Raw genomic sequence first — 60,948 nt, 5'->3', positions numbered from 1 at the left:
AATCCAAAGCTGAAACATTTGGGATAAAAATGCACAGTGGATATTACTACAAACTGGGAAATACAGAAAACATATAAGGAGAAGAGAGAAGTCTGTTTCTTGGGGTTCCTGAAGGTCTGGAAGGGATGAGCAGGGAAGAAAAAGAAGGGAATCGAGGCTAGTGGACACCTGTATCACACAACAGGGGACAGAGATTTGTCTTCTATCCTCACCTGAGGCTCTCTCTCTTCCAATCCCCCAAGAACCTCCAGCCCAGGGGCAAAGGAAGAAGAGGAGGCAGACCCTGCCAGGCGCTAGCCAGGGCAAGCAATGAAGGAGTTAAGACAGGATTGGGGGGAAGGCCGACCGGCAGAAGAGAGCATGTGCAGTCGGCAACCGCATCCAGACTATGGGTGAGTGCCACTGGTACATTGAAATCTTCAGCCACGGCCGCAGGAGTCCTCTCGCTCTCCGGGCATCGTCCTAAGCAGGAAAAGACAATGCGGGTCTGAGTGGCGGAACCAGGAGGCGCAGCGCCGAGACGACCCAGAGCGAGCCGTGCGCGCCGGGAGGCTGCCGTGGGGGTGGGGAGGAGGCGGAGGAGGCGAGCGCTCCAGCCCCGGCAGCAGGACACACGGAGGGGCTGAGAGCTCCTCCTGGGCAGCACCTGCAGCGGACGGCTGGCCCGGCGGGCCTGGAGCCCCGCGCCAGGGATCTCAGCCTCGGGTCCCCGCACTGGTAGGTGCTCTTGGTGCCTTTGGAGAGGCCTCCCGCAGTGGGGAGGTGGCCAGTGCCGGGCAGGGAGGGGGAGAGAAGGGGAGGGCGAGGCGGCTGGTGGGCATCGGAAGGGGTGACGTGTGTGTGTGTGCATCTATTGGGGTCTGTGAGTGTGTGAATGTATGCTGTGCGTGCGCGCGCACGCTGTAGGGTGTTTCATCCCTGGTCCTCCTTTGCTTTCGTTTTCGAGTCTGACTCCCGAGTAGATTGCGAGTTTAGAGCTGGTTTTCCTGCGGGGGTTGGGGAGGGAGGGAGAGGTGCAAACTGGCAACTTTCCCCCGCCTGGAACAAAGGGGCGTCGGGGAAAGGGGAGGAAAGGAACCCGAGCTCGACGTTCATCACCGTCTGTTGTAGTAGGTCAACTACTACATACATGTAGAAGGCAAACATCCCCTGGGATAGCGGGACAGTCGCGAGGGATGGCCTGCGGTCCTCTCTAACCCTCATGGGCTCGGGGGGGAGGGGGGGGGAGGGGGCGGGGAGCGGCCCAGGTAGAACTGGGCGGGTGGAGGGAGCTGGGATCGTAGTGGGGGGAAAGAGAGGAGACAGACTTGGGGGCGTGCCAGGGTTTGAAAGGTTCGAGTCCAGACAGCTAAGGACAAGGAGATTGAGGAGGGGGGAGGAGACCATGGAAAAACTGTGCCAACCTCCCCCCTTCCCCGGATGGGTCTTTACTGCCCCAGCACTGGTGAAAAAGAAGGCTTTTGGGGGGGAAAGATATAGGGAGCCTTCCAGAATCATCATTCCTGTACAAGGAAAGGCAGGTGTTGGGGGCTGGGGGGAAGAGGAGGAGACTGGGGAAGGAGGTCTGCACATTGACACCTCCATCTGCCAAGGGAGTGCCCTGCACTGCAGCCCGATCCCAGACCCCTTTTACATCTAGACACGATCCTTTTCATTCTAATTTGAGGGTATCGTTACACCCTCAATTTGGGAGATTTGGGGGTGGGGATAAGAGAGGCCTGGGACTACACAGACCTTTCTCTGGCAAGGACACTCAGACACTAGCATCTCTTTTAAGTCTTTCCCTTTTCCTCTTTCTCTTGTCCTTCCCTCGTCTCCCGACCCCAGTTTTCTGCAGGGACTGTCTGGTTTCACCCCATTCTCCTTTTCCAGACCACCCCCCTCCAAAATCAGGTGCTTGATGTTTTTCCTCTCTGTTTTTTCCCCTGCTGTTGCTTCAGTCTATCTCTTAGGGAGAGGAGTCAGAAAGCCTATTCCCACAGCGTAACCTTGGACTCTGTGGTACACCTAGTTCTCCTGAGTTCTTTGTGCTTTAGTTACAAATTGCCTGCCTTTACTATTCAGAGCAGAGTCACTGGGAGGTCTCATTCTTTCCTTTTCTCTTCCCACAAGAGGGAGGAGGCCAGTCCTGACGGTGGAGTGTGGGATGTCTCTTAGGGGAGAGGTACATTCATTTTGCCTGCAATACTAGAACCAAACCCCTTGTCTTTAATGGAAAGGTTTCTTCTCCAGGAAAATTGTAGATTTCATGGCTGCTGATTCTGATCTTGTGACAGGGCTGTCCTGATTTCCCATTCACCTTCTAGGAAGAAGAGCCTTTTTAGAACTCAAGTTATCTTCTGAATGAAAAGCAGGGTTAGCTCTCTGCTTATAGAAGGGAATTGGGGACAGGTGAGGTTTCAGGGTTAACTGAGCTGAGTGAACCTCAGCCTTTACATGAATGCATCAAAGTAAATTAAATTCCTAAAGTTTATGGGACAGAAGACTGGCTTGCTAAATTGACACGCCAAGTCAGTCAACAACTCCATCTCTGTAGTGACCTTCAGGGAAGAGAGGAAAATGGACCCATTTGGGCTAGTAGTAGGTTCCATGAACCAGGGAGGATGTTTTAAGTAGTAATGTTTATGATTGATCAGTTGTTTTTTCTGGTCCCTAGTGGTTGAATGATGGATTGATGGTCTTTGTTAGTTCAGGTAGAAGTAGTGAGGGTGGGGCTCCTGGACAAGGAGAATTTGAGGAAAAAGCAACAAAATGCTAATAAAAATTTATGGTTGCTTGGTGGGCTTGTAGTCAGAGAAACTAATGAAGGATTATTGCATTCAGAGGAACCTATGAAGAATTTTTTCTTGTAACTGGAGAGAGGTGCTAGTCTGGAGAACATCTACATTAACACTGTTAGTGGCCCATTCTTTGGAAGAGAGCCAGAATTAGCCAGTACTCAATCCCTGATTAAGGTTGGGTGTTGGTTTTGATATTTGAAAGCCCAGACTGTTTTCTCAGAGTCTTGGGTAAGGATTCAGAGGCTTCATCCTCTTTAGTGGGAGAGACTGACCAGCATTGCTGAAATCAAATGCTTTTTCCACCAAGTCTTCCTGTGCTCCAGTTTCAACACCTGTAAAATTGGGAGAAATGATACTCTTTCATCTTCTCTTGTATAGTTGAAATGTGGATTTTTAAGTATCTAGTGATTTGAAGGCCTTCAATGAAGAATGTTAAGTAAGATTGAGATTTGTAATTTTAAAAAATAGTATTATTTCTTATATATTTCTTCTACTGCAGGGATTCTTAACTTGAGGTCCTTGGATCCTTAAGGGGTCTAGAGAGTTCAAGGAATCTGAACTTGGGTGAGGAAAATAGCTTTTACAATTAACCTCTAAATTAATTTTGGTATTTTCTAGTGCTATGTTTTTAAAATATACTGTTAAAATAAAAAACACATTATTTTGAGAAGGGGTCCTTAGACTTTGCCATGCTGCCAAATAAGTCCATGACATCAAAAAGGTTAAGAAATCTTGTTCTAAATGCTAAGTAAGGTTTTATTTTGCCAGAAAGGACTAAATTAAAGCCTTTGCATTAGAGAAACTTCAGTGCTGGCTTTAAAAGTGCTGTTACTGTCAGAAAAATCCTAACTGCAGCATAAAAATGCCCCCTTTGCCTCTGCTTCTCAGCTCCTTTTTGGACCCAGTCCTCCTGATTTTTATTGGCAGCCCTGGTTTGCAGTTCTGCCAGAACCCTGAGAACTATGGGTTCTGCTGTGCCTCATGCATCAGTGACAAAATTGTCCTCTAAGCTCTGTACCTGTAACAGAGTCGGATGTTATCAGCAGAAAGATCCCATCTTGGGCTCCTGTTTTCTCAGCCAGGTGGGTAAGGACAGCAAGCAAAGCAGCTTGAGTCTTATCTGCACAACCTGTCAGATCTTGATGTCCTTGATAGAGATGGAGGTGGAAATCTAACCCTCCCCCCCAGCTGTTTTCATATTTGTAATTTTTTCATTATGCCTTCTTCTCTTCCTCTGATCCCACTGTATTTTCCTTTCTGTCTGTTGTACATAGACATTTGGTTTTTAGTTTATTTTATGCTGTAGGTGCATTAAAAAAAAAATTATGACCAAAGTACACCAGCAATCACTTGCTACAATACCCTTTATGACATCATCTGGGTTCAAGGAATACCTTGCAGAGAAAGATCCTGCCATCTCTTGAGCAAAAAGAAATTAGGTCTCTAGCAAATCACTCCACTCATTTAGGAGTAAAAGGAATATTGAATAAAATAAGATTAAAAATTATTAAGGCTAGCTAGTGATTCAGTGCCTTAGAGTTGAATTGAGGATTTCAACTCAGACCTGCTTCAGGTATGTATTGGCTGTGTGACAGTGAGAATCACTTCTCTCTGCTTCAGTTTCCTCATCTGTGAAATGGAATAATAATCACACCTACTTTCCAAGACTATTATGAGAATCAAATAAGATAATGTATGGAAAGAGCTTTGCAAACCTTGAAACACTATGAAAAGCCAAACAAAAACATTATCTAAGTGCCGGCTATCATTATTGTTGTTTGTTCTTGTGATTATTTTGACCATCTTGGTTTTGCTATGTTTGGGCTTTTAGTTATTATTTTCCTTTGGCAGGAAATGGAATCAGATCAAGGATTAGAGATTTAGCCATAGCTAAAAGGAGGGGAGAAATCAAAGAGGATTATAGGATTTAGAGAGAGGAGAGATCATTTAGTCCTGAGGCAGCTAGGTGATGCTATAGAGCACTGGGCCAGGTATTAAGGAGCCAGGAGTTCAAATGTAGCTCATATTCACACTAATTGTGTGAATTTAGGAAAATCATTTCTGTCTGACTCATTTTCATCTGTAAAATGGAAATAATAATCGCATCTACCTTGACAGAAGTGTTGTATAGATCAACTGAGATAATATTTATAAAGCACTTAATATGCTGCCTGGCACTTTGTAAGCACTATATAAAAACTTCCTTCCTACTTTCCTTATAGAAGTTCTTAACCTGGGATCATTGAGTTTGTTTTTTTAAAATATTTTGATAACTGTGTTTCAATATACTTAGTTTACCTTTGTAATTCTGTGTTTTATTTTGCACATTAAAAAAAAAAGTATCATCAGATTGACTAGAATCCATGACACAAAAAATCTAGTACAATCTCCTTTCTTTACAAATAGGTAATGAAAGTCAAGAGAAAGGAAGTGACTGGTGTAAGATCACACAAGCAAGGAGCTAAACTAGGAGCTAAACTAGGTCAAAGTTGGATTATTTGATACCTACCTTTGTGTTCTCTCCACTATGATGCATTGTATTTTTGTCCTCACCACGGTCCTCTTTTCAGTTGTCAATCCCAATTTTCTGCTACTATCCTTACTATAATCTTTTACCTATGCATATATATTTGGAGGAGATGACTTTTTTCTAGAACTCAATAGAAATAAAAGAGAGTCAGGGATTATAGGAAACCAATTGTTCTGATCTCTAAATTGAAACATTCTAGTAATAATAACAATAATAATAGCAGTAAAATTTATATAGCACAATAAAAATAATGATAATAATAATAGCTAATATTTACATTGTGCTTTCTATGTTCCAGGCGCTATGCTAAATACTTTATGATTATTATTTCATTGTTGTTATTATTTCATTGTTTAGCACAATGCAAAAGAGGCTGTTTTGTATAGAATATGTCATAGAGTCTGGGGGGCAGCTGGGTTGCCTGGAGGGCACTGGGCCTGGAGTCAGGTAGACTCATCTTTCTGAGTTCAAATATGGCCTCAGATGCTTACTAGCTGGGTGACCCCTGGCATGTCACTTCACCCTGTTTGCCTCAATTTCCTCATCTGTAAAATGAGCTGGAGAAGGAAATGGCAAATCTCTCCAGCATCCAGTAACTGGAACTCCTAAGGAATCATCCAGTAACTCAGTAACTGTGTTGGAGTCAGGATGACCTGTTACAAGTTCTGCCTCTAACAAATACTGGCTCTTCAAGTCTGGTCAAGTAACAAGCTCTCAGGGCCCCAGAGAACTTTCTAAGACTATGTTGCAGAGCAGAGAGTGAACTAAATTGATTGAGGGAGTTTCCCCATGGGAAGCTTCTTATACCAATGAAAGCACAGGGCTGGTGTAAAAAAAAAAAAAAAAAATCCCCAGGGATTAACACAGTGCCTGGAACGTAGTAGTCACTTAAATGCTTGTGGAATGAATGAATATTTTACATACATTAGTAACTGATAAGCCACTTAGCACCAGGCAGGGTCTGAAGGAAGGAGGGAGGTAGCCTGTGGGAATGGCCAATTTTTCTGGGTCCTGAACTTTAGAAAGCCTCTTCCAGATGTGGTTCAAGACATCATCCTCTACATCAGGGGTTCTTAACATTGTACAATAGCTTCCTTTGGCAGCCTGATGAAGCCCCTTCTCAGAATAATGCATAAAATAAAACACATAGGATTACAAAAGAAACAAGTCCTATCCGATCAGCTAGGTCGCACAGTCTGATAGCATTGGGCTTGGAATTCAGGAGACTTGAATTAAAATCCTTCCTCAGACACATATGAGGCAAGTCATTTAATCTGGTTTTAAGTTTCCCCATCTGTAAAGTAGGGATAATAATAACAGCGCCTATCTCAAAGCATTGTGAGAAGCAAATAGATAATATATGTAAAGAGCTTTGCAAACTTTAAAGTTATATATGAACATTAATTATTATTATTGTAATAAAGATTATATTTTCCCCTATTCTAGTTCCCCAGATCCTCTCAAGGTTAAGAATTCCTGTTCTATGTAAAAATGAGTTTTTCTGACTCCAAGCCTAGCATTCTATCTGTTGCTTGTTGATTAATGATTCAGGGAGATGGTATTAGATGCAGAAAGAGGTAGCACTGCCATTTGGTGCTGAGAAATACCTGAGATTTATCTATACATATGTCACCTCTCCAAAATAGATGGAACCTTCCCACTTTCCATATAGATTTGCATATTGAATTTTTGTACCATGCTTTGCTCTCAAGGGGAGCACATTCAACTTCATCTGTCTAAAAATGTCTAAAAATAGGTGGCACAGTGGAAGGAGCTCTAGGACTGGAGTCAAGAACACTTGAGTTCAAATCTGACTTCAGATACTTCCTAGCTGTGAGACCCTCTTTGCCTCAGTTTCCTCATCTGTAAAATGAGCTAGAGAAGGAAATGGTAAGCCACTCCAGGGTCTTTGCCAAGAAAACCCTAAATGAGGTCACAAAGAGTTGGACATGACTGAAAAATGACTCAACCACCACAACAAAAATGTTATAGAAGCTCACTCAGTGTAGTTTGCTCCAGGACCTGAATTCCCTTTAGAGAAAACTGTTGAGTGGATCCTGTGGTTCCAGAGATAGCTCTCTACCCCAAAAAACTGAAGCTCAAACTAACCCTCCTCAACAGTTCTCATTTTTCAGCATTCTCTTCACTCCTCCACTAAGACCACAGGCGAATATAACTTCCCTTTTGTTTTCTCAATGGTGATTTTGTTACCATTTTAGGACTGCTATCTCTCAGCTTTTCTAGTATTGCAGAAGGGGCAATGTCTCTGAGATTAACCATCTGGAAGAGGAGGATTTGCCTCACTAAGTATCTATTTCTTCCCAACCAGCTGAAAGAAAAAGGAAAAGAAAGGAAGGGAAGAAAAGGAAAGAAGGAAGGAAGGAAGGAAGGAAGGAAGGAAGGAAGGAAGGAAGGAAGGAAGGAAGGAAAAGAAAGAAGAAAGGGAAAGAAGGGAGGGATGGAAGGAGGGAAGGAAAAAAGGAAGGAAGAAAGGAAGGAAGGGAAAGAAGGAAGGAAGGGAAAGAAGGGAGGAAGGGAAAGAAGGGAGGGAGGGAAGGAAAGGAGAGAGGGAAGGAAGGAGAAAAAGAAAGGAGAAGGAAGGGAGGAAAGGAGGGAAGGAAGGAAGAGAGGGAGGGAAGGAAGGAAAAAGGGAAGGGAGGGATGAAGGAAGGAAGGGAGAGAGGAAGGAACCGAGGAAGGAAGAAAGGGAGGAAAGGAAGGAAGGGAGGGAGGGAGGGAAGGAAGGAAGAAAGGAAGGGAAGGATGATGGAAGGAAGAGAGGAAAAGAAGGAAGGAAGGAGGGAAGGAAAAGAAACAAAGAAAGGGAGGAAGAAAAGGAAGGGAAGGACATAAGAAGGAAAATAGGAAGGAAGGAAAAGAAACAAAGTGAAAGAAAGAAAAGTAAAGGAGGGAAAAGAGAAGGAAGGAAGGAAAAGACACTAAGAAAAAGAAAGGAAAGAAAAGGAAGAGGAAAAGGGAGAGAGAGGTGAAGGAAGAAAGCGAGGGAGGAAGAAATGAAAGGAGAAAAGAAGGAAAAAAGGAAGGAAGGAAGGAAGGAACGGAGTGAGGGAAGGAGGGAAAAAAGAAGGAACAAGGAAGGGAGGGAGGAAGGAAGGAAGAAAAAGAAACGGAGAAAGAGAAAGGGAGGAAAAAAGAAAGGAAAAGATTGGTGCATATACACACATGCAGGTGCTTGCGCGCGCACACACACACATCCCACTGAGCTTTCAATCATGAATTTAATGTAGATAATCTGAGGGAGATACCAGGGGATTAATCAGAGAAAGCACATCCTGCTCTCCTTTTTTCTCAAACTCACTAGTTTATATGGAGATAAACTGTTTAACTATTCACATTTAGCCTTGAATACTTTCTAGCAGGTTCATTCATTCATTTATTTTCATTTTATGTATGAATGACCCAAGAATCACATGAGTTTCTAAAATGGAAAGTTTCTAGTCAGAAAGGTCACTTGACCTGAGTTTCAGTAAGGCCTTGGAAGCCCAAGTGTAAGGATCTAAGGCTGGCAGCCAAAAAAGTTTACAGGCCAGCAGAGAGGGGATTCTTCACTCAGCTTTCTAAGCAGTGATTCTTCAAGAGAAACTACGCTTCCCAAGATTCAATCATTTTGGATATGTAACTTGTGTACTTGATGGAGACTAGACTTTGTAGCAGCCAGGAACCCACCTCAGAAATAACAGACATCAGCCCTAGGAAAATCTACAACTGTTTTTGGTTTGTTTTTAGATTGCTAACAACTCTAGTCTTCATTCTCACAGCTGTCCCTGGTCAACTTTCATGCCTTATCCCTGTCTTCTCTTTTTGCCAGAAAGAAATTCCAGTATTAGGAAGTGATGAGGCAGGGTCCTAATAATGGATGAGTTAGAATTTCTCCTGTCTCATTCTTTTAAAACATACATGGATGAACAGATTTGGATTTGATCACTCTTGGCTAATTTTTCTCCCTCTCTTTTTAATTTTTTATTTTAAGGAAAGCACTTGTTAATTAACTTTCTGAAGAGGAAGGATTGGTCTCTCTAATATGTGTTTTCCCAACTAGCTCAAAGTATAAGATTAAAAGAAAGAGAAGAAAAGAGGAAGGAAGAAAGGGAGTGAGGGAAGAAGGAAGGATGGATGGAAGAATGGGAGGGGGAAGGAGGGTTTCAAGAAGGAAAGAAGGAAGAAAGGAGGGAGAAAGGATTCGAGAAAAAGGGTGAGTAAAGGAAGATTGATCCATTAGGAAATATTGATGTTGTGAAAATAAAAGATAACAATAAACATTTTAAAATTATAAATGTGCATAAGAAATACTTACTCTCTGAGTATAACACCTGCAGTGTTAAGATGATCTTCCTTTAGCAATTTAAAACTATTAGAATCATGATCCCCTATTCTGTTAATAATTGTTAAACAATCAGCTTTGACAATGATAAGACATATGTGTTTCTAGGTCACTGAGCAGTAGTGTGTGTGTGTGTGTGTGTGTGTGTGTTCATAAAAGGTGTGAGAGCTGTTGATTGGCAAAGGGATTAAGATTGAGAAATCCAGGTTTATTTCCTGATCTCTCTCCCTCTATTACCCAACCTTGGGTAACTCAGACCTCTGAGGTATTAACCTTGTTTACTAAATGAGGCTTAAATGATCTTAGATTCACAGGGTTGAGGATATTAAGATTAGGGAGAAGAAGGGAATTGTGGATAACATGACATATGATATGCCTTTGAAAGGGGCTATGCATGCAGATTCATATTTGAAAATTGCCATGCTTTAAGAAATGCTCAAAAAGGCAGCACACTAAAGTCAGAAAGTAGACTGATGGCCTGGGAGTTACTGCTGGGGGAGCCAACCTTCTTTCTTATAAGGAACTCCTTTGCCAGTGGGGATGTGCTTTACAGATCCTATTTAATTTTTATATCCATTCACCTTCAAATCTGACATCAGACATTTATCTATGTGATCCTAAGCAAGTCACTTAACCATATTTGCCTCAGTTTCTCATCTGTAAAATAAGCTGAAGAAGGAAATGTCAAACTACTCCAATGTCTTTGCCAAGAAAACCCCAAATGAGATCACAAAAAGTCAGACACAATTGAACAAAAGCTGGTATTATTTCGCTTTTTAATCTCCTACTTCCCTCCTTTTTATTGGAGGGGAGTCCAGTTTTGGATATAAACCGCTTCCACCAATTGAAGGACACTTATGGTCAATCAACAAGCATCTTATTAAATGACTACTATGTGCCTGACACTGTGCTAAATGCTTGGAGATATTAAAAAAAAAAAAAAAAAAAAAGTTAGTCCCTTCTCTTCAAGAGCTCATAGCCTTCTAGAGTTGAGGAATGGAGGAAGGAATGACAGAGATTAGGGTGGTGAGTTTTTGGGGAGGAAAAGTGATTTGAAGATACTGAAATTTTACTTGAAGGGTATTGTGGTGTACTTGAAGTGCATTGGACTGAAGCATTAAGAATATTCAAGTCTTAGCCGGATCAACTAGCTTTGGATTTTGAGAAATTGGTTTAATCTACTTGGGCCTCAATTTCTTCATTTGAAATGAGTTGATTTATCAGGTAAATGATAACTAAGAGACAAAGAACTCTAAAATTCTGATAGTCTTGTGAGTTTTGGTTTTTTTAGGGGAATAATCTAGCCTATCCAGAGTTATACATGGTGGAACTGGTAATATGGTGTCAGGATAGGGAAGGACGTCAAACTGGAAGAAGATGAGTGAGATAAGCTAGGTAGCACAGTGGATAGAGCACTCCTCTTGGAGTCAGAAAAACAAAGTTCAGATTCTGCCTCAAATACTCTGGATCTCTGTTACCCCATCTACAAAACAGGGATAATAATATAATATTTTTTTACATGTTATATAATATATTTATATATACTATAATATACTTAATATATAAATAATATAATGTAGCTACTTCATATACCTCATGGAGTTGATGTAAAGATCAGATGAAATTTTATATATATGTGTATATATATATATAGTGCTTTGCAAACCTTAAATATTATATAAGTCCTAGCCAGCTATTATTATTATAAGTCAAAGAAGTTACTCTTCTGAGCTAGGGTACGATCCAGGAAGGCATTTTGGGAAGGGGTAAAGAAAGCCCACCTTTTAAGATTTTTTTTTTAATTAAAACTTTTTATTCTCAAAACACATGCATGGACAATTTTTCAATATTAACACTTGCAAAATCTTGTGTTCCAATTTCCTCTCCTTCCCCCACCTCCTCCCCTAGATGGCAAGTAATCCAATATATGTTAAACGTGGTTAAAAAAAAAAAAATATATATATATATATATATATATATATATATATGTTAAATCCAATATATGTACACATATTTATACAATTATAAGATTTTTTAAAAATGTGTATAACCACATTCTTTTAAATTCATCTTTGTCCTTCTCTAGAATTGTAGAGTGTCTAATGTATTTCCACCTGTTTAGTAGGAGATTTGCCATTTTCCACAGCTTTAGTAATTTTCTCTATCTTACCCATTGGATGTCTGTGGCTTATGTTCTGTGCTCATAAAGAAGCTATTTGGGGGTTGGTTTATTTTAGGGACTTTTAAGTTTGAGTCCTAGAATTGGCATGAGATGGAATGTAATATCACTGCACTGATAAGGATGGCATAGTGATGACTAAAGTCCTTGTGACTCTGTTGTCTTAGGGTTCTCCTACTGAGCCTGACTGATCCCAGGAATTCTAAACCACCTCAGTTGGCTTGGGTCATTCTTTGTCATGGCTTCAGGGCCTACTTTGGTCTGTGATTTTGCAGGATCTACAAAACTTGCTGAAAAGTAACTAAATCCCTCGATAGGAGGTTGAGACTGACCTAGTGTCTCATAGTTTAGAGATATTGAATTCAGGACCACAAAATTACTATGTGGCTGCAACCAGTTTAAACTGTAATTGGGAAATGTTTAACAAAATAAATAAAACATAATGTTAATTTGTGGTTTCTAAGTTAGTATTCAGAGATCTGTTTCTATTTGAGTTTGACATTATGAAGTCCCAAAATTGTAGGATGAAACAAGGTTTCTCATGTCCATTTTCTCCTTAAAAAAATACTTTATTGGGAACTTTGGTACTTTGCATCATATCCCATTGTTATTGTTCAGTAATGTTGTGACTCCATTTGGGGTTTTCTTGGAAAAGATAATGGAATGGTTTGGCACTTCAGTCTCCAACTCATTTGGAACTAAGGCAGAGTTAAATGACTTATCCACACAGCTAGTAAGTACCTGAAGTCAGATTTAAATTCAGAAAGATGAGCCTTCCTGACTTCAATCCCAACATTCCATCTATGATATCATTTAATTGTCCCCGATATCATAGTCACTTCTCAAAAAACTCCTTTCCACAGAACCTTCCCATATACAAGAGAAAATCAATTTAACCAGTTAAATTAACCCAAACATTACTGTAGCTGACAGAGGATGCTTCATTTGGTATGTGCAGTCCACATTTCTTTACAAAGGGAAAGGATATGTGTTTCATTATCAGTCCTCTGGAACTAATATGGCCATTGCTTGGGATGGCCAAAGATGGAATTGGTCTTTCCTTCTTTTATTATTTTTGCTACTTTGATTACAGTCTGAGGTAATAACTCAGAGTCTTTGTAACTTGTATTTCTCTTAATTTTAGTGTATTTTAGTATGTTTTTTCTCATTTATGTTATTGTAGTCATTGTATATATTGTTTTCCAACTTTGGTTTTCTTTACTCTGCATCAATTCATACAAATCTTCACATTTCTCTGAATTTTACCCAACTTCTGTTTCTTATTGTTCAGCAATATTCCATTACTTTCAAATACCACAGTTTGTTCAGTCATTCTCTAGTTAATGAACATCTAATTTCTTTCTGGCATTTTACTTCTACAAAAAGTGCTACTGTGAATATTTTAGTATATTTGGAACTTATCTTTCTGTCATCTCCCTCTTCAGAATGTATATCTCTTAGAGGGATTACTGGATTGAAGGGTATAAACTTTTCTCACATAATCCCAAATTATTTCCCAGGATAGTTGGATCAGTTCATAGTTCTACCGAATGCATATTGATGTGCACATATTCTTACAGTCTTTTCTACATTGATTAGTTCCATCTTTATTACTTTGGTAGGTATGAGGTAATAACTCAGGGTTATTTTAATTTTCATTTTTTCTTAATAGTGATTTGGAACATGTTTTTCGTGTGGTTGTTGATCATCTGCATTGGAAAATTGCTCATATCCTTTGGTCATTTATCTGTTTGGGAAATGGGTCTATTCTCTCCTCCTTTTCATTCTCACTGACATCCCCTTAGTTCAAACCTCTTCACCTTCTACCTAGATTTTTACATCATGCCCAAAGAAGCCACATTAATCTGATGAAAGCTCACTTCTAATTTTGTTATCCCTTGGCTAAAAACAAACAATAAAGTCCACATATGGAATGTCATCCAACTCCTAAGTTTGGTATTTAAAGCTGCCCACACAGTTTTTCCCAGCTAGCTCCTCCTTCTTTCTACCTGTCCTCAGGATATTCCTTTTACTTGGAATAATTCTCCTGTCCCACTCTGCCTACATGAGTCCTGCCCATATTCCAATGCTCAGGTTACTACCTCCCATCTCCTCTGTGCAGCTTTCCTTGACCACTCCAAGCTAGAAATAATATCTATCCTTCAGCCCATATTTTCCCCCACTCCTCTTATAGGACTTCCTATCCATATCATTCAATTGGGATTCAAAATGACTACCACATAGCAGTGTTCTGGACAGAACACTGCAGGGACTCAGGAGACCTGGATATTAATTCTAGTTCTGCTTAAACTTTCTGTGCTGTCTAGTCCTCAGTTTCCCCAGCTGAAAGAAAAGAAAGATAATAACAGTATACAAACTATTGCTTACCTAATAGTATTGCTATGAGACTCAAATGAGAAAATTCCTTTATAAATTGTAAAATTTTACTTGGATGAACCCTATTGTCATTATTCTGTCTTTGAAGACCTTTCTTTTTTGGCAATTTTTTTTTTTTTTTTGCTGAGGCAATTGGGGTTAGGTGACTTGCCCAGGGTCACACAGCTAGGAAGTGTTAAGTGTCCGAGGACAAATTTGAACTCAGATCCTCCTGATTTCAAGGCTAGTGCTCAATCCACTGGGCCACCCAGCTGCCCCACCTTTTGCTAATTTTAACTCTGGGATCCTAAGGAGGAATTCAATGTTAGACTGGTACTTGTGGGGTCACTAATACCACTGGCATTTTTATGGGGCAAGAAGAAATGACCGTGTTTTGAAATCTTTGCAAACTGTTAAGTGGTCAAGCATCATAGAAGTCTGTCCCACTTGTTTTCCTATCCTGCTTGAATTGAATGCCAATGAGGCTTTTATTCCTCCTACTGTCATTCTCCTTGGCTGAATTGCTATTGTTTACAGCATAGACATACGTGCTGCATGTCTGTACATAGCTTATTAAGATCAACATTTCCAAGCTGGCACTGTTGGAAGCCAGTCAAGACAGAAAGAAGTTTACAGACTTGCTTCTGGCAGCTGTTCCTGTGTCCAGAGTTGCTCAGTGTCAGAGGGATCCCTCTAGTTCATCTCTCCATGTCTACTACAAGAATAAGCTCAATTTTTTTTTATATTGATGGCCAATTTGTTAATGGAGAGTGGGGCTTAAAGTGTAGTAGGAAAGAGTCAGGAATTTACAAGAGGGGGATGATATACTATAATGGGAAAAACTAAACAAGAAGTCAAGAGACTGAAATTCTAATTCTCCCCTTCCACAAACTCTTTGTGGCTTTGGGCAAGCAAGATGTCATACAGAGTCACTACAAAGAAGGAAGAAGAATGATAGTTGAGAGACCTAGAACATCTAAGAAAGAATCTGGGTAGTAAAGCCTTAACTATCTGTACACAAATGTGCAAAGTTTAGACAACAAACGAGAAGTCATAAGACAAATTTGACCTCACAGATATTTTTGAGATTTGATGGAATGAAACTTAGAAAACAATAACAGCATAGAATAAAGAGGTGGGGAGGAGGATAACAGAGTATTTTTAGAAGTAATACTTCTGTGAGGAAATCTAGGAGCTATAGGGAGGAAGCATAATAAGGAAGTATTTGAGTAGAGATCGGTAGACGGAGAAATAGAAGAGACTTTGTCATTGGAGTAGATTACAGACCATCTGATCAGAAAGAGGAAATAGATAAAGTATTTGGGAAATAACTTGGCACAGAAGCATGGTATTTTAACTATGGATGACTTTAGTTATCGAAAAATCTGTTAGAACTTATTCTCTACTAAAAACAGAGTAGATTTGACTTTCATTAGTGATTATTGGATCATTCAAAAAGTAGAGGAACCCACAAGAGAAAAGTTTATTCTGGATATGATTCTCACCAATGAGGAACTACTTGTTGATGTGTAGTGATGGAAACCCTGAGGGGAAGTGACCATCTTCCTAGGGTTTGAATTGGGACACAATCTATACATGCAGCTTGCAATACTCACCAATATAGCCTAAAATGTTAATAGAAAATATTTCATAAAATAAATAAGAATCCAATAGAACATAGATAATGATAATATGTGGTTTTCTAAGTCAAGATATAACCCGTAGGTGCAGTGGATAGAGCACCAGCCCTGGAGTCAGAAGGACCTGAGTTCAAATATGATCTCAGGCACTTGAAACTTACTAGCTGTGTGATCCTGTGCAAGTCATTTTACTCCAATTGCCTTGTAATCTCCCCTCTCCCCCCAAAAAAAACCCAAAAAACCACGCAGCCCACAAGGATCCTTAGGTACAATTTAGTGGCCCTTCTTTTTATTTGAGTTTGACCTCACTGGTCTGCATTTCCCCTATGTTTTGGGAAAGCAGACTTTAAAGAGTTTAGAGAAAAAAATGGTAAGATCCCATGGAGTAAGATGCTTCCAGGGAAGCATCCCAGAAGGAAGGGATGGGAGATATTCAAGAGCGAAATTCTGAAGATACGAAGAGAAACAAATTTACTATGGAGGGTAAATGAGATTTGTCTGAATAGACCAATGTGTCTTGACAGGAAACTCTCCAGCTTACATATACTTTAAAAAGAAATGTACAGAAGATAGAAGCAAGGTCCTTAACAGAAAAAAATATGAATGTTACATGGTTCTATAAAAATAAATGATAGGAATGCTAAATCTCAGAATGAACTGAGACTGATAAGGAAAATGAAAGGCAGCAAAAAAGATTTTGGATTTATTTTTAAGGTATATTGGAAGAAAAGGGATAAAATGATTGCTTGATGTGGATGGAATGATAAGAATGAAGAACAGACAAAAGGCAGATCTGCTTCCTATCTTCCTTCTATTTTCTCTGCCAAGGAAAATGATCTTTGCACTGGAAATGACTAAACAAAAACAACAACAGGTTGTTTATGCCCAAGATATTTTTTTTACATGACCAAAATGTTATTTTGCTGTACAAAAAGAATCAGACTCTGAAATATTGTACAATTAGCTTGTGAAGGAAATCAAAAATGCAGGTGGGCATAAATATAGGGATTGGGAATTCAATGTAATGGTTTTTAGTCATCTCCCAGAGTTCTTTTTCTGGGCCATAGCTGGTTCAGTTCATTACTGCTCCATTGGAAATGATTTGGTTGATCTCGTTGCTGAGGATGGCCTGGTCCATCAGAACTGGTCATCATATAGTATTGTTGTTGAAGTATATATTGATCTCCTGGTCCTGCTCATTTCACTCAGCATCAGTTAGTGTAAGTCTCTCCAGGCCTTTCTGAAATTATCCTGTTGGTCATTTCTTACAGAACAGTAATATTCCATAATATTCATATACCACAATTTATTCAGCCATTCTCCAACTGATGGACATCCATTCAGTTTCCAGTTTTTAGCCACTACAAAAAGGGCTGCCACAAACATTCGTGTACATACAGGTCCCTTTCCCTTCTTTATAATCTCTTTGGGATATAATCCCAGTAGTAACACTGCTGGATCAAAGGGTATGCACAGTTTGATAACTTTTTGATTATGCCCAAGATATTAAGAAGATAGTTAAGAGATAACCTCTAGATGTTCTTGATGAATTCTTGTCATCTGGTCCAGATGAGCAGCATTCTTGGGTCCTGATGGGAAATGGTAGATGTGAACAGGTCAAACTATATAGCAGTGTTTAAACACAGAAAACAGGAAGAGGAATACTAGTATAGAGAGAAATAAATGCCCTAACTTTCAAAAAAAATGCGGGGGGCATGGGGCGGGGTGTGGGGAAGGAGGAAGAGAATAGTCTGCAAGTTATGAGCTGGTAAGCTTCCCTTGGACTTTTTTGATTCCTGGGGAAATTCTAGAATAAATCATCTAAGAGATGGTTACAGAGGGTCAGCATCATGACTTTATCAAGGATAGGTCATGCTAGATTAACTCCATTTTCTTTTTTGACAGGATTATTAAAGTAGTAGGTGAAGGTCATATTTGGATATAGTTTTGATAAAGTCTTTCATGCTATTTTTTGGAGAAGATGGAGAGATATGGATCAGACAATAATTCAATCAGATACAATCAGTGTGCTCGCATTTATTAAGTACCTGCTAGGGGCCAGGCAGTGTACTAAGTACTGGGGATGCAAAGAAAAGCCAAAAAAAACTGGACCTACTCTCACATAACTCAGTCTAATGGAGGAGACCACATACAAGCAGTGATATACAAAAAAAGTATATATAGGATAAATTGGGGATTATTTCAGATGAAAGGCATTAGGATTAAGGAATAAGGAAGAAATTATTTCAGAAGGTGGAACTTTAGCTGAGATTTGAAAGCATCCAGGATATCTAGGAATAAGAAATAAGGAGGGAGAGAGTTCCAGGGATTGTAGACAGCCAGTGAAAACTCATTCTTGGAGCCAAGAGACAATCAGAGGTAGAAAAGAGAATCAGAAAAGTCACAAAAACTGGAAAGAATATAATATCAAGGAGAAGAGGGTGGTCAGCAATATCAAAGGCTGCAGAAAGGTGAAGAAGAACAAGCACTGAGAAACAGCCACTAGATTTGGCAATTAGTTACTTCAGATTTAGAACTGTTTGATGGCAAGATTCAAAAAGTTACTATTTCGAATAAAGGATCTGTGCTTGGCTCTAGACTGTTGAACATTTTTAACAATGATGTAGATAAAGGCATAGATGGTATACTTACCAAATTTGCAGATGGCACAGGTGAGAGGAAGAATTAGCATACTAGGTAGCCACCAGGATCCCCAAAGCTTTTGACAGTGTGAGTCATTGGGTTAAATCTAATAAGATGAAATCCAGCGGGGTAAATGTTGCACACTTGGGGACAAAGAAAATCAACTTCAGCAGTATAAGATGGGGGAGGCTTGGTTAGGCAGTAGTCTTGGGAAAGAGCTAGTAGAGTTCAGTTGATTACAAACTTAATATGAAGTAGCCATGTGACATTGCAGCCAGAAAGCTAATGTGTTTCTGGGTTGCAGTGAAAGAAGTACAGTTTCCAGAAATAGAGAGATGATCTTCTGTATTCTGTCCTTATCTTGACTTCATCTGGACTATTGTGTTTAGTTTTGGCTGCCATGGTTTAGGAAGGACATCAATACCTGCAAAGTGATCAGAGGAGAGTAATCAGGATGGTGAAGGACTTTGAATCCATATCATATAAGGGTTGGCTGCAGACATTAGGGACAGGTTAGCTGTATTGAGTTTTTTGAAAATATCTTATGTCAGGCAGATTAAACTTGTTCTTTTTTACTCCAGAGCACAGAATCAGAAGCAATGAGACAATTTCGGTTTGATATCTGGGTAAAAAGAACACAAACATCTTGACAATTTGAACTATCCAAAAGTGAAATTAGCTGTCTCAAAAAGCAGTGAGTTTCCTCCTTTGGGGGATCTTTAAAGTAGAAGTCGGACGAACTCTTGTCAGGCTTGATCTAATGGGCATCCCATGATTCAGTGAGTACCAAAGATCCTTTCAATTCTCAAATTCTGTGAAACTACTTAACTTCTTCAAATCTCTCCTTCTTCATCTGTAAAATCTCTGATGTTTTCTCTGGCTCTGACATTTTCTGAATCTGTAATCCCCACAGCTGTCTTCTTCTAGAATGAAGAAACTGAGAAGAGAAAATAACTTATTCAAGGTCACAGCACCAGATAATGGAAAGTTCAGGATTTGAACACCATTCTGGTGTTTTTGCTGCCTTCTTTTGGAATTCACTTACCTTCTTGCCCCTCTACAATAGCTCTGTAATACTGTAATACCCATGGATCTCTTAGCTAAGTTGGATCCAATCATCTGTCTATTCTCACCTTCCCCCTTTTTTGGTTGGGGTTGTTTTTTTCAAATTTCTCTCATTATTATTATTGCTCCTTCCCCCCTAATATAATTACAACTTTTCAGAACATGTACTTTACTTAATAATTCCTGGCTTGTCTTTCTAACTTTTAGAGGTTCCTTGGGAAAATTTATTGATTCCTTTCGTTGTTTACAATTCTTCTAGATGCTGTAGCACCTATGAAGCACATGGGACACACAAATGTCCTATAGTATTCTCTCCAGGCATTCAAGGAAAATACTTGCCCCACCCAAACCAAACCTAGCCCTAATATATTTGATTTCCCATTAAACATGCCTTTGTTTCCAAGGCATTTAGCCATCTATTACTTGCTGGTCCCATGTCTGACTTGTGGTCTCTTACCTTTTTGTAGTTCCCAATGTGATGCTAAAATGACCATTGAATTAATTGTAAGAGGCAATATGTCTCAAGACAACTACGTGTGCATAGCCTTTTAAACTACTCTAGTTAAACTGTGCTTCCTCTAACTTAATGTCTTCAAAGTAACATCAAAAAAAGGCCCCTTAGTTTACTGTGGGGTTGGGGGCTTGAATTATTGAAAATGTCTTAGTTCTGAATATTGTTTTTACTTCCAGATTTTTCCCTCCTTTACTAGAGACAACCTAATTGAACCATTAGAGGAATTCTTAACCTGGGGTTAAGGGCATCCCTAAGTGATTCATGAATAGATTTCATGGAGTCTGTGGATATTTAAAATTATTTTGATAACTTTTTAATATAATCAGTTTCCTATTTATTCCACACATTAAAAAAAAAAAACAACTATTCTCAGAAGGGTATCTACAAGTTTCCCCAGATTGCTAAAGTGGTCCATGTTGTAAAAGAATTCTAGAACTAGAGGAAAAGACACAAGGAAAGAAGTTGAGTCTGGCTCCAACAATTAGTTCTATGAGTTTATTCAAGCCATCTGCGTTATAGTTTCTTCTTCTCTAAAATGGGGATACCTGTTCTACCTTCCAGGATTTTTAGTATGAAAGGAGATAATGTGCCTGGGTATGGTTTGAAAATACAAATATAATGTATTTCACTCTCCACTGGAAAAAGGTCTTACTACATTTTCACAGTTTTGAAAATTACTTTTTCCTTTGTTTTCTTTCAGCTCCACTATTCTGTTCTGCTAACAGCCTTCATTGATGATATAGCAACCTAGCATAGTACTTTGCAAAATATGATAGGTACTTGATGTTTGCCTGAATGAATTTATATAGTACTATTTATTTTAATTTCCTTTTTCTCCTTGGCAGGACTACCCTTTCAAGCATTTTGTTTTGTTTTATATTTGTTTGCACGTTAAAGTGACTAGATTTTGAATACACTAACATAAGATAATGAAGGCTATTGACTTCTTCCAAAAATATAGAGTGAAGGAAGAGACTATTATCTCAATAGCTCCATTCCTCTTAAATGTCCTTATATTTAAGAACGTTATACTTCTTAGTATTTATTCTCTTTATATACTCAATGAATGTACTTATACTTTCTTGTATTTAACTACTTTCTATTTATTTGTATTTATTATCTTCCTATTCTGTATAGTCACTATAAACATATCTATTAAGCTGTGTTTATTCTCTTTATATTTATTCTGTATACACTTTAAACCTTAATCACACAGACTTTTGGGACACTCTGTAAATGTTCTTGTCTCTCTGTAAACAAGAATTGTTTCATTACTTGCATTTGTATCCTGGCACCTAACAAAGTAGAGTAGTGTTGTTCAGTCATTTTTTCAGTCATGTCCAACTCTTCATGACCCCATTTAAGATTTTCTTGGCAAAGATCTTTGTCAAAAATGTCAAACTATTTTCTTCTTCAGCTCATTTTGCAGATGAGGAAACTAAGGCATTTTTTTTTGGTTGCAAGGCAATCAGAATTAAGTGACTTGCCCAGGATCACACATATAGTAAGTGGATGAAGCCAGATTTTAACCCAGAAAGATGTCTTCCTGCCTTCAGGTTCAACACTATATCCACTGTACCACCCAGCTGCCCTATGTTATATTATGCCCTGTTTTATATTAGTCATGTAACTTTTATTATTGTGGCACATAATAGGTATGTAATAAATACTAGAATCATCATTTGGGGTATTGGGATTAAAGTTGGTGGGTGGAAGCAAATTAAAGCAGGATTAAAGGTGGTGGATGGAAGCAGATCATAACCTGAAGACAATGAAGAGAAGCAGAGGATTAGCTTCCAGGAGAATATAGACTCCATGAAGAAGTCAAAGAGAATTAGTTTACAGTTGAGGAAATTGAAGAATAAATTAAATGACTTGTCCAAGCTCACAGGTAGGGTTTGAACCCAGGTTCTGACTCCATCAGAGCAGTTATCCTTTTCCCTGTCCCCCACCACCATCTTCAAGGCATTGATTGATTTTCTTCCCTTTGTATTTGTACTCCCAGAGTCTAGAATTATGTCTGGCACTTAGTAAGTACTTAATAAATTCTGGTTGACTGAGTTGAAACTGCTTTGCAAGGTGAAATAGAGAGTATGAAAACTGTAGCTTTAAAATTATTTTTCCATGTATCAAATCACATTATCCAATACAAAACAGCTATAGACAGAGACACAGAGATAGTAATTGGATTAGTGTAGCTTTTTGAGGTATGACTAGATCCCAGCACAAGAGGTGGGGGACAGAGCACACTCTGATCTTCTCAGTCCACCTTGAGCTAGCTTATGATTGATAATCCCTCTGAGAGAAAGACTTTCAACAGTATACCTCAGTCTAAGGACCTTACTTGCTAGATTGTAAATTCTGTGAGGGCAAGGTTGACGCCTTACACTTAAGGTAAGGTCAAGTAAGACTACTTACTAAATTGAATTTATAAGTGCATTAACTGAACTTTGTATATTTCCCTAGTGCTTAGCACAGTGCTCTACACAGAGTAGGTGTTTAGCAAATGTTTGTTTTAATTAAACTGATCATATTTCTTTCTTACTTCTCAACAGAAATCCATTTCTTTAAAAAAAAAATTATCTTTTAGCAAAGCATATCCAGCACAGTATACTTAAAATTTCTCTAAAGATGCAACAACAGAGATAACTTTGTTGGAAAACTGTCAGCTATCAAGTGAGGCATAAAACAGGGACTCATGTGCTCACCAAAAATATTTGCCACTGCCATGGAAGATGGATGTCTGGCTCAGTCCAGATGAAGGTCCTCCAGATGCTAGTGTTTGGATCTTATTATTTACATCGTACCTCAGAATACCACAAAGCCTCTTTTATGAGATCTATAATCAGTTTTTAAAAGTTGGTCTAACTACTTATACAGGAAAAATCAAATGGATGAAGTAGTTCTGTTGTCCTGATGGTCATACTATGTCGGGTGAATTGCCCATAGAGCTGAACATCTGCTCTATAAAAAATGAACTGGATCTGGAATTGAATTAAAAGAGGTGAATTGCATTTGAGATTATATAGTACTTTTAACAAACTCATGTTTTCCTCTAAAATAAAAGACCATCTTAATACCAATAAGAGCTGAGTTCAAATCTCAGACACTTATTAGCTTTTGTGACACTGTACAAGTCACTTTACCTGTCTACCTCAAGTTCCTCATTGTAAAAGGAGGATGTAGTATCATCCTAGCACCTACCTCCCAAGGTTGATGTGAAGATTAAATGAGACAATATTTGTAAAGCACTAAATGTCTGGCACATTGCTTAATAAATGCCTATTCCTTCCCTTTGGCCTCCCAATATTCTGCAGATACTACATGGCTGATTTGCATTTCCAGTTTAGTTGGTGAAACAGTGTAAGTAATATAAAACAATTCTTCAAGGAGTATCATGAGACAACATGTAGTTGAATCCCAATGGCTAGTTTGGATGGGGAGGGCCATAGGAACTCAGAAGACAAAAAGTTATTGGATTTGCAATAGACTCAACAATGAGTTAATAAAAGATGAATAAGACTTGGAAATAGATGGGAAGAAGGCATTCTAGATAGGAGGAACCATGGCAAACTAAGATATACAGGAAGAAATGAGCCTGCCATACTTAAGATATCATGAGTTACTTGGGGTACAGTTAAGTGGGTTGGGATGGATTCATGCAAAAGGAAGAAAATACAATTGAATAGTTTTTTTTACCAATTTTTTTGGTAAAATAGTTGACATGAATCTGATCCTTTCAGGTTTGCAAAGTATTATATAATTAGTTTTCTTAATCCTCATCCAACTCTGTGAGGCTAAATACAATAGTCTGTCTTATACAAAGTCTTATACAAGATTTGATCTGAACCTGGTTTTTTTCTTTCTCCAGGTTCAGTGCTTTTTTCTACTACAGGCAATCAGTCAATAAACATTTATAAAGTATGTACCAGGTACTGTGGTAGTATACAAATTGAGGCAGACGATAGTCCCTGCCCTCAAGGAGCTCACAATCTAAAAGAAAAAACATTATGTCTCTCTCAGTAATAGGATTGGCCCCTTAGATCTCATATAAAACTTTGATTTCTGTGTCTTTAATGCATCATGTAATATTGTCTATTTTAACAATCAGTGTTGATATTAGCCTTCTAGATTACAGGCTTTTGAGGGCAAACCTATCTTATTTAAATATTATATATCTCCCAGTGATTCTGCAATGTTGGTATACAATAAATGTCAAGTTTTATTACAGTTGTGGTATCTCTATAGTCCTTCATTTTGTTCATTCCACCTGACAGTCACATTCACCTGGAGGTTCAGGCCCATTGAGTTGTCCTGAGGCCTGGCTCAAAGCCCAGGTTGGTTTGAATCACCAAGATACCTTCCAGGGCATGTGTAGAGCCTGAAGGGTGAATTCACCCTCCTTCAGTCCTTCCTTCTATGGTTAGGTGCTGTCCTAATGCATGTAATGGGCCCTTTGTTTTCTTTGTCAAAAGGAATGTTAATTATTTTCAGCTGTCTAATTACTCAGTAATAAGAGGCTGGACTGAGATAACATCCCCTTTAATTACTCTTGCCTAAGTGCTGTCTCAAGCCATATTTTGAGCATGTTATTGAGACTAGGTGCCTGCCCTGTGGATGGGGCTCCCCAAGGGGAGAGACTAGGCTGGGAGCCAGAACTGCATGGTTACTGAGAGCTGTCCTGGGTCAAGCTTGCACCTACCTTTTTCTGTGACATACTCACAGTCATACCATCCTTGAAAGTCAAAGATAATCAACAGAATTAAATCCAAGCAGACAGCCAGAAAGCCTAGTCCTAAAGCCGCTCAGCCCTTACTTTTTCTTAATTCATTTTCTATTCCTTTTCCCTTATCCAAAGGTACTTTGGCCATTGATCCTCATTCTAATATTTGTATCTTGATATTACATGTTCCTTTTTTTTCTGTAAAAAATTAAATGTGACCTTTGAGGAACTCCTCCATGACTTAGTAGATAAGCCCCAGGGAATTGAATAGGGCATATGGAGATTAAGTGATTTATGGAGGGTACCAACCTGCTATCAGGTCTTCCTGAACCCAAGTGCTGTACTCTATCTGTTAACACCATACTGCTTCCTCATTAATTGTTCAAATAAATAAAAAAAAATAAACAATATTATAAATAAATTGTTTCTGTTTTGTTAAAGTAGGTCAACTTGAACAAAATAATCAATAATATGTCATTCACTTTTGCATACCCTTCCCATCTTTTTCTTTTGTGTATCAAATTTTATTGTGTGTGTTTTTTAAAAATATAGTCACAGTCAATGTGTGTGGTGGTGTGGTGTGTATGCTATGTGTGTGTATGGTGTTACAGTTTTACTTCTTTTGCTTGGCATTACTTTGTAAGAGCTTTTATTTTATTTATATTCTTTGTATTTGTTATTTCTTATGACTTAATAACATTCCATTACACTAATATACCATTATTCATTCAGTCATCGCTCAACTGTCAATCGTATAGGTAGTTCCCAGTTTTTCCATTACTGCAAGTACTACAGTTACAAGTATTTTTGGACAGAGAGAACCTGGTTCTTTTTTTTTTTTTTTTTTTTTTCTTTGAATAACATCCTAAGGCTATAGCCCTAGCCCTAGTAATGGGATCACTGGGTCAAAAGGAATGATCAGTTTGGTAAGTTAGCTTGCTTTTAAAAATGAAGACATCAGTTCACAGTACTGCCACACTAAATATAGTGTGCCTCTTTCCCTAAAACCCCATTGGCATTGGGTTACCTTTTATTTTCTATTTTTTCTCAATTTGATAAATGAAAGTAGCATCCTATCAATTATTTTAATTTTAATTTTTTAAAAGTTTGAACACTTTTTTCCCCAAGTCATATTTACATTTCCTTCTTTGCAAAAATGGCCTTTTACCTTTAATCTTTGAGGAATGGACACTTAAGTCAAGATCCTCCTCCCAGAAACTCCTTCATGAGCTAATAATGGTAGTGATTGAAACTTTCCTCTGCTTCAGCTATGGGTACCTTTGGAAACTTAGATGCTAAGTTAGGAAGGCTGGGGTGGACATAAGCTATCTATTGGTACATATGGGATTATTGAAAGGATTTTAAAAGACATCTATTGTTGGCCCCTCTCTTTGAGACCCACACAGGGTAAGTGATTTGTTCAAGGATACACAGGTAGCAAAGCCAGAACATACCCAAGTCCTTCTGATTCTAGATGCTGACTTCCCAAATGAGGATAAAGAACTGATTCATTTTTGTCTTTGTATTTCTGAGACCTAGCAGAGTACTTGAAACATCATACACATTTATTAAATATTTGTTGGCTGATAGATTCATTTCTTCTTCTGTTTTACACTTATTCACATATATTTGTTACTGTCTGAATCTGTGGTCAAGTATACGGTTGAGTTCTAAAAAAAGTTTTGGGGTCAGTTTCCAAGGACAATGTTTGGGTGATATGTTTGTTACCTTGCAGGTAACTTTTCTGTGATGTACAGAAGGTGTGTGACCTTGAACAAATTGCTTTACAGCCTCAATTTCCATCATCTATAATATAAGCTGATAATAGCACCTACCTTAGACAGTTATTGTGAGGATCAAATAAAATAATGAGCATTAATAAAGCACTTAAAAAATCTCAAAGCAGTATATAAATGTCAGCCAATTTTTTATCATTTGCATATCATGTTACTTTTGATTCTTTTAGTGGCCTCCAGTTACTTGGTACATTTTTGAGAAGGTTTGTAGTGTTTGGATGTCAGCAATAATCAGAGAATTGTCAAGATGGGAGGGAGCATCACAGCATGACACAAATTAGTTTGCTAGAAGACTTTCCAGTGAGCAAGAACCCCTTGTCTCTTGACAAGGAGGACAGCTGTAATTGTCAGGAAGGGTGCTAGGTGGCTCAGTGGATAGAATGTCTAGAGTCAAGGATACTTGCATTCAAATCCTCAAACACTACCTACCTGTGTAATTAACTTAACCCTGTTGTCTCAGTTTCCTCATCTGTAAAATAAGCTGGAGAAGGAAATGGCCAACCACACCAGTATCTTGTCAAGATAAGTCCAAATGGGGTCATGAAGAATCATACTGGACTGAACAACAACAACAAAATTACCATGAAGTGTTTCCTTTACTCAAATGGGTATCTTTGCATCTTCCATTCTGAGTCCTGCCCTTTGGGGCCAAGAGAAACATCACAAATTTTCTTCCCTTCACTTTTGAAGATGTCTGTCTTATTTCCCATCTCACCTTCAGGATAAATACTTCTAGTTCTTCCATTTGACTCTCATATGTTAAGGAGTCTAGAACCCTGACCATCTTCCTCGTCACCCTTTCTAGATCTTGACTTCATCATGTAATTTGTTAGTGATCCCTTCCAACTGTGTCATCTGCAAAATTTAGTAAGCATATCATTTGTTTATTGTTCTGAGTCAAGATTTCTTAACCTAGGATCTGTGACCTTGTTTATTTTATTTTTAAATTATGATAATTGTATTTTAAGAAAATTGGTTTCTGGGGCAACTAGGTGGTGTAGTGGATAGAGCACCAGCCCTGAAGACAGGAGGACCTGAGTTCAAATTTGATCTCAGACATTTAATACTTACTAGCTGTATGACCCAGGGCAAGTCACTTAAGCCCAATTGCCTCAGCAAAAAAAAAGAAAGAAAGAAAGAAAATTGGTTTTCTTTGCAATCTTTTGTGGATTTTATTAGATGCATTTAAAAATATTATTTTGAGAATAAATCCATAGGTTTCACCAAATTGCTGCAGAGGCCCCTAACATAGACCTCAATAGAAATATGAAATAGTTCAGGACCAAGCAGAGATGTATGACTGAGGTATTCCAAATGGACATATACCATTAACATTAACCACCCTATAAATTAACTTCAGTTTGTTAATGACTGCTCTTAGATTCTGACCAATCAACTATCTCTGAATGCATTTAATCAATATATAGCCTATATGCTATCCCAAAGGGTAGTATGAGTGCCTTCTTGAAATGATTTGTTGAAACTTAGGTATGCTAGACTTAGAGCAGCCCCCTCCCTTGGCTGATCCCAGGGATCTTGTCAAAAATGATGCAAGATGAGTTTAGCACACCCTGTTCTCTAATAAAGTCCTGCCAACTCTTAGTGATTGTTGCTTTTCTTTTCTGAAATGTTCACGAACCATCTCATTTAATATTTAGCAATGTGTTCTAGAATTTTTACTAAGGATTGAGGTCAAGCTCAACAGCCTGTAATTTGCAAATTCTACCTTCTTGCTCATTTTTGGAATCCAAACAAAATTTGCTGGTGCCCCATTCTACAGCAGCCTTTTAGAAATGACTGATGGAAGCTCAACTCTCATATGCCAGCTGTTTGCATATCCCAGGACATCTTTATTCTGGGTCTTATTACTTCAATTCAGCACACAGTTAAGCGTGCTGTATACAGGGCACTATGTTAGGTTTTGCTGATTCAGAGACAGAAATGAGATAGACCCTTTCTCTCCTAGTGAGGAGGCCTAATTCTGTTTGGCAACAGAGGACAGAACTAGGAATAATGAGTGGGATTTTCAGGAAAAATTTCAGCTTAAAGTAAAGAAAACCTATCTAACAAGTTCTTGTGGTTTAGTTTTTTTCTGTCATGTTCAGCTCTTTGTCATCCCTCTTGAGATTTTCTTGGCAGAGATACTGGAATGATTTGCCATTTCCTTCTCCAGCTCAGAGAAAATTGAGGCAAACAGGGTTAAGTGACTTACCCAGGGTCACACAACTAGGATGTGTCTGAGGGCAGACTGGAACTCAGGAAGATGAATCTGAGTCTTCCTGACTCCAAATCCCACACTCTATCTACAGCCCAAAACCTATGATAGCATTATAGAATGTGTCTGGTGAGATAAGGGAAGTATCAAAGATGAACTGGGATGATAAATCCCAGTGACTGAAGAGATTGTGGAACTCTCAAATTATAGGATGTCTGTACTGTAATGGAGGCAATTAAGGGTTCTGTTACTGTCTCCTCACTTATCTGGGTTGCAACGCTATATTAAATATTTTTGTTCTATTCATCCCAGTCCAAAGGTCATTCTTCTTGGCAGAGAAATCAAGCAAAATGATTCGAGTAGCTCTAGATTCCCTCTGTTGTCAATTCTTTTCCCATTTCCCTGAGTTTCTTCCTGTCTACCTCTCCTTTGTCTTTCTCTTTTCCCCAGTATAATTCAAAATCATTATTTTTCTTGTCCCCCATTACTAGCCTTATCTCATTCTGAGCTTTAGGACTCCTTATGCTACTCTTTCATATTCAACGTTAATTACCAATTCTTATTTCCATGCTCTCTTAGTATCTTTTAAAAATAAAAATTAGTTAAAAATAAAAAAAATATATAAAAAATTATTTCCTCACTCAACCATATATAACAACACAGATCTGGACAGCTTGTCCTGTCCCTTGTTCATTTCTTTTTTATCTTTAGAATTTTGTTCTTAAGAGTTTTTCCACCTCTCTGATTTCTCCTAAAAGAGTGTTACACCATGGGATCCCATTATAAGTCATGTCAATCTTCAGCTGCCAGTTAAATGAAGTATGTTAAAATTTCAGAAGATACTTTCTGCTGAAATCCAGAACTACAGATGAAAAAAAATATTTATAGCTCCTGGTGGGGGAGGGAGATAGATTTACCAATCAAGGAGACATGGACATCAACAGTAACTGGCCACAGCTATTATTTTGGGATCCTATCCATCTTCCCCCCAATCTAACATTTCTTATCCCCAATTCCTCCATTCTATAGACTTCACAATAAACCATTTCTTTTTATATGGTCAAGCCAGAATGGATTATAGAGATGATCATTAGATCATTTTTTAGACCCTTTTTTTTTTTAACAGATAAGAAAAGTGATACTCAGAAGGGTTAAGATAGTGGCCCAAGGTTATACAAAATTATTGGCAAAGCTGAGACCTGAATTTGTCTCCTTGACTCCAAATTAAATGCTTTTTTTCACCATATCATATTTCTCCCCACTCCCATCCCCATTCCCCTGGCCCAAAGCAGCTGAGGTGGAATCTTTAGACATTGCACACACAGCCAGATGTGAAGCAGCTTCTGCCAAGTCAGGAAATGAAGTTTTGGAAATAAGGTTCTATGCAAGCAAAGTTAATTAGGAAGCATTCGTATAGAAATGCCAAAAGCTATGGGAGCTCTTGCTATAGGAGGCCCAAGGTGATATCCCTCTTCCTGGTTAACTTGGCCATATGACATATGGTCCTCAGTGGCAGGGCAGTGCCCAGGAGAAGTAGGCCCATGGTTCTGGGCCCATCCTGTCAGGCTCTCTCTGCCCTTTCATCTGACAGCAGGACTATGACGGGGCCTGAGGCTCTGAGTGGGAAGAGCCCAGAGATATTTCTTTTCACTGTACTGTTGTGTGCTACAGGAGAATTAGGGCAAAACAATCCGCCCGCCACCTTTTCTTTTCCAGCAGAGTTAGGACCAGCAGCCAAGTCCTGCCTCACATGAGAAGGATGATCAGGACGGCTCAGCTGCTGCCTAATGGCTATCTGCATAGGAGATTGTTGATGAAGAACAGTTGAAATGTCTCTTTACAGTAACATGCCTTGCTTCCCCTGTGGACAGCCAGAGATCTAATTAGGGAGCACGGCAGCTGTCCACCCTTTCAGTGAAGGATCAGCAGTGTGCCCTATCTGGAGCGCCAAAGATTGGGATGGAAGTAGGAGAAAAAAGGGGAGTGAAGTTAAGGGCCATAATTCAAGGGGTTGATTTATTTCTAAAAAGGGACATTCAGGTTTGTCATGTTTTACAGAATGGAGAAGAAGGAAGGGGAAGGAGGTGTGGATTAGTGAGTGCAGGATGACAAAGCTAGGAAGTTGAGAGACTAAAGGCAGGAAAAAGGGGGAGAGAAATTGAGAAGTTAGTGTCATCTTGGTTCTCAGACTAAAAAGCATATGGTAGAATGGAAGAGCCAGGTGTCTGAAGAATGGGGTGTGAGCAGTCAGCCAAAAATGATGAGGCAGAGTCCTTGCAGACCTTCCTTCCTCCAGCTAAGATGCAACAGGGCCAAACATCATTCATTTGTATTCCCTTTTACCCCCAACTAGAAGGGACCAAGAGGAATAGGGGCAGCATGCCCCTAGTGAAAAACATATTTTTAGCTGGACCCATCCAATCTTAGCTTTTTTACTTATGAAATATGTGCACCATTTTTTTTTGTTAACAGAAAGCCGAAAACAATATCGATTTTCATCTATTAGGGAATAGCTGAATAAATGTAATGAAATAATATTATGCAGTTAGAAATGTAGATAAATATGAGGAATTAGGGAAGATTTCTATGAACTGATATAGAGTGAAATGAGCAGATCCAGTTACATTATTCACAATAATGTGAATGAAGAGGTCAAAAAAAAGCCAAACTGAATAATTGTAATGACTGGCTTTGGTCCCGAGATGAAATGTAGCTCTCTTTTCAGCAAGGGGAGGGGAAGGAATATTACTAATTAGGTAATACAGTGGATAAGGTATTGGGCCTGGAGTTAAAAAGTCCTGAGTTCAAATGTAGCCTCAGATACAGGCTATGTAATTCTGGGCAAGTCATTCAACTTCTATGTGCCTTAGATTCCTTTTCTGTAAGACAGTTAGTAATATCACCTGCCTCCTAGAGTTGTTGTGAGGATCAAACCAAATAACTTTGGTTAAATAATAAATGCCAGCTGTTTTCTTTAAAAAATGTGTTTTTAACAGAACTTCATCCATTGCTAGCTTTTGTTAGTTATGAAATTTGTTTGTGCAACATTATTTTTTTGTTTATTTTGGATGGTACGGCTTAATCTTAAGTCAGAAAACCTGGCTTCAAATTTTGGTTCTGTTTATTTACTACCTGTGTGACCTTAGGCAAAATCATTTCATTTCTCTGGGACTCATTCTCTTCATCTCTAAAAAGAGGGTATTGGTCTAAATAAGCCAAGATCTTTTCCATTATATACTTACCATCTGTGATCTCCTTTTACTTTGTGGCTGCCTAATCTTTGTTTTGGGAAAGAGGAAAAGGAGTTGGGAGAGTATAAGAGAGGAGGGACAATTTAAGCTTATTTCCAAAAGTCTTCCTAACAATGACTGAGCTTTCTTAGTTCTCAAACTCTAGGAGCTTAGAATTTTTTTGCTTTGTTTCTTTTTAGTAATAATTAAGATAAGAAAGAATCAATTACATACCTTAGCTTACATAGCTACTCCTAAGCAGAAGAGAACGATCATAGGATCTTATATCTAAAGCTGGAAGTGATTTCAGAGATGATCTAATCCATTTTACAGATGGGGAAATTAAATTCCAGCTAAATAAAATGATTTGCCTGACATCACATAGGGATTTGAATTCAGGTGCTCTGACTCCTGAATCAGATGCTCTTTACTACATGAATAGAGGCAGAAACAATTTTCCACCAGCAGTTGCTGATTAAGTCTCTTAGGAAAATGATTTTGTCATGTGTGATAATTAGATATTTACTCAACATGTAAACATGTGGTAATAATTAGGAGAGCGATCATTTATTATTTCCTTACCCTAAACCTGAGGTCAGCACTTCACCCAGGCAAGAGCCTGAGCTCTTGGGATGTGTTGGGATGCCAGGAAATCTTTATAACCAAAGAAACTATGAGAAAACAAATCTTTCCTTATTTGCTTTGACCTTGTCTCTTAACCTTACTCCCTTTATCCCTTCTTTCACTTTTTCTTACAGTTAAAAGTTCAAGAAATACTTTCCTCCTTCCCTCCCTCCCCATCTCTCGGGTTTTTCTCTGTGTGTCTCTATCTCTGAGAAATGCATTTTGTGGGAGATTCTGATAATTTTTCTTCTATCACATTCTCAATCCATATATTCTATGTTCTTTCTCCTGAGTTTGTTTTTAACTGCCTTATAAACGTTTATCTCCCCCTAATATCATGTGAAATTCAACATGTCCAAAAGTGAACTCATCTTTCCCCCCAAAAAAAATCTGTCTTTCCTTTCAACATTCCCACTTCTGTCGATGGCAGTGCTAACTTCTCAGTAACCTAGCCCTCAAACATCAGGTCATCTTTCCCCAGTCTTTCACCCTCCACATCCAGTTAGTTGTCAGGTCCTGTCAAATCTGCTACAGCCATAACTCTTGGAAAAGCTTTCTTCTTTCTATTCACATGGCCATTTTTCTCTTTCAACTCCACATTATCTCTTCCCTAGATAGTTTTAAAATTAATATTTTATTGATGCCGTTTTACAATAATTTCTGAATATCCCACCCCTACTTTGTAAGAAAAATAGAATTAAACCAGACAACATTGTTATCATAGCTGGTGCTATATGTACTTTTCTGTACCCACAATTCCCCAAATTTCCTCATCTCTTCTTTGGTCATAACTTCCTAATTTGTATTCCTAAAGCCAATCCCCTTCCTTATCCAGGCTTCTTTTTTACATCTTATGGATGAATATTCCTTCAGGGAGGAGTCCTGAATATTTTAATTTTTTCCCAATACTCAGATGATGGAGCTATCATCCAGAAATTTAAAATCAGCTCTAGCATGTTTGTTTGCCCTGGAAGGTAATGAATTCTACAAAACAGAATAATAACTGGCATTTTTAGAGCCCTTCAGGTTTTTCAAAGTACTTTATATACATGATCCAAAAAAGCCCTGTGAGATAGCTGTCATTGTCATATCATCAATATTAATAATATTTATTATATATGTATATGTGATATATTTGTTATATATGTCATGTGTCATATATATCATATGTAATAATACTAAGTATTATTATTCTCATTTTACAAATGGAGAAACTGAGGCTTAGAAGTAAAGTGATTTGCCTATGATTATGCAGTGTAAGAGGTGGAATTCAGACCCAATTCTTAATTCCAAGTCAGTGATGTGATGCAATGAGTAAAGCACTGGGTCTGGAGTCAGGAAAACCGAGTTTGAATCCAATTTCAGATATTTTCTGGCTCTGTCTCAGTTTCCTCAGCTGTAAAATGGAAATAATACTAGCACCTATCTTGAAAGGTTTGTTGTGAGAATCAAATGAAATAGTATGTGTAAAGTGCTTTTGGTAGGTGCTAAATACATACTTTCTGACAATATTATCTCAGGCTGCTTCCTATCTATCTACTACTTATAATTTTAAGAAATATTTGTGTTTCCTTTTATTTATCTGTTTCCATCAAGTCCCCCAAAAGGTATTTCAATGATTTTATAATCTATTGGAGAGATAAGGTAAAAGAACTAATACAAATATTTGTTATAGATAGTTTAAATAGATGATATACATGGCAAGGATTGAATGTGAAGTACAAGTTAATGGCAAGCAGAAGGGCAAGGAGCCGTGCCCCAGAAGTCGGCTTTGTAGCTCCACCCACCCCCAGGAGGGCTGGGGCAGGTATTTAAATCTGCCTTGTGCTGATGTTACCCTAGTCAGAGCCAACCAACCCTGGGCAGCGATTGTCAAGTGTGCCATATCAGAATAAGGAAGTAGACCGCAGGTAAGGAACTTGCAGCAGCTCAGCTGTGGTCTCTCCCTTGCTTCCTTTCCAAGTTCTTTGGTGTGGTGTGTGACTTTGGGCTTTTCTGTTTCTGTTTCTGTTTCTGAAGAAGGCAGTCAGCAACCTGGGTCAGCATCTGGGTTTTTCCTGGGTGGCTTGTGTGCTCCATCAGGTTCCGTAATGTTTGAGAGCTGAGAAATAATAGATATATATGAGAGGTGGGACTTTATAGCTGTTAATCTGACCTTCATTTCTGAGTTCTGCCCCCTGCCCCTGAAAAAGGCTAGCTAGCTCTGCACCTGTAAGGAGAAATGAAATTTAAACTGGACACAGCGATGGCCAAGTGGGATGGAGAGCTAGGAGTGTAAGTAAATGTAACAAACTCATACGTTACTGTGGTTGGCTTCCCTTGCACAAGGAGTATATTTTTTGCCTTTACAGTGGGTGGGGAAGGGGATGGAGGAAGGAAGAGAATTTGAAACTTAACATTTTTTAAAAGAATAAAATTAAATTTATAACGAATTTTATTTTTAGTTAATGTTATAGAAATAAAATAAAAAAAACAAGCAGATAATAGAAAAGACAGAGACAGAGACATTCACAGAGAGATTTTTTTTTAATAAAATCATTCCCCCCTCCCCCTAGGAGTCTTAAAGATTAATTGAATCAGGTTAATGACAAAGTCCTCATTGAGAAGCATCACACTTTGTTACTGGAGCCAGGTACACTAGTTGGTAAGTCAAAGCCTCTTGACATTTTCCCTCTTTTGTCCATTCCCTCGTAGATTTTCCATGTCTGCAGGATCATTAGAGATCTCTGGAATTCTTAATCCAGTGGTCTTCTTTCAGCTGACATCCACATTGCATTGGTTACTATTGACTACCCTCATCTTTTGCTATTTTCTGAACCTTTGGCTTTGGTGGCTACTTTCCTTCTTCCTATTTATCTGACCACTGTTTCTTCATGTTCTTCTCTGATTCATCTTTTTTATCCTTCTTCCCAAGTGCGGATGCCTCTGGAGGTTCTGTCCTTACCCTCACTTCTCTCAATATTCTTGCTCCCTTAGTGATCTCTTATGCTTATGACTTTAGTTATGACATTTATGGATGCAGTTAGATGGTTCAGTGGATGGAGTGCTAGATCCAGAATCAAGAAGAACTGAGTTCAAATGTGGTCTCAGATACTTGCTAGTAGCTGTGTGACCCTAGGCAACTCTCTTTGTCTTAATCCACAGGAGAAGAAAATGGCAAAGCCACTGCAGTATCTTATGCTTTTTAATATATATATGTAATATTTAATATTTAATTTTTCCTAGTTACATGTAAATGTTTTTTTCATTTATTTATTTTTAAGGCTTTAAATTCCAAATTCTCGCCTTCCTTTCCAATCCCTTCATTGAAAAGGCAAGCAGTTAGATATAGGTTATATATATGTAGTCATGCAAAACATTCTGATATTTATGTCAAGAAAATCCCATGGTGTTAGGTGTGGTGTTAGGAAGAATCAGACCCAAATGAACAACAACCATATTTATGCAAATAAAACCCAAAACTGCACATCCTGTCTTACTTTTCCCTAGAGGTCCGGTCCTCTTAATCTTATTCTATATACTCTTTAAAAGCCCCTCTCCCACCCAGTTCTCCTCTCTAGAAAGACTTCTAAATCTCTTCAGATGTACATTTTGTTTCGTCTCCCAGCCAGGGTTCCAAGGTTCCAAGGTTCCAAGCCCTCTACTCCTGCCTCTTTCTTCTATTAGTTCTTCCTTTCCCATTGTTTTATGTTTATAATTGCTCCTTTTTACCTTTCCCCGTCCAATTTTGCTTTTTAGAATCACTCCATCATACACAACTCAGTCACAACCTTTCCTTCAAACTATTTTAATAATGATAACAGTTTTAAGAATACTGATAACATTTTCATATAGTATAAGTAAGGTTTAATCTTTATCAGTAACTTACTAGTTTTTAATGATTTCCTTATATTTCTTCTGGATCTTTTATATTAAATTTTCAATTGAGTACTGATATTTTTGCTACAAATGCATGAAAATCTTTCAGTTTATCAAATGTATATATTTTTTTCATTCAGGATAACTCAGTTTTGCTGATTATCTTGGATACAACCCCAGCTCCCTTGTTCTTTAAAATAGAATGTTCTAAGATAGAAGCTGCTAAATTTGGTAAAATCCTGATTATTTTTCCACAATATTTAAATTGTTTTGTTGTTGTTGCTTGAAATATTTTTTCTTTAACCAGGGAGTTTTGAAACCTGACTATGACATTTCTGTAATTTTTTCCCCCTACAATCTCTTTTAACTGATGATGTATTCTATTTCTACTTTACCTCATTATTCTAGAACTTTAGGGCAATTTTCTTTAATAATTTCTTATAATTTTGTATCCAGGACTTTTAAAAATCATAACTTTTTGGTTATCTAATATCTAGTTTCCAGGTCACTTGTTTTTCTAATAAAGTATTTTAATCTCTTTTTCTAGTTTTATTATATCTTGGTATCTTATAATGTCATTTGATTCCACTTTCCTGATTCTAGTTTTCAAGAAATTATTTTCTATCTTAATATTTTGTATTTCCTTTTCCAATTAGTTAATTATCTTTTCATAGTTTTCTTGAATTGCTTCCCCTCCCTAATTTTTCTTTGATTTCTCTGACTTTTTTTCCTAATTCTCTATTATTTGATTTTTGAATTCCTTTAAAATTCTTCCAGAATTTCCTTTTGGTTTGTGACCATTTCATATTACTCTTTAGGGTAAAAGTGGCTTTTTTTTTAACCTCACTATTTTCCCCTGAATGTGAACCCCAGATCTTCTTTTACTCCAAAATGGTCAAGTTATTTTCACTTTTCATTTTTATTTTTGATTTGGCTTTTTATTTTTAGCAGCTTAATAATATTATCAAGTTTTAATCCCAAATTGTGGGTAATGTTGCCACACGCCTCAAATCCTGCTTACTGTTGTTTTCTGAATTCTGTCTGGGGCTTCAGCCTCAGAGCTGTAAGCTCTAGCCATGCTGTTCTGAAAATATTCTTGTTCTGTAGTCCCACACTTGCCCACAGTCACAGCCAGGATGATAAACCTGATTTGCAGAAACAGCAGGGGGTTCAGTCTTTCCTCACTCAGCATCTGCTATTCTTCAGATAAAGATTTGTGAGGTGAAAGTTCCTGAAGTCAATTTCTTGTTTATTTCTCTAGGGACTGTTTGTTGATTCAGTACCTGGCACACAGTTTAATAAACGCTTTTTTCCTTTCTTCCTTCCTTCCATTTCACCTTTTCTTTCTTCTTTCCTCCCTGTTCTTTTTTCTTTTCTTCCCCTTCCTCTCTCTTTTCTCCCTTCCTTTCTTCCTTTCTTCCCTCACTCCCTTCCTTCCTCCCTTCTTTTTCTTCCTTCCTCCATCTCACCTCCCCTTTCTCCATTTCTCCCTCCTTCCTTTTTCCTTCTTTCCTTCCTTTCTTCATTCATTCATTCCTCCCTTCTTCTTCCCTTCTTACCTCTCTAGATTAAGATTTCCTTAAGCAGAGCTATGGCTTTTTTCAGCTATTGGTCCCTAGTGCCTACACAGTGCCTTGTGCTGACTTCACTAGTCAAAAAACTATGATTTTATCAGTGAGGGAACTCCCTCCACCAGATTATTTGACATAAAGTTTGTCTCTAATTTAACAGATGAGCTTTTTTTTTTTAATCTGAAACTCAGAGAGATTAAGTGAAATTCTAGGGCCACGTAGCTTGTAAATGACAGAGGCAGGATTTTGAACCCGGATCTAGTACTCTGTCCACCAAGCCACACCGAGCATCCTACCTACCACATTTTAACATAATCTTTAGCATAAAAACTGCCCAATAAATGTTTGTTGCATTGACTCTCAGTCAGAGCTTCCTAGTAGGCCGACTGCTGCTATGGGCCTGACTATAGATCCCAGAGGGCTTCACTGGCAGGATGTGGCCCCCAAGTTTCTGCTTCACGTTGGTGGTTTCTGGCTCTTGCAACAGATGTGATATGCTAAGGCCTCAAGAAATGGAGTCAGTGCCAGTGGGCAAAACTAGATTCTAAAGATACAGCAGTGAGGGGATGTGTGGGAAATATCCAGGAAATACCCCTTCCTCCTTCCAGGGACAGAAGTGTGCCCAGCAAGACCTCCCACTTCTTCCTTCCTTGTTCATAAAGCAAAATCTGCCCTCAGAACCAAGCTGGAGCTATGTCTGCAGATGGGTCGAGGGTGGCCGAGAGTTGCTGTCCAGAGTGCGTGGGGACGGGCTCCTGGTTATGGAGGAGGTGAAGGAGGAAAAATGATTTTATGATGAAGGCAAAAGAGTGCAGAGCAGTTCCTTTCCTACATCCTCCCCAGTGCCCAGATAGCTCATGATGGGTGACTTTTTAGTGATTGTTTTATCCCATTGGACAGTCCTAAGGCCATCCACTTCAATCCAACACCACACAAAAAGAGGTAGGAAAGCAGGCTTTAGGCTAGCAAACCAAGTGGCAGATGAAGAATAAAGGAAAGCATTGGGAGGTGTTTGGTATTCTACTCTCCAGCCTATTAGACATAGCCCCTGGACAGCTCCAAGGCTATATAGCCCTAGGGCTTTATTCATTAATGGAGTGAAAGGGAGCTTGGGAACTACACTCCCCCTGGAGACCTGGATCCCTTCATCTCTGTCTTTACTTCTTCATTTCTTTCCCTCTTCTCTTCTGTGATCTCTCCCCACTCCTTTCTTCCTTCTTCTGGGTTCTCTGAAAGAGGTCACTCAGGAGGCAGTTGGAAGTCATAAAATGGTAAAAATTATCTATTCTAATGTCCCTCATTTTAATAGATGAAGAAGGACCTTGAGAAGTGTCTGGAAATTGCTTCTGCTGGAAATAGCAAAGAAACTCCTCATGGGAACTCAGCTAGTCCTCCATTTTGCTAAGGCTAGAGATCAGATATGGTGGTGAATTTTTTTTTACCGTCATTCTTCCAAGTTGAAGCCAGGGAAATAAAGACAGTAGGTGCAGAGAAGCTCTTCTACAGACCACCTGCTTCCCATATCTACAAAACATGTCTATGCATAAGGAATGGGGCCAACACTGCAAAGGCCAGACTTTAGGGAAGCACCTGGTATGTAAAGCTTTTTATTGGTCTAGATGGAGATGGAACCTGCAACTTTAGTCTTAGTACAATTCTGAAGCTCAGAGATTTTTAGATCTTTCTGAGTCAACTCAACAAGCACTTACTGTGTGCTAGGTACTGTGCTAAATGCAGGGGATTTTTTTTTAAAGGCAAAAATTGTCCTTGCCCTCAAGGAGTTTATAGAATATAAACAACTATGAACAAAAGACATATACTGGATAATTTGGAGATAATCTCAAAGGAGAAAGAGGAAAAGGGAGAAATCACAGAAATTTTATGTGACTTAAAATTATAGTAACTTAATCAAGTTGCAAGTGTTGGGGTATGAAGGAGTGAGGGTCCAGCTTATAATTTCACTAATGTGGGAAATTCATAGGAGATAATAGTTATAAAGTACCTAGACAGAATGCCTGTCACATAGTAGGCACTTAATAATACTTGTCCCCTTTTCCTGAAATTCCCTCTATGGATGTAGATTGGCAACTCTATATCTAGGGGCACAGAGATATTAAGTGTCTTTCCTCCTGCTCATATGTGTGAGAATTAGTACCTGAATCCAGGTCTTCCCAAAGCTAAGGTCTTATAAGTATTATGCCAGGCTGCTGCTTGTAAGACAAATAATAATAAAGCATACACACACACACACACACACTCACTCTCTCTCTCTCTCTCTCTCTCTCTTTCTCTCTCTCTCTCTTTCTCTCTCTCTCTCTCTCTCTCTCTCTCATACATACATACATATATATATATATATATATGTGCCTATTTGTAGCTAATAATAGCTCATATTAAGGAGGGTGGGTCTGAAAAAATAGTCTAGCAAGATTAAAAATGTAGGTTATAGAGATTATAATACAACTTCTTGACTTTGTTTTTATGGTGTTCTTTTCTTAGTTCCCTGTAAAAACAAATATAATACATTCTCCATTATAGCTGGCAACACCTAATGTTAGCTTTCTGACAAGACCTTGATAGTTTTTGGGCACAAATGTAATTGGAAGGTTTATTCATTCCTCAGTCATTATCACATTTTTATTGATAATCTCTAGTGAGCCTCTCCAGCAAGATAGTGCTAGATGATGAGGGATATAAAGATAAGTCATATTACATCATATTATATTTTATATATTATGTTGTTATACTATATCATACTATATACTATATCATGTTATATTACATTATTTTATATCTTATGGCCCTATAACAGTAGTTAGCATTTATATAGCATTTTAAGGTTTGCAAAATACAAATTTTATTTCATTTAATTCTCTCAGCCATCCTAAGAGATGGATGCTGTTTTCATCTCCATTTAGCAGTTAAAACAGAGGCAGACAGAAATTAAGTGACTTAAATTAAACATTAAACAGTAAGTTTGGATTTGAATTCAGGACTTCCTGATTTCAGTACTGGACCCATTTATAACATAGCTGCCTAATATAATATGCCTGTTCTTTACATAATGAGGATTGGGAGGGAGGGGTTCTTAACCTAGGAGTATATGAACGTGTAAAAAAAATGTCATAATTGTGTTTTAACATAATTGGTTTCCTTTGTGATCTTATGTATTTTAGTATAAGCATCTAAAACATTATTTTAAGGCGTCTCTAGGTTTCACCAGGCTGCCAGTGGGGTCCAGGACACACAAACCTTGCTCTAGGAGCTTATGGTCTTAAGAGGCAAGATGAAATAGGGACACGAACAGAGACCCGAAGAGAAAGGAGCTATATTTAGAAATAATCTCCTCATTCGAACTTAAAATAATTGTGCAAAAGCGGGTAAGGACTAGCTCTGCTTGGGAAATACCAACGGCATGTTTCTGTGGAATATTAACGCTCTGTCTGTGGAATACTTAGAAAAATCCTGTCCTAACCCTCTGACCTCGCTGGCAACCGGACAACTGAACAGGGTGGGAGAAACAGGGGTGTGGAGTTCTGGGGAAGAGGCCTTCCTGGGCCAGAGGAAGCTGGGCAGTCTGGAATATAGTGCAAGTGTGTATCCCGGTTCTTCCACTTGGCCTGGCAGCCTGGGATTGGGAATCATCTCACTCTGGAGAGCAAAGGGGCAAAGACAATCTAATAGGTAATCAGGGATCTCTGCTTTTGTCCCCAGAGACACATGGAGCCCACTCCCCTGCAGTGACCAAGGAGCTTCCCAATCCTGGGGCTGATGCTTGCCCGTTCTGAGGATGGCACCACGTCCCCGTTTCCCACTAGGAAGAAGCCTGACTCAAGATACTCCTGGACAGTGATCCTGATGTCTCTGCTGTGCAGAGCGTTCAAGTTTGTGATAAGTGAGTATGTTACAGTCCCTGCTGCTTGTCCCTAATTCTGTGAGACATTGGGCTCCCTAGTCTGAACCAGCCACTGGAGTTGGATGTTCTGAGTTCTAGTTCTGTCTGATTCTGCCATCCACAGACCAGTGTATGATGAGTGAGGGGCTCTTGTACCCCTCCCACCTCAGAGACTGGGAAACAGCTCGGATCCGGGGCAAATATAGGAATGTTTTTAGTTTAGAAATTAGTGGCTTTGGGGATCTCAAGTCAGATGCCTCAAGCAGCCTCAAGCAGATCCAGAGGGTCTTTTTTAAAGCAATATAGTCCTATCTGGTGGGAGAAATTCCTCCTGGGTTATCTGATAGTGATGCCCTTTCCTTTTAGGGAGAGGGAGAGGCAACCAGATCTGTCATGAAATGAGGACTTTTGTTGAAAGAGTAGAAAGGTATTTTCCCCTGTAAATGGGAGTTTAAAATCAAGTGTCTGAATCGTAGTTACCTTTTTACCTAGGTAACTATAATCAAATTTATCCCTATAGGATCTCTCTAGTGTTTTCTGAGCTCAGGATGTCACAAAATGGTTTGTTTTACTTGGGTGACTGAAAAGGGACCACAATCTTGCACTTAGTATCTAAGAGGCAAGAGAAAGCCTGAGACAGAGCTAACTAACAGGATGTCTGTGATAGTTTTCTGCTTAGAGGACAGGCTGTCTGGGGAGGTCCCTTAGTTGTTGCCTGAGGTGCCTTCTTGTACCTTGTAGGTGCTGATAAAAATATCTCATTCCATAAAGCATGGTATGACTGGAACTTTTGTATCTCAAAGTGGGGAGGGAACAGGTGAGTGGATTAAAGCAGTATAGACCTGTAATATCCGATTTTAGGGATGACTCCAGCCCTCCAGTTCTAGGTGGCTCTAGCCCCACCAAAACCAAACATACCCTTTGTTCGGCAGTTGGCTCTGCTTAGTCCATGATTCCCCTGAATAATCTCCCCTCCCACTCTGCTGCCAAATTTAGAATGTTCCTAAGCAGGCTTACCACCCTGTCTGCCCCTTAGCAAGCCAAAAGGCAGCCCACCCTGTCTTCTCTGGGACAGCATCATCTGAGGCTTGATACAAAACATCAGAGCTTTCCTGAAATATTCTGAGTGTGTTAGAGGTGTGTCCTGGTGTGTGCTCCTGAATGTGGCTCATGTGTGTGTCCTGGTGTGTGGGCTCGTGGCCACCTGTGTGTGTGTGTGTGTGTGTGTGTGTGTGTGTGTGTGTTTCACAAGGAGGAGGAAAGGGCAGAGTGTATTTAACTCACGGACACCTGTGCATATTTAGCACACATAATTCTGCGTGTAATAAACTTTGTTCCCTGGAAAGACCTCATCTGAAACATGAAAATTCAGCCTCCAGGAGAGACAGAGACATATCATAGAAATTGAGGTCCGTGTCTCTTGCTTCCTGATGCACTCCCTCCCCACTTCCCACCCCTAATTTCTTGGGAATGAAAGATACTCGATGGCCCTGATTCTGGGAATTGGGGGAAGGAACCTAACAGTAAAACAGAGAGTGCTGCTTGTGGGGGATTTTCCTATAAACCTTGAGAATGGTAGCCACATTGGAGGGCTGCTCGACTCTTAACACCTGGACATCCCAAAGTCACAGATGAGCTGCATTAGGAGGTGGCGCGTTCTCACTTCATTGGAAGGTTTCAGACTGGATGGCCACTTTCTGGGTAGGTTATATGAGTTGGATTAGACAGAGACTGAAGTCCCATCTAACTCTGAAATTCTGATTCCATTTTCCTTCACCTATCCATCTTTTGTGTCTAAGATGACTACATGTATTTTCTTCTCATCTAGCCTAAAGGGCCAGATACTCTCCCTGAACTTGGTCAAGTCTCAGAAACTAGGAGAAATTCAAGTAAATTCTGGCTTCTCAGATGGAGAAACCACAGTCTTCTTCTAGCTTCTCACCCCATTCTACTGCTAGTCCAAGGCTATATGTAGAGAAACTCCATCCCATCCCTCTGGATCTCTCTCTTCTCTTGTGACCTCCATCTGGAAGGACAGCTCACATACATAATGCATGAAACTGAAATGATTTTGGTGCCTCAAGATAAGGATGGTAAGAGCTGAAACAAATAAGAGGTCCTTGAGGAGGTCCTGAGCCGAAAGGGGGTAGAAATGGAAGAAATACTCTTTTTAAAACAATATAGACCTATTTGGTGGGAGAAATTCCTACTGAGTGATTGGATAGTGATGCCCTTTCCTTTTAGGGAGAGGGAGAGATAACCAGATCTGTCATGAATTGAGAGCTTTTGATGAAAGAAAGGAAAGATATTTCTCCCTGGTTTCAGCCTCACATCCATGCCTGTGGCCTTCTGCTCTCTTTCAATCACCTGCTCTGTCTCAGCTCCACTAACCTATGGAAGGGGTCCAAACAATACCTCATGCCCAAGGTGACGTAAGCGCCAAACTCCAAGAAAAGGCATCAGGTGAGAGAACTTAAGGACCATAAGGACAGGAACCTCTTAAGTATAAACACTCCTCTCCCTTCACCTTCTGATTTCCTGTGCTTTAGAGGCAATAATTCACCTGCCCTTACAATGGCACTTTGGATTCCACACCCTTCCTCGGAACCTGTGTTTCTGTTCCCCTTCTTGAGGAGATTCTTGAATTTGAGAGTGCTTCTCCCTGAAGCAAACACCCCATACCCACAGCATCCTGCTTTTCTTCTTATACTCCCATCCTTCTCCTCCCCCCACCCCCTGCCCATTCTTTATTTGTCATCCTGCATGGAGCCCAGATGCTACTGAGTTCTCAAAATAAGCATTTCTATCTCTTGGAAGAATCAACTCACTTGGGGTCCATCTGAGTGGAGAGCTAGGGGCAGGAATTTGGGCATGATAAACCCTGACACAGAGGGTGAATGAGCTCCCAATAATTTAGGATTCAAGCATAGTCCATATGGTAATTAGCAGGGTCTTGGGGAAGTTGAGTTCTAAAAACTTGGACAAGTCTGCCCTTCTCTCACCCCAACCCCTTACTCTAGACAGTCTGTCTCAAATAACAGTGATACTATTTCACTCTTCTCTCCCTGACTTTCACTCCTCTGACCTCAGTCTGGTCTTACCTCCCACCCCCAGGGTGACCACCCTCTAGATAGGGTTGTAGTTATTGAATTAGTCTTTTCTATACCATTCTCCAGGTATAGAGCCCTGGGCCTGGAGTCAGGAGTTCAAATCTGGCCTTAGACATTTACTAGCTGTGTGACTCCAAGCAAGTCACTTAACTTTGTTTGCCTCAGTTCCTCAGAAGAGGAAATGGCAAACCACTTCGGTATCCTTGCTAAAAAAAAAAAAAACAAAAACAAAAAAAAAACCCTCAAATGGGGTCATAAAGAGTCAGACATGACAACAACAAACCATTCTTTCCCATCCTGTTCTTTCTTACTGCTAAGAAACTGAAACCAAGCTTCATCTCATTTTTTCTACCTTTTCTTTTTCTTTTCTGCTTATTTTCCTTTCCTTTGTATTTCTTTATTCCATTAGAGATTTCTTGCCTTACTCCAACTCATCTGATCTTGGAAGGAAACCATTGAAGGCTCTAAAGATTGATATTTCTATATCTCATCTGCTCTTGGCAAACCTTAGGAAGTTGGGGAACAGAGTAGGGAGAAGCAGAAATTCTTTTTTTTAAATTTTATTTAATAGTTTTTTATTTACAGGTTATATGTATGGGTAACTTTACAGCATTAACAATAAGCAGAAATTCTTGATTCCTCAGAGAATTTTTCCCCCATAGATCAAATAAAGATAGAGTTTTTAGCTGAATTAAGAAGGAAGTCATTATATAGAATTTAGCATCTGGCATCCAGTCCAGTAAGGGGTTCTTAGGCCTGGTCCTCCATGCCCAAGGTACCAAATATGTCAGTTTTCTTATAATGAGAACAAAAATCCATTTTCATCTTGAGGATCCTGGCCCAAACTCTTTTTGTGTTGGATAGTTGAAAAGCATAAGATCATAGATGAATATAGATGTGGCTGAAACTCAGTGGGAACTTTGTCTGGGAGTTGCCTGCTTAGGAGAGGAAATAAAAATCTCTATTATTTCCCAGATGAACTCTTCTCCCCAGCCATTTTCTTAAATAATTTCTTCAATAATCTAGCCTCTAGGATCATTCTTCCCACTTTCAATTATCTTCAAGAGTCTGTTCTCTGGAGCTGCTCCAATTTTTTTTGAGTCCTGAATTCCTCATTCTTCTTGCACTAAGAAATCACTTCTCTGGTCTGAGAAAATCATTTTAGCATGTTTTGATCTTAATACTATCTGTTTCTAATCTTTATTATATACCAAGTTGGAGGCAAATGCCTCTTGTTAATTCCTTTTCCTTGTTAGTTTATTCAGTACCAAGACTATAATGATCAAATTACAGGATCCTCATTTCTTTCCAAGACAGCTCAAGAGTCCAATCTGTCTCCTCTTAAGCCCAATTGCCCTATTTAATGAAGCCTTTCCCCACCTGTCACTCAGGTGCTAGAAAATCATATTTGTTCTCATCTAAAGTGTTTTTTTCCCTCCTGCATAGATAATGGAATTGTTTTCTTTATTCAATGGACAAGCATTTATTAAGTGTTTACAATATGTCAAATACCATATTAGGCCATTGGAGGTGTCAATACAAAAGTCAAAACAAGTTTATAATCTAATGGAAGTGGCTAGCCTATCATTGTTGTTTGAATCAGAGTATGTGGGAGACTAGACTTCAGATGGAAGGTGATCTTGAAGGGTGAATTAACTGAACTGGAGGCTTACTTGGGAAGGCTAGGTCCATATCAGCCAGGATCTCTGATAAAATCAGTGACCCCAGGTACTGCCTTACAGTGCATCTGACTCCAAAGATGGAAGACTACATTAATCTCCTATTGCTCTAGTGTTTCCTAGATGAATCTTAGCCGACCTTAGCTGAGGAGAGGGGCAGCTTTGACATAATAATAATTATTAATAATAATTTTGTTATTATATTAATTATATGATTGTTATTGTGCTGTTATAATTATATATTATATAAATATATAATTAGAATAATAATATTAGTACATCTTAATGTACTAATATTTTCAATTTTTTTTCAAAGTGGTTTACAAATATCTCATTTTACCTTTACAACAACTCTTAAAGGAAGATAAGTCAATCAGTAAACACTATTAAGTGCCTGTTATGTGCCAGGGACTATGTTAAATACTGGAAATATTAAAACAAACAAACAATAGAGCCTGCCCTCAAGGAGCTCACAGTCCAGGGACAAAAACAACATGTGAGCAACAGTGTACACACAAGCCATGTACGGGGTAGTACAATCCACAAAGGAAAGGCGCTAGAATAAAGGAAAGATTTCCTGTAAAAGGTGGAATCTTGAAGGAAGCCAGGAAGTGGAGATGAGGAGGGAGAGCATTCTAGGCCATGAGCAACTGTCAGTAAAAACATCCCCTTCAGGAGACAGTCTTATTTGGGGAACCAAAAGGAGGTCAGTGTCCCTGGATTGGGAGAGGGGTAGGATGTAAGCAGTCTGGGAAGATTAGGGATGTTGGGGGTAGGGCAGGGAAGGGCAGTTTGGGAAGGGATCTGAAAGCCCAATAGGATTTTATATTTGATCCTACAGTTGATAAACAGCCAGTAGTGTTTATTGACTGTGTGTGTGTGTGTGTGTGTGTGTGTGTGTGTGTGTGAGAGAGAGAGAGAGAGAGAGAGAGAGAGAGAGAGAGAGAGAGAGACAGACAGACTCAGAGACTGACACACACACACACACACACACACACAGAGAAAGAGAAACACAGAGAGAGAGACAGGGAGACAGGCAGAGAGAGCTGGTCAAACCTGCTCTTTATGTGCTATTCGTATCCCGATTTCACAGATGAAGAAATTGAAGCAGACAGATTAAAAGGCTTTGCACAGGGACACACAGCTACTAGAAAGTGTCCAAGGCTGGATTTGAACTTGGGTTTTCCTCCTGACTCTAGAGTTAGTGCCTTAATCACTCTGCCACCTTGCTAAGAGAATAACTAGGAGTCACTTAAGACACCTGAGATCTAATCCTGTCTCTCTAACCCAGTGATTCTCAAAGTCTGGTCCAGAGCATCCTGGGAATCTCTGAAATCCTTTCAGAGTCTACAAATTCATAATTAGTTTTTATTTTTAATGTGATCAATATCTATAACTATAAACCACATAAACAAAAACTCTTTGGACAGATCCTCAATCGTTTTTAATAGGATAAAGATATTGAGAACAAAAGTTTGAGGACCACTGCCTAACCTCATTTGTAAATTGAGAGGGTTAAGGTCTTGATCTCCAAGGTTGTTTTGGGGTTGCTTTTTTTCTCCCATCTCCAACATTTAACAAGTAATACCTTCTTTACAAGATGGTTGTAAGAGACAAGAGATCGTATCATCACTATACAAAATAGAAGGGTTAATCATTATCATTATTTTGTTTTTCTTTTTGAACCAGACCTGTGATTTTGGTGGGATGGATCAACAAACATTCTTTAAGTTCCTTCAGTGTCAAGCACTGTGCTCAAGATATAAAGACAAAAGTAAAAGGATTCTTGCTCTCAGGGATGTTACATTCGAATAAGGAGACGACATACAAACAGCAATAAATGAAGTCCATACAAAGCAGCTACAGTGTGTTGGGGAGGGAATTGGCTGGAACCAGGAAATCCTCAGTGAGGACTGTAGACCTCTATATTCTTAGAGAGTTGGCTGGAATACTAAGTGGTTAAGTAATTTTCCTAGAGTAGAGTCTGGACAGTTGTTGATAGAGTACCAGGCCTGAAAGTAAGGAAGATCTCATCTTCCAGAGTTCAAATCTGATCTCAGACACTTAATAGCTCTGTAACCTTATTTGACTCAGTTTTCTCATCTGCAAAATGAGCCAGAAAAGGAAATGGCAAACTACCCTAGTGTCTTTGCCAAGAAACTCCAAATGAGATCGTGAAAGAGTAGAGTTTGACTGAACAGCCAAAGGAGTTGGCAGACAACAGACAGAGAGAAGGGGTCAAATTTTGTAAGGTCAAAGAACTAAAAATGGCCTTTGTTTTTAAATAAAGTTTTATCACATTTAAATATGTTTAAAAATGAACAAGAGAAAGAAAACCATTCTTAATTCTGGCATACAAAAATACGTGATGGGTTAGATTTGACCCTTGGGCTGTAAGTCACATAGCCAACATATATCAGAGTGAGAACTAGAACCCACATTTTCCTGATTTTTGAGGCCATGCTAACTTATTTGCTAGACAGTTTTAAATAAAAATATTTGGTTACTCCCAACCAGAACAAATTACAAATATAATCGATTTGAGTTTTTTCTTACATTAAAAATTAGATTTAAAAAATGAGCTTATAATCAAGAAAAAAACTGGTTATAATCTGACATTTGCTCATTTTTTGATGCTAGGCCAGATATATAACCTGTTTGGGCCTCAGGCAAGTCCCTGAAATGTATCTACTAAGTTATAGTAGATGGTCAATCTGTGATCTATATTGGTAAAGAGTGTTCTCACACTGGGAACTCTCCCATATTGATGAAATATTCCAAGTATTACAGTATCTTCTTAGGACTCATCACTGAATTCTGCATATATTAGCTTTTTATTAGATGTGCTTTTAATTGAGTTATGCTCAGAGGAGGCAAATGTTATAGTCAGCAATAGGAAGATTTTCAGGGTGAGAACTAGGCTTGAACTAGGAGATTGATAGGATGGGGACACAGATATAGCTACAGAGGTGACAACATTTTTTTTTTTGGCCTAGACCTGTGATTTCATCAATATTTAGAATTCCCATTGTAGAAAATTCCTCCACTTTTAAAGCAACTCATCTATAACTTATGGTTTTAGACTTTGTTGTTGTTCATTCATTTCAGTTGTGCCCATTTGGGGTTTTCTTGGCAAAGATACTGTTATGGTTTGCCATTTTTCCTCCAGCCTATTTTATAGATGAGAAAACTGAGGCAAACAGGGTGAAGTGACTTGCCCAGTGTCATACAGCTAGTAAGTGTATCGGCCTGGATTTGAACTCAGGTCTCCCTGACTCTATGATTAATCCTCTATTATGGCTCCCACATAAAAAAAAAACCAATATATGATAATAAAAAAAAACAAACAAAGATAACTAGACTAGAGAAGAGAGGTAATTAGGGATGAGAAAGAAAAACAAATTAAGTCATCTTATTTTTTGATCTCTTAATTTTTTATACTTACTATGTCCAATAAGCTTTCAACCAATTAAAACTCAGGCCATCTTGAAACTGGGTATTTAACATCTATATAATTCAGCCATTAGAGACAAATGTAAAGGAAGAGTTGGTTGCAAAGCATTCTGAAATCAGAAATTGTTGCAGAAATGCTTGAAGGAGTCATGATGACCCCAGGTTAAAATAAAGATGGAGAGTGACCATGGGACATGAAGAGTGAGGGAACACCGAAGTTCAGTAGCATGCAATGTAATCTCTTGATGGGCCAGTCAACTTGTTCATGCCTTGTCACTTACTAGCCATATAGTTGAAAGAGAATGAGCATTTATTAAATGCTTCTTTACAAATATCTCAGAACATCTCTGGGAGATGGGTGCTATTACTATGCCCATTTTACATTTGAGGAAAGGAAGATAGGCAAAGGTTAAGTGATACACCCGGAGTCACATAGCTAGTAAGTATCTGAGGCTGGATAAACTCAGGTCTTCCTTACTCCAACACTGCACTACCTGGCTGCCTTATTGATACTAAAGTAGGAACATAGAAAATAAAAATTAGCTAGTAGCTTTAAACTTAACCCCAAGTAGTGAGTTATCAAAGTTTATAAGAAATTAATGAGCTGTTGGGGAGTTTCCCCTTTTTAAAAATATACGCACATTAGAGTTGGCAAAAAATCTTAGCCATTATCTAGACCAGGGATTCTTAACTTTTTTATGTGTTATGGACTTCTTTGGCAATCTAGTGAAATTGATAGCCTTATTTTTAGGTTAGTGACTTAAGATATCTAAAATAAAATATATAGAATTGAATTACAAAAGAATATACTGAAATATAATTATCTGTCTATTTATCAATCCATCTATTAATCTAGATAGATATAGATCCATCTATTCATCTGTCCATCCATCCATCTAGCTAGCTATCTAAAATAGTTCACAGGCCCCAAGTTAAGAACCGCTGACTCTAGAACATTGTCCTCATTTTACAAATAAGGAAACTGAGATCCAGAAGAGGAAAGTTACTTGTTCATGATTATACAGTCAGTAAGATTTAAATTAGTCAGTAGATTGAGAGCTCCTGCATTAAATTCATTGTTCTTTCCATTACATCCATGGTCCCCAAACCATGTACCTCAACACATGTGAGGATGCAGTAGCAAACTTATAGGGGCACCATGAGATACTTTAAAGTTTTCAACCTAATGAAACTGGCAAGGGATTGCTTTTGAAAAAAACTTAGATGCTAAGGACAGCATGAAATAACAATGTTTGGGAACCTTTGCATCTACACAAGAAAGGCTGGATCTTAGAGTTAGAAGAGACCTCAGAAACCATCTCTTATCTGCATGGAAACACTCTAGAATATAACCCTAACAAGTTAGTCATCCAGCCTTCATTTGAAGACCATTTGAAGGGAAAGGTCCATGCAGACTCCCTTGTCTTTCATCTCTATGAATCCCTACAGCATTAAGTTATTTGATTTTTTCCTTTCCTGTCCATCTGTAATACTCATTTCTTACCATTCATAATAGCACTTGATCTTATTAGAATTTTAGAAACTATTAGAATTATTCTAGAATTCTAAATTCTAGAAAATTAGAACTAATAAGAATAGTTTTCAAAGCACTTTCAAATATATTATCCATATCTGCCCTTGCTAATGAGTGGTAAAATATTCCCCCAAAATGGCACCAGACAACTCCTGAGACAAGCATCATAGCTCAGCGGAAAAAGCCCTGGATTGGGAGTCAAAAGATCTGGGGACCTGGGTTCTACTGGCCCTGCCACTAATCAGCTGTGTGACTTTGGGTAAGTCCCTTTAACTCTGAATTTTGGTTTCTTCATCTTTAAAATAAGTGTGTTGGGTTGCATAATTTTAAGACTACAATTTGGCTTGAAAAAGAAAAGACAAAATATATTCTCTCCCTTCTTTGTAGAGGTGAGGGACTATAGATTTGGAGAACTGCAGATATTTTACCAGACAAGATTGATATGCTGTTTAGTTTTATCAGAATTCTTTTTTCTCCTCTTTCTTTGTGTCATTAGAATAAGGAATATTGGAATTTGTTATTTGTTATAAGGAAAAGTTTTCTGGGATGGGAAAGGGATATATTTGAAAATGTAGGTGATATAAAAACAAATCATTATCAATTAAAAAATTAAACAAAGAATTCTTTAAAATTAAAATGAGATTAAAAGAAATAAGAGGGTTACACAATATGGTCTCTAAGGTCCCTCCCAACCCTAAGTTCTGGTTCTGTGACTCTGAGGTGGCCACTGGGAGCAGAAGGAGAAGCAAAGAACTCAGACCACTGCCATATTGCACGATAAGCTAGTGCCTGAGAGCTGGCTCTGTAAGAGGGAGGGAGGCTGATTGACTGTTGAAGTCCTTGACTGCTGATTTGTCTCCTTTGTTATACCCTTAGCATTTGGGCTGGGGACTGTGAGGAGGCAGCATGGCCTCTGCGGAGCCCCTGACGGCACTGTCGCGCTGGTACCTCTACGCCATCCATGGCTACTTCTGCGAGGTGATGTTCACGGCTGCCTGGGAATTTGTGGTGAACTTTAATTGGAAGTTCCCAGGGGTCACCAGTGTCTGGGCCCTCTTCATCTACGGCACCTCCATCCTGATTGTGGAGAAGATGTACCTGCGCCTGCGGGGCCGCTGCCACATCCTGATCCGCTGCCTCATCTACACCCTCTGGACGTACCTCTGGGAGTTCACCACGGGCTACATCCTTCGCCAGTTCAATGCCTGCCCCTGGGACTACTCCCAGTTTGACTTTGACTTCATGGGTCTCATCACCCTGGAGTATGCCGTGCCCTGGTTCTGTGGGGCCCTCATCATGGAGCAGTTCATCATCCGCAACACGCTGCGCCTGCGCTTCGAGCAGCATGCCGAGCCCAGCGGCCCCACCGCCCCGCTGGCGCTGGCCAATGGCCACGTCAAGACGGACTGAGGGCTGTCCCCAACCTGGACAGCAGCCCCGGGGCCGTCCTGATCAACCCGTGAACAGAACCAAACAGGAGGAGCTGCTCTCCCTGCCCTGCACCCACCCAGACACACACCGTCTGCACCTGTACCCCTCACCAGAGCTGTGTGTGGGGGGAGGTGACACAGGGGGTGGGCAGGAATAGCTCCCTAGGGCAAAGAGAAGAGCAGGGTCCTGGGACTTGGAAAACTAGCGCCCCAACCCACTGACCGTGGGCTTTAAAAACTAGGTGGCAGGTGATTCCTGGAGGTCACCCAGGAGACCCCTCACCGCCCTTTCTGGGCTCCCTCCCCCCACACCCACCACTGCCCTTTGGTCTGGGTGAAGTTAGCGGTTGGCTTGTTCTATTAGGCAATATTCAGGTGCTTGCTTGCAACCAATACCTCCCATGGGGCCCAAGGAGCGGAAGGATCAGAAGGAGCTTGGTCATGGTTAAGAGACAGCTTGGCAGCCATGTTCTGCATGCACAGGAGATGGAGGCAGAGGCCCTCCCTGCTGCCCCCTCCCCTGTAGCCCCAAAGCTGCTTTCTTGGTGTTTTCTGGGGCACTCTGGTGCTGGATCCCCACCAAACTTGGACTTTTGAAGGACTTAATCTTCAAGTGCTCCGTGGAGTTTCCCCTTTTTTCCTTCTTCTCCCTTTTTATTTTTGAACTAAGGGTGGCCTGCCTTTCTTGTCTCCTCCCCTTACAAGCCAACAGAAAAATTCCCAGAGATAGAAACCTGAGAAATCTTCTCCACCTGCTCCTACCCCTACCCGTCTTTATTTTTTGCTTATTTGCCATATGTTCTAGGGAGACTACACAGGCAGTGTCTTCCTTCCCAAATTGTCTACTGTGAAAGTATCTGGCATCATGGGCACTGGGCTTGTGACAGTGTCCCCTGGTGCTGGCCCTCTTCTCCCTTCTTGTAGCCACTCTCTAACAGCCTTGCTGGAGGTTCACAACCCATTGAATCCATGTAAGAATTAGGTCCAGTAGGGCCTGAGGAGGTAGTATCTTGTGTCCTGGAAGAATTTTTGAGAGGTTTTCCAAATAAAGATTGTAGGGAGAATGGAGAAAGGGGCAGAGATTAAGGATGGGATCTAAAAGATGGAGGATGCTTGTAGAATATCTGTGCCATGATTGAATTGGAGAGTGAGAGAGAGAGAGAGAGAGAGAGAGAGAGAGAGAGAGAGAGAGAGAAAGAGAGATTGACTCTATTTTAGGAAATCAGAATTTGAGAAAGGAGCCCAAAGGAGAAAGGTAATATTTTAGGCTTAGGTGATACTTTGGAATATCCAGATGAGAACAGGCTCAGAACTTGGTGCTGGTTTTCATTATATCACAGCCCCCAATTCCATGTTGCCTTCTCAGGGCTGCTACTTCTAGCCCTTTGTCCCCATAAACAGGGCTCTCTCTGTGAACTCACTCCTTATTCAGTATTAACTGCACTCTATGGAGGCATGGTTTTAGTCCCCCAGCCCCCAAAGCCCTTCCACTCCTGGGACGTGTCCATTGCTGGCAGTGGACAGGTATTCACCATAGCTCACTTCCAGCTCACCCAACCAGCACAAAGGAGTTAATTAACCCTACTATGCCCTGTGGTACAGTGTTTCCTGATTCCGGGACACTTAGGTAGAAATTAGCATCATCCCTTTTTATAAATCATTAAAAATGCCAAGACTACCAACTGTAGAAAGAAAATCCTCTTCCTTGCTGTCCTACCCAGTCTGTATAGACAGCATAGCTCATAGGTGGGACCAAAGTTTGAAGGTTGGGGGCAGGGAATATGGAGGGAGTAGGAAAAAATAGCTTGGGGGGATTAATTTAGCGCACAAATGTTGTTTGCTGTTGTCCTAGGCTTAGAGCAATGACATAAGAAGTTCTGGGTTTTTGCTTCCTGGAAAAGTTCTCCAAAAATAGGGATTAATCCTATTTGAAGATTGTCCTCCTCTCCCACAAGGACATAGAACACTCATTTCTTCCTGGGTGAAAATGGGCTATCCGGGTATAAATTGCTTTTCTGTCAATTAATTATGAGAATTGGTGGTTGAGGGGCGAGATTGGACCTGTGATTTCATCAGCATTGGGAACTGTCAATGTTGAAGAAACCTGATGCAACTCATCTATAACTTGAGTCTTAGAAAACTTCTATGGCACTAAGAAATTAAGTGATTTGTCTAGTATGTGTCAGAAAAAAAGACTTTAATTTAGGTTTTCCTGACTTCCATATTAACTTCCTGTAGTCCTTATGTCAGACTGCCTATAGTGACTAGAGAGGGAAGCATGTAGTTCCTTTAGCTATAAACTTCATAATTGCTACCCACCTACCACCAATCACCCAATCTTCATATAGTTATAATCTGGACCGAATCACTACTAATGCCACTGTAGGAATCATAGTGTACCCTGTGCCCCAGGTCTCTCTTCAAAGACTCTGGATTCTCAGAAACCAGGCTTCATCCTGGGGGCTGACCCCAAAGGGGTCCTTATCACTCTTTGGCTCCTAACCCAACTCTGAGGTAGATGTCCTGAATAAAGCTTAGGTATGGCTTGTGTCTTGAGTGTTCCCATATGTGGGTAATAAATTTCTCCACTTCTGCACAAGTATTCTGTACCCAGTATAGGTATGAGACTATGTTTCCTCTATCATACAAAAAAATTGCATTTGGATAATTTTAATAAAAATGAATAAAGAGGGTATCACCAGAGCCCAAGTACAGATACAGATAAAGCACTCATATAATGTCCTAATTCCCTAAAGGAAAAGGCATTTTAAGACTGCTTAATAAACGCTCCCCATTTACCTTTTATCACAAATCAAGCAACTCGTAGCAAGATTATTTAGTGTTGACACTGTCCAGAGCTCTTAGCCCATGTAATGTGGCTTTAGTTTTCCAATTTAGGACTATCCTCTTCAAATTGTATACACTGAGAAAATCTATAAAACTCAGGAACTCTTGATTGGGAACTCTAGAACTTGGAAAACTCTCTAACTCAGGATTATCCTCAAGGTGATAACCCCAAGACTGGAAATATCCATTCTCAAGTTCACTAGTCCCTGACCTGAGCTAGGGGGGGAAAAAGACAGAAGGAGGCAGGCAGGAACTCTTAGTCTTGCCAGGGTGAACAGCAATTGTTTGCCATGTGCTTCTGCTGCAATTAATACGTTCTGCTTACAGAGAGTGAGGAGGGTGGAAATCTCTTTTCCCGCCTTTCCCTATCATTTGGCATTTTAGTCTGGAAATCCAAAAGAGTCAAATTGACATCTGAGCTCATCATAAAGCACCATGAGGAAGAGGGGATTTTTCTGCCAAGATGCACCAGGCATCTTAGAGACAGCTGTAGTCCCCAAGACAATTCAGAGGAGAATCTTGTGTCTTTTCAGTAAGGGGCTAGAACACACATCTACCCCCATAGGAAGTTCTCTTCTGATACAGATCTTGTAATTTCATCAGTTTGATTGGGCTACCTATCAAACTGATCAGGGACTTCCTTGATCAACCATCTTTACAACTGGATTTAGAGTTGAAAAGGATCTTTAATCATCTTGTCCAATAGCTAAATGACTAAAATTTGAACCAGTGTCTTTGGATTCCAAACTTTCTAATTTGCCACATAACCCATTTCTATCATCAAACAACTCCCCTTTTTTCCTTCCATTTGATCCCTTTCCTTATTCATATTTGCTTGCCTGGAAACCTAGAAATGGAAGCCCCATCTGCTCACTCCAAGAACCCTGTTCTGCAGTACTGATAGTTGGCCCTAGGATTCTTGTGGAAATCCCCAGATTTCTCTAGAGGAAAAGCTGCTTCTGGTTTTTATGCCCTCCCTTCCTCCGTCCCCGAGGTGAGCTGGAGAGTGAGTCATTCTTCAGTTTGGGTGAGCCACTTCCTATTTTCTTACTCCACTCTTCTCGCTTTGATGCTAATAATGACTCACAAGGGCCTAGGCTTATTTGTAGCAATAATGATTGTCCTCCATGCCCGAGAAGACGGCCCCTGAGCTAGATTGGTAAGTTATTTATGTTTGGCCAATGCCTTCCATTCCTCCCAAAATTCTATATCTAGGCTAAAGGCTCCTGGCTAGGGAGTCCTTTGAAAGGAATTTAGTACAGCTGAATACAGCTCTAGAACTAAATATAGGGGCCCATTAGACTTCCATGTCCCATCCCACACACCCCCATGGCCTCTGTTCTCTCTTCCTCTTTTACACATACATCAATAAATTAGCACTGATGGTTACATGGATATAGTTTTTCCCTCCATCCTAGAAGAGTGCAGATAGCCCATTTATAATGTATAGTTTCAAAGAGAGACACCTGGGACTTCCAGGTGTTAAGTGAATGGTCCAGGATCCCATCATTAGTTTGAGTCAGGTCTTCTTTACCACAATTCCAGTCTTCTGCCCCCACCACACTGCCTTTACTTTATAAATCTAAATTAAGCTGAAATCTGTATTCTAGGGCTGTTTTCATTCCTGTCTATGTAGGATTTGTGGAGGCTTGTTTCAGTCAAGTACCATTAAGGCCATACTTCATATTTCATGAAACAAAGCCCATTTCTGACAAAGGTGCTAATAGACAGGAACCCACCCACTGCATGGGACTATCCTCATCTCAAAGTAGTTCTTGGCCCTGCCTCCTGGTTTAGGGAACTTTTTCTTTGGAACTTTTTGACAGTCTACTGTAGTATCTTTGCTTAACGTTGTCTAGTGTCCATCTCAGTTAGGTAAGTATAAACTGATTTGGATGTCATTTACACCACCCACCATGATGGAGCTGGGAGCCTGAGCAGTCTTACTTAATTACATGAGGGAGAATATTCCAAGAAGCTCCTTGGATGAGCTTAATTGAGCTATAATGCTTTCTGCTATGGAGGAAGAGTGGCTTTATGAACTCAAAGGAAGGGTTTACTCTGTTTTATAAGCCCTGTTTCTTCTCAAGAATGGTGACCTGGGACAGACAGGAAGAGGATGATAAGAAGTTTTCTTTCCCTCCTCCCCCCCCTTGCCCACCTCAGTTGAATAGTCCTAAAATTTTTTTAAACCAGAAAAGATGCTTTCCTTACCCTTGACAGTTAACTCAAGAAAGTGGCCCTTCTCTGACCTAGCTCTTCTCCTTGCCCCTTGCCCAGCCCACCACCAGCCTCCAAGCTGAATGATGGTATACCAGCACGCTCTTTCCACAATGAAGTCCAAGATAATGATAAAAATAATAATTAATATTTATCTAGAGCTTTAAAGTTTGCAAAGCTCATATATAATATATTCTCATATGTATGTATATCTATGTGTATATATGTATACACACACGCACACACAATTTCATTTTATCCTCACAACAATCCTAAAAGTTGATGGGCATAAATATTATCCCCATCTTATAAATGAAGAAACTGAGACTCAGAAGTTAAGGTCACACAACTTTTTGGTTGTGATCCAAGTGGGACTTGGGCTCGCTAGTTAGCTAGGGCCTGGTATCAGCCAACTTATACCATGAGTTTTCTGAGTAGATGACTCCTTCCTTTTTAAGACACTTACTCCCATTGGCTCATAAATGTGGGAAATGCCACTAATTAAAGGGGATCCAAAAACTATATATATTGACAAAATGTAAATACCTCAAGGGGTTCCCTTATTAAGCTTCATCAGTTCATCCACACTTCAGTATGTATTTATTTAGTAATTCAACAAACAGCTATTGAGCCCTACTGTGTGCACAAAGTGGCGAGACAAGATTGCAGATTGGTCAGTTCGTGGAATAGAGTATGTGAAATAAAGCTGTAGAAGCAACAGCAAAAATACCAGACCAAGCTTTTTGGGCATTAGATAACCATTAAAGGATGGTGAGCAGTGAAAATTGACCAGGACATGAGTATGCGTGGGTTTTCCATATTTCTTTCTTAAAAGTAGATTTTGATAGGAAAAAGCAGAGAGAGGACAAGTAGCTTAAGGAGGATTAAAAAGGACACAGAAAGGGGAAAGACAAACATCTGAGATTTCACCACTTGCCTGAGACTAGTCCTCCACAATGGGCTCTTTTTCTCACTCCTCATTCCCCCAATCCTATTCAAATGAAATGATCAAAATGACATCAGTGGAATTCCCCTTGTCTTCCCAAAGCTAAGGGCCCTGGGCTCTCTAGCTCTGTCTAGTACCCCTCTGGAGGCTAATGAATCATGAATAAATGACTGGAGAGATCTCAGAAGTTGAGACATTATCTTCATCTGATGTCCTAATGAGTTCAAGGCACCTGGGCCTGCCTTCTGATAGATTTGTAGAATGTTAAGGCTGGAAAGGACCTCAGGGATAACCAAGCCAACCTGTTCATTTTGCAAATGAAGAAATTAAGTCTGATAGAGGGAAAGTGATATGGTGATCAGTGCTTAGCACAAAGCTGGCACTAAATCCCAACCCTTCTAAGTTTAGTAATCTTCCCTTATTCCCACCTCCCACCCTCAAGCGATTATTTCTTCAACGGAGAGAGCTCCCTGCTCTACTTTTTCTGCTGATTCAGTGGGTACCTTTTCTGCAACTTTTATATAAGCCTTGAAGGAATTCTTCTGGGGCTACTGAGAGGTTGTAACTTACCCAGGATCAGAGAAATACTATATAACAAGGGCAAGATTTTAACTCGGATGTTCCCTGAATCTAAGTTCAGTTTTCTATCCCTTATGACATCCCCCAAAATGTTGATTTTTTTTAGGGATTCCTTGAGGATTCCACCAACTTCTACCTTCATGATTTTGCTCACATGGATCCCCTACTCTTGCCTGGATGGCCACTAATGGGGATGATTTTATTATATTGAAGCCCCTTCCATGGGATCCATGTATCAAAAAGGTTGTCTTACTTTTGTTAAGTATTTTTATCCTTGGACATTTATCCATTTGAAACAAGTAGGAAAACAATGTGATATAGTCGGGATTCTAAGCTTGACCACTATCAAGCTAATATGTGGCCAACTTCTGTGTATTTCCTTATATTTTCTTAGAATGAAGAAGTTGAGCTAGGTGATCTTTTAGGTCCTATCTATTCCTGATATTGGAAAAAGGAGAAGCCAATGCTTGGATTAGTTATTAAAGTATAAATGGGATTTGAACAGTAGTATATGTTGGGAGGGGAGGGTTAGAGGGGAATTTTTAAAGAGGTCTTTCTACCACAGTGAAAAGGATATATAATCAGAGACCTTTGAAAAGAAGGTGAGTTGTCCTGAGTCAAAAGCAAGACAATGGCAATTGGAAGCCATATTATGCTAAAGACTAAGAAAACACACTTACTTGGTGTGGTTGTATTCAGTTTTGTTGGTTTTTAAAGAGAAAAGAAAAGGGAGGGAAAGGGGAACACCTTTGGGAAGAAATGAGGATGATTGAGGAAGAACTCACCATTTTTCATAATTGGGGTAACAAGAGGATTGAATGCACCTGAGTTCAGGATAGACATTAAATTTGACTGCAAATCTTAAGGGGACAAGGAGAGAGGAAGGGGATCAAGAGGAAACATATCTTTGGGAAGAAATAATTACAAACAAAACCAACTTCAACTTCAGAGGGTGGATCATTAAGGTGGTGGGATTAAAAATAACAATGAATATTAAAAGGTTATACAATATATTCAGGTTGAATTTATATCAAGAGTGCAAGGTTGGTTCACTATTAGGAAAACTGTAAACATGACAGTCCATATTGGGAAAAAAAAAAGAAATTATATGATTATATCCGTAGATTCAGAAGAGACTTTTGATAAAACATGACACCCATTTATATTTT

General features: G+C 39.4%; 1 protein-coding gene across 8 annotated transcripts; it reads left to right on the top strand.

Moving 5' to 3' along the window:
• The first annotated feature begins 413 nt into the window (after nt 1–413).
• Nucleotides 414–57,113, top strand: TMEM229B (transmembrane protein 229B). Of its 8 annotated transcripts, none has more exons than XM_031952775.1 (5): nt 34,485–34,567; nt 41,801–41,981; nt 42,723–42,798; nt 51,903–52,016; nt 52,634–57,113. In XM_031952775.1, exon 5 carries the CDS (start codon nt 52,664–52,666, stop codon nt 53,165–53,167), a length of 504 nt encoding a protein of 167 aa, XP_031808635.1. In that variant the 5' UTR covers nt 34,485–34,567; nt 41,801–41,981; nt 42,723–42,798; nt 51,903–52,016; nt 52,634–52,663; the 3' UTR covers nt 53,168–57,113. The 8 variants fall into 8 exon arrangements, with proteins under 8 accessions (XP_012404335.1, XP_031808635.1, XP_031808634.1 ...); XM_031952778.1 differs by lacking the exon at nt 42,723–42,798 and adding an exon at nt 35,213–35,301 and having other exon boundaries at nt 34,498–34,567; XM_012548881.3 differs by lacking the exons at nt 34,485–34,567; nt 42,723–42,798 and adding an exon at nt 414–717.
• Nucleotides 57,114–60,948: the final 3,835 nt, after the last annotated feature.

This window comes from Sarcophilus harrisii, chromosome 2 (assembly GCF_902635505.1).
Source record: "Sarcophilus harrisii chromosome 2, mSarHar1.11, whole genome shotgun sequence".
Taxonomy (NCBI): Eukaryota; Metazoa; Chordata; class Mammalia; order Dasyuromorphia; family Dasyuridae; genus Sarcophilus; species Sarcophilus harrisii.
Note: the sequence above shows the minus strand (reverse complement) of the source record. Positions and strands in the feature narration are given on the sequence as shown.

Excerpts from the sequence above, each read along its gene's own strand:
- TMEM229B (XM_012548881.3), top strand. The coding sequence starts at position 52,664 with ATGGCCTCTGCGGAGCCCCTGACGGCACTGTCGCGCTGGTACCTCTAC.